Below are 72,089 nucleotides of genomic sequence, written 5' to 3' on the forward strand. Positions count from 1 at the left end.
ACTTCAAAAGAAACTGTCTTCTACTCAAATGCTGGAAGAGGTAGAGGCAGAGGTAGAGGAGGCTGATCTGGAGGCTGTGGTAGAAATCAAAATATGCAGCAGACTCAAGAAAACCAATCCTATGGAGGAGGATGTGATAACTCTAGAGGCAGGGGGAGCCAAAGAGGTCATGGTGGATAGCAAAGAGGCCAAAATACAAACAACAATGTTGAATGCTACTACTGTGGTAAAATGGGTCATATGGCTAAAGACTACTATAAAAAGCAGAATGACATCATGAATGTAAAATTGCAACAAGGAAATTATGCATCTTCTAGTAGACAGGGTGATGACAGAAATGAGCATTTGTTTATGGTGCAACACATGAACAATTCTGTGACAAGTGCAGAAGAAAGCAACGAAGCGTAGTATGTTGACTCAGGTGCATCAAACCACATGAAAGGTCATGCAGAATGGATGTAGGATGCAAGAAAAATAGAAAAACCAGGATTTGTGGAGACTGGTGATGATACTGCACATCCTATTGTGCAAATTGGAAAAATTCATTTATCTATGCAGGATGGGAAAAAGAAATACTTGCCAGATGTATTTCATGTCCCGAATACCACCAAGAATCTGGTTTCTATTGGTCAAATGGTTGAGCAGGGCTTGCAAGTCAGATTTAATCCTCATGGATGCTTTGTTGAGGATATGAAAAATAAAGGTCACTTGATAGGAAAAGGAAAGACGAAGGGCAGAATGTTTACATTGGATGCAGACATGCCTAAATTGAGTGCATCAATGTTTGCACATGGGACCGATGTAGTTGCAGATATTGATATCTGGCATAAACGCATTGGTCATGTTAATGTACAACAACTTAAATCAAAGCAAGCCCAAAATATTGTTGCAAGATTGCCTAAAGTCAAGGTTGCAGAAATGCATAAGGTATGTGAAGCCTGTCAGTTTGGAAAACAGGCAAGGAAACCATTTCCTAGACATGTTTAAGAGAGTAAGAAGCCATTGGAATTAATCCACTCTGATGTGTGGACTACTAAAGCTGCATCTCTTGGAGGCTGTCATTATTTTGTCACTTTTGTTGATGACTATAACAGAAAAGTTTGGGTGTATTTTATGAAAAAGAAAAGTGAAGTTTTTGGGCATTTCAAAACTCTTAAAGCTATGGTTGAAAAAGAAACAGGCCTGCAAATAAAATGCCTAAGGTCAGATGGAGGGGGAGAGTACCTCTCAAATGAGTTTGCAAGGTTCCTATAGGAGCATGGCATAAAGCAGTAATATTCATGCAGTCATACCCCACAACAAAATGGAATTGTAGAAAGGAAAAACAGGCATATTGGAGAGGTATCTCATGCCATGCTCAATGAAAAAGACCTGCCAGATTTTTATTGGGCTGAGGCAGTTGCTACAGCAGTCTACATAATGAATAGGACTCCCACTGCAGCAATACATGGGATGACTCCAGAGGAGAGGTATACTGGTAGGAAACCATATATTTCTCATTTGAAAATTTTTGGATGCATTGCCTATGTTCATGTGCCAGATGAGTTGAGATCCAAGTTGGATCCAAAAGCTGAGAAGTGCATCTTTATTGGTTACTCTTTGCAGCAGAAAGGGTATAGATGCTATAACCCTTCTACTCGTAAATTTACAGTGAGCAGAGATGTTTCTTATGAGATGAGTAGCTGATATAAACCAGTAAATGTGATTGATAATGTAGATGCACAAAATGGTAATGCTGCATAGAATTCACAGCAGCAGTCATAAGATATTAGTGGACCTGGAGTGTCCTCTAGCAGTGGTTCACATTCTTCGCCACCATGGACAGGCTGATTGAGATCAGGAGAATCTTCTCAAAGCAATGCAGATAGTGATATGCAGGTATCACGAAAAGGAAAAGAGAAGGTAGATCAGCCCATGTTTGATGTGAATGCAGGTTACTCTTATGTGGATGGTGAATCCAGTGGCTCAAAATAGAGCATTGATGATGAGTTGGTATTCCTTCTATTGTTATACCTAGAGTAAGGAAGACCAGGGATGGTTTGAGAGCACCTGGAAGTGAGCCTACTTTGCGTAGGTCTACCAGAGCTAGGTATCCTATGGATAGGCTAAAATTTGATGGATTTACAGCCATTCACTATGCATATATAGTCAAAGTAATTAAGGAACCAGAACCTACTTCTTTTGAGCAAGCCATGCGAAAAGAAAAATGGGAGAAAGCCATGGATGAAGAAATGGATACCTTGGAAGCAAATGCTACATGGGAGTTAGTATCTTTTCCTAAAGGTAAGAATGCAATTGGCTCTGTAAGTGGGTTTATAAGGTGAAGCACAATGCAGATGGTTCTATGAATAGATACAAGGCAAGATTAGTAGTCAAGGGCTATGCACAAACATATGGCATTGACTATGAAAAAACATTCAATCCGATTGCAAGGATGGAAACCGTAAGAGCAGTCATTGCTATGGCTGCATCAAAGGGATGGTCTTTACATTAGATGGATGTAAAGAATGCCTTATTGCATGGTGATTTCCAAGAAGAGGTCTATATGGAGCAGCCACCAGGTTATGTGCATGTTGTTCATCCTGAGTTTGTTTGCAGGTTGAAGAAAGCCTTGTATGGCTTGAAGTAAGCACCTAGAGCATGGTCTGACAAGATAGGACAGTATCTTGTCACTATTGGCTTTCAGATTTCCAAGGCACATTTCTCACTTTATGTGAGAAAAACAGAGAAAGGTATTATGCTGCTTGTCATTTATGTTGATGATTTGATTATCACAGGTGATAGTGATGAAGATATCCTTAATGTGAAAATGTTATTGAAGCAAAATTTTGAGATGAAGGATTTGGAAGAGCTGCGTTATTTCTTGGGCATTGAGGTGATTAGATCACCAAGTGGGATATGGCTCTTGTAGAGGCAGTATGGATTGGACAGGTTGTCCAAATATGGGATGACAGGCTATAAGCCTATTTCAATTCCTTTGGAGCAGAATGTGAAGTTGAGCGCATATGCAGGTGAGCTTCTCGAAGACCCTACTATGTACAGATGCATAGTAGGAAGTTACAAGGCCAGATTTGAGCTACGTTGTTGGATTGGTAAGTCAGTTTATGCAGGCTCCAAGGAAACCACATTTGGATGCGGCTAGATGCATACTCAGATATGTGAAGTCCACATTACAGTATGGAATATTTTATGAGACTGGGGCTCAGATACAGTTGCATGGATACATTGATGCTGATTGGGCTGGTAGTATTTCTTGATAGACGATCTACCAATGGATATGTGTTCTCTTTTGGGAGTGCTGCAGTCACTTGGAGTAGCAAGAAACAGCCTACAGTTTCCTTGTCAAGCACAGAGGCTGAGTACAGGGGTGCAGCAATGGCTGCATGTGAGGTAGCTTGGTTGCATAAGCTACTTTATGATATGCATCAGCCTATAGATGGGCCAGTTGTCATTTATTGTGACAACATGAGTAGTATACACTTGGCAAATAACCCATTCTATCATGCTAGAACAAAGCACATTGAGGTGCATTATCACTATATGCGGGAGAGGGTTTTACTAGGTCTTATTGATCTAGTTTATGTCAGCACAGAGGATCAGGTAGCTGACATATTCACGAAGGCATTGGGCGCAGAGAAGCTGCGCAAGTTCAGAGACCTCCTTGGTGTGCAGGAATTGGGATTGCGCTCAAGGGGGAGTGTTGAGATATCGCGCTCCACTCGTGATATGCCAAGGTGACCGTTGTGCATTTATGTCACCGACTTGTCAGTTGCAGATGCGGTTGGTACACTGCCCATGAATAATAGCTAGATGACAGCTATCCTTATCTACTCTATTTGGTGGCTCAGTTAGTATACCACCTTAGTTAGTTGAGTTTGGTTTGAGACCCATATATAGGGTTCTTCTATTTCTATGTACGAGAGTTCTTTTTGGCTTACAAAACTAAGAAGAGAAAAACTGTTTTCAGCCTCCACCCTTATGTGTATTCCCCCATTATGCAAGCAAGAAAGCTACAAGTGAGACTCCTTCCTTCTCTCCCACAATCTTGACATGGTCATGACGTTGCGCATTGTAGATTACCAAGAAGACTTCCGTACTCGCAACTCTATGGCCATCCTTACCTAGCGAACATGCCGCAACCATTCTTTCGAAGGGGAGCCCCATTGGCCCTCCCTATGTCTAATGACATTAAGCCAGTTGTTCCTACGATGGACATAAACCCTACTGGCATACCTAGACCACCTGGTCCTTACGTAACCCATCCACCGATCCATTACATGGAAGAACCAAATGAGGAAGAAACTTACATATGCCCTTACGTCTCGCATGATGATGAGGGCAACACTGTCCTCATGGATTATCGCCCCGTGTCGGTGATGGCATTAGGAAGAGGATGAGGTAGAGGCCTAGGAGGGCAAAGGTAGGACCCAATCACCTGTTGGACTTGTGGTCACCCATGTCATGTCTCATCATGCTGCCCTGAAAGGGAGCAGCAAAACAAAGACAAGACTGACCAATGGTGTGCTGAGTGTGGAATCACTCATCTCTTCGTCAATTTCCCAAAGTGAAAGCCATCTTCTAGGTCAGCCAACGTACCATCTGTCGCATTGGGTCTATTTGGAGTGAAGAACCACAATGGGGAAGTGACACCTATTCCATTACGGGTCATGACCCATGCCCAGACAAAGAAGGCCGTCATATCACTGCCAGGACCTAGCAACCTTGACGTAGCTTCGATAGGGAGGAAAAGTCATAGGCGGAGGAAGAAGAGGTCGGAAGCTAAAATCTCACTAAAAACGGAGAGTGCTACAACTCTGCCTACTAGAAAGAAGGCCTCTGATGCAGAGGCAGAGACTTCAGCCCCTAAGATGGCTGAAAAGGGAAATGCTAAGGTAGGGGAATACCTGCATCTGAAGCGACAATTAGAGGCCATAGAAAAAGTGAAGGAATGGGTGAAGGAGGCTCAAGAGCATCTAAAAGACGCTGAGCCCATCATAGAGGATGAAATCAATGACCGCTCCAACATAAGCACGCCAACCTCACCTCGTCAACCACGGTCAGGGGAAGCAACTGCACCACAAGCAATGCCACTAGGGCCAAGCCTTGATGCTATAGGGCCGCAGATCACTCGTGGCCATTGGTCAGGATGATCGAGGTTAGGAGAAAGATGAGCACCCAACGATCTCCTGACCATGTTGGTGACTACCCTTATAATATACTTAGCATGGGAGATCTGTTTAGGCAACATCCCACCCTATGGAAAAACCTTAAGCAGTGGGTTGAAGGGTCATGAGAGCAAGTCACAACAGACCCTCATGACCATGATGCAGAAACGCTGTCGAAGGATTTCGAAAGCAATGTCGCGACTTCAGAAGTCCTTGATAAATTTTAGGATAGAAGATCAAGCAAGTGAATGAAGTCAAATTTGTTATGACTGCAATTACTTCCTGTGATGTTGATCAGTTGGAAAGATAAAAAATGTTCATGATCATATATAATTCTTTGTATTGAATGAACCAGTAATCCTTCAAAAACATAGAAGAGTTCTGCATGGTATATATCATGTGTTTGCTGTAAATTCACTGTTTTTTCACTTAGAATTCTATGCAGAAATTTTGTATCAAGAAACCATGAAATACTTCAGCCAGTTCTTAAGGATCAAAATTTGACACCATAGGACTCTCTAGCTTTTATCAAGCTGTCAAAGCTATTATCCGATCAGTGATTGCACTCCAACAAAGTGGACATTCTTTACATGTTGCAGCACAAGGTTTGTATAAACAGAAATGTCTCTGTGCTTCTTGACAGTTTGGATAGGTTTCACTTCCATGAATTTAGCAAGTGTGGTTATGAGTATGGAGAAGTCAATACACCATAACATTGAAGCTGCTGAATCCCCCAGTCTCCAACTCTGATGGAGGCAATCTTCCCAACTCTGAACCTGTAGAATAGGCTGCGAGTTTTGCTTGCTAATGATCACTTCTGTCCTCCTCGGTGATTATGGGTTTTACAAGAAGGGTATCAGTCTAGCTTTCGCAAGATGGTATCAATTTGTAGAAACATGATGGGTATCAACCTGTGGAAACGTGACAGGTTTCAATCCGTGGAAATGTGACGGTTTCAATCAGACTGGACAGCGCTGCCCTTTTGCAATGAGTCAGCCCTGTTGTTCCATTTATCGTCTGCATCATTGTCCTCGATTTTTGGCCTACACCTCTACATCTAAGGTTTTTGAACGACCTACTTTGAGACGCCTCTATCACCACAGAGAGCATCGCAAAGGATGGAAAGGAATCTGTTGCTACTTGCGGGTTCCATCTTGGTAAGCATTCTCCATCCAATCATCTACAAACCATAATTCTATTTTTTTCCTTATGCATTTGATATGTCGAGAACTAAGGGTGTTGTACTTTACAAGTTAACAGCCTCTCCTGTCTACTGCACAACTGCAATTCGCAACATTATGAAACAAATAGAGGTTGCACCTGCTGCAGCCTGTGTCCTATCACTCTGCAAAAGAACTGTTGCTGGCCATGCTCCTTTCCCCCCCCTTCGATCACAGAAAGCTGTTGCTTTTCTTTTCTCCCAATCGATAAAGCTCTTCTTTTCTCCCACAATAGCCTCAGAAAGGCGGCCCCTTCCATGGTCTCGAATATGCCTCCACTAAATATGAAACACTAGAACTCAAGACTACCCCAACAACTACCTTAGAACCTTCTTGGACCCCTCAATCATCACCTGGGACCGAAAAGGTGTTCAGCACCAGTGGGAAAGCTGCATTAGCAGCAGATTTGAGCTCTTCTGCTCTTTGTACATCTGATAATGCGGTCCCATTCATTTCTAGTGAAAGTAATGCTTCCCACCATTGTTGCACCAATTGCCACAAAAGCCATCTTAAACAATCAACTTTCTTTTTTGTGAGAAGATCCTTACATAAACCGAAACCTTTCCAAACTCCTTGCTGTTGACGATATTGATTACACGCTTATTGTCTGTGAAAACATTGCAGTATTTGCTATTCACAGCAATAGGATTGACCGTGTACAGATGACCAGGCACCATGATATTCTTTCCAATGACTCCACTGATTGGCATGTGAAATCGATGGTAATCCTGTGGGGCTAATCGAAATATTGCAAGAGATCCCCCTTCAAAATCATATCCAACCTTCTCATCAACAAGAAGCCCCTTCTTGTGAGCATCTGCATGTAATGCTTGGAAAATTTTCCAAGAAACTTTTCTTGGTTTCCCATCCATGCTCATAACATCTTCCTTCTCAATGAGGGCACCACATGCTCGAAATGTGATCTTAAATGTCTACTGATTTGAGAAAATGCCCTCCTCTTGCATCTGTTTGTGTAGTTGTAATGTCTTCTCTCCTTGACCTTGCTCAACATAGGCTGAAAGCATCCCTTCATGCTCACCACTATGCCTCCAAACTTCTCTCCACTATACTCATACGCAAAAAATAAATGTAAACACAACAACTAAGTATGTACAAAGTATCAAATCACACACACAACTTTTGGGTGGTTTTCACACCTCGAATGCGCAGCAATACGACATCCACCCCCTCTAATCCTGCGCATCCTCTGGATGGGCCAACTACCCATGATCGTTATCATCAAAATCCACAAACAGATCAATCTCTTCATTATGAATTTCCAATACATCAACAAGATTATCTGTCATATCATCTGTCTCTTCCATTGGAGTTTCTTCTCGTTGCTCTTCTCTTGCAAATTCTTCCAATGCATAATCTTCATCATCTTCTCTTTTCTTAAAAATCTTGATTCTTTTTCCAGCAATAGGCACTCTAAGCACTATCCCATTCAATTCTGTCAATTCATATGTTGCATTATCAAAAACATGTCTGACTATGTACGGCCCAAACCATCTTTTCACCATCTTTCGAAGTGGAGTATGCTGATTTTCAAGGCTGCTATCAAAGACTAATACCCAATCTCCCTCTTCTATTGCTCTAGGCCGTAAGGGATGCCTCCTGCTGTCAAACTTGTCCTTATTTTGTAGTCTAGCAACCTTCAACCTGTCAATAGCTAGCTGAATATCCTCTGGTCTCCTCTCCAACTATCGAATCCGAAGAGCTAAGAGCTCCTCTCTCGCCAAATCCTCCTGCCAAGGTAAAATTGACCAAGTCAAAGCACAAGTCTCAGTCGGCATAACAGGTTTCTGACCATACATCAACTCTGCAGGCATATATCCTGTGGTAACACTATGAGTCGTATGATCAGCCCACAAAGCAAATGGTAGAAGTCTCGGCCATTCTCCAATCCTTCCTCTGCATGCTTTGGCTAATGCTTTCACTATGGACGGATGCCCTCTTTCACTCTTCCCATTTCCCTCTGGATTATATATTGTAGTTAGAGCCAACTTGATTCCTAGCTGAGAGAAAAACTCTCTTGCTTCATCTGCATCCAATTCACCATGATCCGCAGTGATCTTACCCACACAACCATACCTGCAGAAAATTTCTTCTAATAAGAACTTACACACTGCACTAGTGGTCTTCGTTCTCAAAGATCTGCCCTCAACATGATTGGTAAGATCCTCTCTAGCCAAAACAATGTATCTCATCTGCCATAGACCCATAGGCATAGTAACCAAATCAACTACCCACTTATAATGAATGCATAGCGGATAGGTTGGATGAAGCTCATCTCGATGACGCACTACCGAATACATCTAGCAGTCTCTGCAAGTCTCAAGAAAGTGAGAAACATCTCTATAAATGCCTTTCCACCAATATTTCTCCTTGATTTTCTCATAAGTAGCCCACACTCCTCTATGACCAGCCCAAGGACTCTCATGAAACTCCATCATCACCTGTAACTGTGTCTCTCTATCACAGGCAACCCACAAAGGTAATCCACCTCTTTTCTTCGGATGCTTCCAAAGAAATCCGTCCTTGAGAAAATAACCATAGGCTTTCCTTCTGATCTTCTTGAACTCTTCATCTGTCCATTCATCTCTTCTGCTTAGTGTACTAAGGTACTTGCCAATTTGCAACCAATCTCCAACATAGAGTTCTTCTATGAAAGCCACAATATCATAGACATGACAAACATGATCAACCATAGTGGCTGAAATTTCTGCATCATCCTCTTCTGCAAGTAGAGTCTCCTCATCATCATATCTGGCTCTAGACAACATATCTGCCACTGGATTATCCTTCCCTGCTATGTGTTTAAATTCCGGATTTAATGACTTGATGTATACAATCCATCTCAGCATAGCTATATCCGGAGTAGAGCAACTCGTAATCATACCAATCAATGGTAAGCAATCTGTCTCTACCACAACTGAAGCTCCAATAAAGTACTCCTTATCACATTTGAAAGCCGTGACAATCCCCAGTAGCTCCCTCTTGATTTGTGGATATCTCCTCTGTCTCTTGTTTAGGACTTTCGCCCCAAACCGAATAGCATACCTATTTCCATCTGCATCATCTTGACCCACAACCTAACCTATGCCCAATTGGACTAGTGTCAACTGTCAATACAATAGGCTTTCCATAATTATAATCCGCTTTCCTGAGAGTAGGAGCATTTTGCAATAACTTCTTCAATTTCCACATGGCTCTAGTGTGGCTCTCATCCCAATAGAATTTCTGCCCCTTTCAAAGCAGCTGATATACACAATCTGCTATGTGTGCAAAATGAGGTATCCAAATCATATAAAACACACAAGCTCCAATGAATCTCCGTACCTCTGAAGTGGTAGAACAATACTCCGCAATCTTGCCTATAGCATTCACCTTATCAGGTGAGGGTTTCCTGCCATAATATCCACACATATGTCCAACAATGACAACCTCATTCACTTCAAAAACAGATTTTTTCCTTGAAAGTGTCAAGTTCACTTCTTCTAACCTGGCCAAAATCTTCTCACATGCTGAAATATGATTAGCCACAAAGTATCTGCATCTTTGCTCATTTAGACTCTCATTCTTCTCTTCTTCTACACACCCCTTAATGGGCACATCATCCAAGAAAGGCATAGTAAGCTGAGGTATGTAATCTCGAAGGACCTTATGCATGGAATTCATCATATGCGCAACAGAATTAGTGGCACCTTGAGGCAAGGTACACATCCTGACAAGCCCAATAGGAGTTCTCATGGTGGTTATGTCCCTGCTTTCCAAAGCCAGCTGAAACTGATCATATCCTGAATACAAATCACCTAAAGAATAGATGGCACGTCCAGCAAATGCTTCTGCAAACTCATCCACAACTGGACCTATACCAACATTTCTGATAGTAACTCTGTTCACTGGCCGCATATCCTGACTAAATCGGAGAGTACCATTCTTCTTTGGAACCGTAAACCACCTGTTTGAGTATGGTGCAGATGATGGCTCAAGAATTTCCATCCTGATTTTCTCATTCAATAAATCAATCAGCTTTGGCAGGTGTGCCTTAGGCACTGGAATAGGTCAGAGATTCCATGGAATATAAGGAATAGTAAAAATCACCATAGGAGCAACAATATCAGGATTTACACATCCAATCTCATGTGGGGAAAAAGCAAATCCCCTCCCATGTCGCTCAAGCATCTCGTGAAAGCATTGCTTCTCTATGGGTAGCAAGAAATCACCATTTCCAATTTTCAATTCAGCAAGAGTCTCTGCTGAAAATTTATGACCAATATGCTCCGGATTCCTCAAAATTGGCTGTTTAGCAACCCTCTCTATTTGCTGATCACTGTCAGGTGGAAGCAGTACAACTACCGGTTTCACCTTCTTATCCACAGTTTTCGTGTTAACCCTGGCTTCATTATGCTCTTCTGCATTACTCAAATCCTGTTGTAAATCAGTAATTCTGCACTCCAATGGCTGAATATCCTCAGCCCTCTGCTCTATGGACTGCATAGAAACAGCCCTAAACTTTGGATGCTGAAATATTTCAGCTGTAAACTCTGTTGGCTGAAAGTTTTCAGCCCTCTGTGTCTCTGTAAGCTGATCATAACCAGCTGGAAACTCTGTTTGCTGAATTTCTTCAATACTCAATACTTTTTGCTGAGCTACCTCAGCCTCTGACTCAATCTGTGACACAAAATCTGCAATTTCATGAAACATGTCCAGGGATTGCACTAATACATTACTGTGACAACTCTGCATATCAGTTTTCAGCATATCTTCCATCTCTTCCATCGTATCTGCACAAATCATACTGTCATACATCCCATCTATGTGCTCATCATTCTCTAAAATTCATGCACTTTTTAAATTTTTCTCCTTCTTGCATATGTACTGCCTGGCAGCACTTAACAACCTAGAAATCTCTGATAGCTCGTCGAACCGTTTGCTGAAATCCCAACAAAATCGGAGGAGAAAAAACTGCTGCCAGAACTCCAATCTCCTCTGCTCTGTACCACCATCGTCTCGCAAAATGGAGGTACCTAATGAAAACCCGAATCCCTCACAGTGGGCAAAGGTGCATCTCTGCGAGTATCCCTGTTTCTAACATGGTTCACACACACAGTCATAAACTGAACTGCTCTCATGCCATCTTTACTGCGAATCCGTGCATAAGTAGATCCATCATCCATTACCTTTGTTTCCATGCGCATCTCTGTGATGAATGGTTGTCCAAGAATTATAGGATAAGAGCATGAATCCTGCACAAAGAAATGAAAATCCTCCTCTACATCACCAATAGAAACCCTGACACTAGGACAGGCAGCATACAAATTACCTGCAGTGTTATTGGCGGCCCTCATACGCCACCCATGCTCTACATCCATAGGCCATATGTTACTCTCATAAACTCCACGAACTATGAGATTAATCTCTGAACCATGATCCACCAATGCAACATAAGGCACCTGTTTCTCTCCAATCTTTACCATCGTCTCTGTAGTTTTCCTAGCCCAATGGCTCCGCGAAAAGTGACTACGTGGTATCAAGACAGGCTCATCAATTTCAGCATAATGCATAGGCTGAACCCTCTTCTCTACCTGTGGAAAAACAGAAGCATTCTCAACCATAACCTCATCCTCATCCTCATCCAACTCCCCAATCAAAACTCTCTGTGTGTTAGTGGTAGGCAATGCATGTCTTTTCCTCTTCAAAACCTCCTGAAACTGATCTTGAAACTCTCTTTTTGAGATGCCCAAAACCTCAGAAATAGTGAAAGTCACCTCACTGCCAAGTATCTTGTCATTAAAGATTTTCTTCATGTATGTAGATGTCTCAATATCGGACATCAATCTAAACCCTGGCTGCTTTCTCTCTCTAGGCTCTTGCCTCTTTTCTCTCTTTTGAGCATCTTCCATTTGTCGATCTGGCCCTAGTCTTGAAGACGGTCCTGCAGTAGGTGGAGTAACAAACTCACCCCCTCTAGTTTTTTTAGCTGCACTTGGATTTTCTTCATCCCTCTTACGCTTCTCCTCAACAAGTACATCTGCTCCCTGAGACTTAGCCAAATAAGCATAAATAGAGTACCTGTCAACAGGCGAATCCCACTGTCTCTGATTTGATGCTAGAGCCTGTACTAGTCAAAACAGTTTGCTGAATTTTTCCCTTGTTTGCAGTCTCCATAGCATAAGTCCATAGTGCTGAATGAGTCTCTGATCTCTTCTCAATCTGGACTCCATATGCAGAAGCATCACCACTAGCTGTCACATAAGAAGTATGCGCAACCATGTCATCCACTAACTTCTTCATTCCACCTTTACCAAAGTTGGTAGCAAGTGGAGCTCCTGTCTTAGTCAACCAAATCTTACCATCTTGTCCCCAATATACCAAATTCTTCCTCCTTGCATCTTGAAAATATTCACAATCCATGCAATGTTGATGGTCCGTACTATCGCACCAAATACATGTCCGATCTCTCCTAGGTGCACTAGGAGCACTCCTAGGTGTAGTAGGAGCACTAGAAGAAGTAGTAGGCGCAGTCGAAGCAAACTGCTCTTTAAATTTTCCCACCAACTCCACTTTAACTGACTCCAATGTCAAATATGTTATGCCTTTGATTATGTCATCAAGAGAGGTGGGCACCGATGGAGCGGATGGTTTTGGAGCAGAAGGTGTAGGCATCGGTCGTGGAACAGGAGGAATAGGTGGAGTGGAAACAATAGGCATTGGCATAGACCAAGAAACCGGCTGAAGAGGAGAAGAAATAACAAGGATAGAAGCAGGCATAGGAGCAGATGATAGTGTCGGTGTCATGGAACCATTCTGTAGGCGAGTCTTCCATATCCTCCTCTTGGTCAAAGTCGAGACTGCATCCTGGGCATCTTGCCAATCCGTTTTAAGACCCATAGGCTTTGTGCGATCCTCAAGAAGCTCACCCAATTCTTCTTGAAGAGCAGGATCTACAGCTTGCAAGAAAAGCTCAACTTTTTCAACATCCAATGCTCTTTGTTCAATGACATCAAGCTGACTATACCTCTCTTCAAATTCTCGAATCAACTCTGAAGCAGCTAGACTTTTGTTTGGCATGTAGACCCACTCTCGGAATGACCGCCGAGTAGCCATACCAAAGTCCTCAAGGAAATATTCTTCTTTCAAGGCCTTCTTAAAATCTTGCCAATGTGTATTTTGAATAAAAAGATCAGTCACTTTTTCCCTCAAAGCGGGTGTGACAAGACGAAGAAAGTACTTACTCATAAGTCCAGCTGGAACACCAAAAAAGCCCATCTTGATCTCATATGTCTTCAAATATGCTGAAACATTACGGCCATCCAATAGCTTCTTCTCATTCTCAACTGCTTCAATAGCCTTAGTCGCGCTGTTTGCATTCTCCTTCTCTGAATAGAGTTGCCTTTGCTGAGACAACTATTGTTGATGCAATTGTTGCTGCTGCTGCATATACAATTGTGTCTGCTGATTTTGGAGCTACATATACATGGACATATTCTGCAAAATCTGCTTTAGATCCTCTGTTGAAGTACTTGACGCAACAGTCATTGATGGAGCTGAAGTAGAGGACGTAGCTGGAATCGTGGAAGAGGTTGAAATAGAGGCTGAAGTATCTCCCATCCTGAAATTTCTGCGACGCTTTCATGCCGGGTTCACCAAAGATGTCGAAGGGTTTCGAAAGCAATGTCGCGACTTCAGAAGTCCTTGATAAATTTCAGGATAGAAGATCAAGCAAGTGAATGAAGTCAAATCTGTTATGACTGCAATTACTTCCTGTGATGTTGATCAGTTGGAAAGATAAAAAATGTTCATGATCATATATAATTCTTTGTATTGAATGAATCAGTAATCCTTCAAAAACATAGAAGAGTTCTGCATGGTATATATCATGTGTTTGCTGTAAATTCACTGTTTTTTCACTCAGAATTCTATGTAGAAATTTTGTATCAAGAAACCATGAAATACTTCAGCCAGTTCTTAAGTATCAAAATTTGACACTATAGGACTCTCTAGCATGTATCAAGCTGTCAAAGCTATTATCTGATCAGTGATTGCACTCCAACAAAGTGGACATTCTTTACATGTTGCAGCACAAGGTTTGTATAAACAAAAATGTCTCTATGCTTCTTGACAGTTTGCATAGGTTTCACTTCCATGAATTTAGCAAGTGTGGTTATGAGTATGGAGAAGTCAATACACCATAACATTGAAGCTGCTGAATCCCCCAGTCTCCAACTCTGATGCAGGCAATCTTCCCAACTCTAAACCTACAGAACAGGCTGCGAGTTTTGCTTGCTAATGAAAACTTCTCTTCTCCTCGGTGATTATGGGTTTTACAATAAGGGTATCAGTCTAGCTTTCGCAAGATGGTATCAATTTGTAGAAACATGATGGGTATCAATCTGTGGAAACGTGACAGGTTTCAATCTGTGGAAATGTGACGATTTCAATCAGACTGGACAGCGCTGCCCTTTTGCAATGAGTCGGCCCTGTTGTTCCATTTATCGTCTGCATCATTGTCCTCGATTTTTGGCCTACACCTCTACATCTAAGGTTTTTGAACGACCTACTTTGAGACGCCTCTATCACCACAGAGAGCATCGCAAAGGATGGAAAGGAATCTGTTGCTACTTGCGGGTTCCATCCTGGTAAGCATTCTCCATCCAATCGTCTACAAACCATAATTCTATTTTTTTCCTTATGCATTTGATATGTCAAGAACTAAGGGTGTTGTACTTTACAAGTTAACAGCCTCTCCTGTCTACTCCACAACCACAATTTGCAACATTATGAAAAAAATAGAGGCTGCAGCCTGTGTCCTATCACACTGCAAAAGAACTGTTGCTGGCCATGCTCAGAACCAAGGACTCAGCAGCAATTGGAGCATTCCCACACTGTCTTGCATGATCGCTTCGTGTGAGGGACGGCCTCTTCTAGCCATTCTTTATGTTGAGGAGAGAGATGGGGTTACGTCCCTTGATGTGCGCATTATCATGGTGAGAGTGCAAGATCGTGTGCCCTGCCATTCAGGAACTGGCAGACTCAAGGTCCGGACACTATCGAAATTCTGCTTCAAGCACAGACGAGCGTCTAGCGTATTCAGATTCGGAATTGGATTCTTGAAATTCAAGCCGTTCTTGCACCTGGCACATTGAGCTCACCCGCCATGGAAGTATTAAAGAACGCAATCTGCATCAGAATGCAATCTGCATCTCATCGATACAATAACGATCGGTTTTGCCCCTCTTCGTCGACAGAGCAATGCTTGCCCTCCAATTGACGACTTCCAGTTCATTGTCTAATACGTGCAGCTCAGGAAGCATAAGACCAATCTGTGTGTCTGTATCACGCCTTCCTCCCCATCGTGCACTCGTCTTTTTTCAAAAAAAAACTTCATTTTCCCCCCCTTCGATCACAGAAAGCTGTTGCTTTTCTTTTCTCCCAACCAATAAAGCTCTTCTTTTCTCCCACAATAGCCTCAGAAAGGCGGCCCCTTCCATGGTCTCGAATATGCCTCCACTAAATATGAAACACTAGAACTCAAGACTGCCCCAACAACTGCCTTAGAACCTTCTTGGACCCCTCAATCATCACCTGGGACCGAAAAGGTGTTCAGCACCAGTGGGAAAGCTGCATTAGCAACATATTTCAGGTCTTTTGCTCTTTGTACATCTGATAATGCGGTCCCATTCATTTCTAGTGAAAGTAATGCTTCCCACCATTGTTGCACCAATTGCCACAAAAGCCATCTTAAACAATCAACTTTCTTTTTTGTGAGAAGATCCTTACATAAACCGAAACCTTTCCAAATTCCTTGCTGTTGACGATATTGATTACACGCTTATTGTCTATGAAAACATTGCAGTATTTGCTATTCACAGCAATAGGATTGACCGTGTACAGATGACCAGGCACCATGATATTCTTTCCAATGACTCCACTGATTAGCATGTGAAACCGATGGTAATCCTGTGGGGCTAATCGAAATATTGCAAGAGATCCCCCTTCAAAATCATATCCAACCTTCTCATCAGCAAGAAGCCCCTTCTTGTGAGCATCTGCATGTAATGCTCGAAAAATTTTCCAAGAAACTTTTCTTGGTTTCCCATCCATGCTCATAACATCTTCCTTCTCAATGAGGGCACCACATGCTCGAAATGTGATCTTCAATGCCTACAGATTTGAGAAAATACCCTCCTCTTGCATCTGTTTGTATAGTTGTAATGTCTTCTCTCCTTGACCCTGCTCAACATATACTGAAAGCATCCCTTCATGCTCACCACTATGCCTCCAAACTTCTCTCCACTATACTCATACGCAAAAAATAAATGTAAACACAACAACTAAGTATGTACAAAGTATCAAATCACACACACAACTTTTGGGTGGTTTTCACACCTCGAATGTGCAGCAATATGACAATACGAATACCGAGTTTGACACTGCACTCTATGTTGAGATATCGAGCTTTACTCGTGATATGCCAGGGTGACCGTTGTGCATTTATGTCACCGACTTGTTAGTTGCAGATGTAGTTGGTACACCACCCATGAATAATAGCTAGATGACAGCTATCCTTATCTACTCTAGTTGGTGGCTTAGTTAGTATGCCACCTTAGTTAGTTGAGTTTGGTTTGAGACCCATATATAAGGTTCTTCTATTTCTTTGTATAAGAGTTCTTTTGGCTTACACAACTAAGAACAGGAAAACTGTTTTCAACCTCCACCTCTGTGTGTATTCCCCCATTGTGCAATCAAGAAAGCTACAAGTGAGACTCCTTCCTTCTCTCCCAGAATCTTGACATGTTATCAGAGCCTTGTTCGTGGTAAGGACCTCAAGAAAGCAAGCCAAGTTCGCGGTGTTCTGGTAAGAAGACCAGTGTTGCTTTCATTTTTCTCATGTGGGAGCAAGTCTCTGCAAGTAGCACAGCTAGAAAGTGCAGGAGTGCATTGTCTCAAGTTGAGACACCCTTCGCGGTGAAGCAAGAGGGCACTATATGCTGCGGGTAAGGGCTTTGGCCCTTGGTGACCCTGTTTTTTTGATTTGAGGCCATTTCGGGGCCTGTTTTGGAGGCGGAAGTTTTCTGCACGCACTCAGGAAAAGGCCCTGTTTTATGCTGTGCGACCACTGTTCTACAGGTTGGTGAAATGTTACCACAAAAATTGCATCGTATGCTTGTCTGCAGAGACATTGGGAGTAACAAAATCATCCTTGGTTCTTGTTTATGCAAAATCATCACTAGGAAGTGACTGTGTGGTGAAATACCACTTTTGCCAATTTTGCAGATTTGTCCTTGTGAGGGTGAAGCTGTGTTTTTTGCAATGAAGGAATTTTTTGCAGTGTTCTATAATGGCGTCTGATTCTCTTTCACAGATTGTCACTGAAAAGCTTGACAAGAACAACTTCCAAGCATGGAAGTTTAGAATGCCGAATTTCCTTATGGGAAAAGGATATTGGGAATTTGTTGCAGGAAATGAAGAAGAACCAGTTCTTCTTGATGTTCCCAATCAACAGCAAATGCAGGCATTTAAAGCATGGCATGAGAGAGCCAGGAAAGTTGTGTATTGGCTGTCTATCAGCATTTCAGACTCTATGATTGTGCATATTCAGGATGCAAGTACGCCAAAGGAGGCATGGGATACTTTGTCAAAAATGTATAGCACAAATACGCAAGCCAGGAAAATGCAGCTCAAGCAAGAGTTGCACAATGTGCAAAGAGAAAGTATGAGCATCAATGACTACCACATGAAGGTGAAGAAGATTGCAGATGCACTTGCTTCCATTGGGTCACCAATGGAAGATGATGATTTAGTCTGAGTGACCTTGAATGGTCTAGGAAAGGATTATGCACAGTTCCAAACATCCATTTCCATCCATGAAAGATTTCCTGATTTTGAGGAGTTGATTGCTCTTCTAATTTCTGAGGAGCAGAGAAATGGTGGTGCGTCTTCTTCAGGAGGAACTTCAAAAGAAGTTGTCTTCTACTCAAATGTTGGAAGAGGTAGAGGCAGAGGTGGAGGAGGCCGATTTGGAGGCCATGGTAGAAATCAGAATATGCAGCAAACTCAAGAAAACCAGCCCTATGGAGGAGGACGTGGTAACTCTAGAGGCAGGGGGAGCCAAAGAGGTCGTGGTGGATGGCAAAGAGGCCAAAATGCAAGCAGTAATGTTGAATGCTACTACTGTGGTAAAATGGGTCATATGGCTAAAGACTGCTACAAAAAGAAGAATGACATCATGAATGGAAAATTGCAACAAGGAAATTATGCATCTTCTAGTAGACAGGGTGATGACAGAAATGAGCATTTGTTTATGGTGCAACACATGAACAATTCTGTGACAAGTGCAGAAGAAAGCAACGAAGTGTGGTATGTTGACTCAGGTGCATCAAGCCACATGACAGGTCATGCAGAATGGATGGAGGATGCAAGGAAAATTGAAAAAACTAAGATTTGTGGAGACTGGTGATGATACTGCACATCCTATTGTGCAGATTGGAAAATTTCCTTTGTTTATACAGGATGGGAAAAAGAAATACCTGCCCAATGTATTTCATGTCCCGAATATCACCAAGAATCTAGTTTCTGTTGGTCAAATGGTTGAGCAAGGCTTGCAGGTCAGATTTAATCCTCATGGATGCTTTGTTGAGGATATGAAAAATAAAGGTCGCTTGATAGCAAAAGGAAAGAAAAAGGGCAGAATGTTTACGTTGGATGCACATATGCCTGAATTGAGTGCAGCAATCTTTGCACATGGGACTGGTGTTGTTGCAGATATTGATATCTGGTATAAACGCATTGGTCATGTTAATGTACAGTGACTTAAATCAATGCAAGCCCAAAATATTGTTGCAGGATTGCCTAAATTCAAGGTTGCAGAAATGCATAAGGTATGTGAAGCCTGCCAATTTGGAAAACAGGCAAGGAAACCATTTCCTAGACATGTTCAAGAGAGTAAGAAGCCATTGGAATTAATCCACTCTGATATGTGGACTACTAAAGCTGCATCTCTTGGAGGCTGTCATTATTTTGTCACTTTTATTGATGACTATAGCAGAAAAGTTTGGGTGTATTTTATGAAAAAGAAAAGTGAAGTTTTTGGGCATTTCAAAACTCTTAAAGCTATGGTTGAAAAAGAAACAAGACTGCAAATAAAATGCCTAAGGTCAGATGGAGGGGGAGAGTACCTCTCAAATGAGTTTGCCAGGTTCATGCAGGAGCATGGCATAAAGTAGCAATATTCATGCAGTCATACCCCACAACAAAATGGAATTGCAGAAAGGAAAAACAGGCATATTGGAGAGGTATCTCGTGCCATGCTCAATGAAAAAGACTTGCTAGATTTTTACTGGGCTGAAGCAGTTTCTACAGCAGTCTACATAATGAACAGGACTCCCACTGCAGCAATACATGGGATGATTCCAGAGGAGAGGTATACTGGTAGAAAACCAAATATTTCTCATTTGAAATTTTTTTGTTGCATTGCCTATGTTCATGTGCTAGATGAGTTGAGATCCAAGTTGGATCCAAAAGCTGAGAAGTGCATCTTTATTGGTTACTCTTTGCAGCAGAAAGGGTATAGATGCTATAACCCTTCTACTCATAAGTTTACAGTGAGCAGAGATGTTGTTTCTTATGAGATGAGTAGCTGATATAAACCAGTAAATGTGATTGATAATGTAGATGCACAAAATGGTAATGCTGCACAGAATTCACAGCAGCAGTCACAAGATATTAGTGGACCTGGAGCATCCTCTAGTAGTGATTCACATTCTTCGCCATGGACAGGCTGATTGAGATCAGGAGAATCTTCTCAAAGCAATGCAGATAGTGGTATGCAGGTATCACGAAAAGGAAAAGAGAAGGTAGATCAGCCCATGTTTGATGTGAATGCAGGTCACTCTTATGTAGATGGTGAATCCAGTGGCTCATAACAGAGCATTGATGATGAGTTGGGTATTCCTTCTATTGTTATACCTAGAGTAAGGAAGACCAGGGATGTTTTGAGAGCACCTGGAAGTGAACCTACTTTGCGTAGGTCTACCAGAGCTAGGTATCGTGTGGATAGGCTGAAATATGATGGATTTACAGCCATTCACTATGTCTATATGGTCAAAGTGATACAGGAACCAGAACCCACTTCTTTTGGGCAAGCCATGGGAAAAGAAAAATGGGAGAAAGCCATGGATGAAGAAATGGATGCCTTGGAAGAAAATGCTACATGGGAATTGATACCTTTGCCTAAAGGTAAGAATGCAATTGGCTGTAAGTGGGTTTATAAGGTGAAGCACAATGCAGATGGTTCTGTGAACAGATACAAGGTAAGATTAGTAGTCAAGGGGTATGCACAAACATTTGGCATTGACTATGAAGAAACATTCAGTCCGGTTGCAAGGATGGCAACTATAAGAGCAGTCATTGCTATGGCTGCGTCAAAGGGATGGTCTTTACATCAAATGGATGTAAAGAATGCCTTCTTGCATGGTGATTTGCAAGAAGAGGTCTATATGGAGCAGCCACCAGGTTATGTGCATGTTGTTCATCCTGAGTTTGTTTGCAGGTTAAAGAAAGCCTTGTATGGCTTGAAGCAAGCACCTAGAGCATGGTCTAATAAGATAGGACAGTATCTTGTCACTATTGGCTTTCAGATTTCCAAGGTAGATTTCTCACTTTATGTGAGAAAAACAGAGAAATGTATTATGCTACTTGTCATTTATGTTGATGATTTTATTATGACAGGTGACAGTGATGAAGATATCCTTCATGTGAAAATGCTATTGAAGAAGAAGTTTGAGATGAAGGATTTGGGAGAGCTGCGTTATTTCTTGGGCATTGAGGTGATTAGATCACCAAGTGGGATACAGCTCTTGTAGAGGCAATATGGATTGGACATGCTGTCCAATTATGGGATGACAGGCTGTAAGCCTATTTCAGTTCCTTTGGAGCAGAATGTGAAGCTCAGTGCAGATGCAGGTGAGCTTCTGGAAGACCCTACTATGTACAGACGCATACTAGGAAGTTTGATTTATGTGACTATTACCAGGCCAGATTTGAGCTATGTTGTTGGATTGGTAAGTCAGTTTATGCAGGCTCCAAGGAAACCACATTTGGATGCGGCTAGATGCATACTCAGATATATGAAGTCCACATTGCAGTATGGACTATTTTATGAGACTGTGGTTCAGATACAGTTGCATGGATACACTCATGCTGATTGGGTTGGTAGTATTTCTGATAGACGATCTACTAGTGGATATGTGTTCTCTTTTGAGAGTGCTGTAGTCACTTGGAGCAGCAAGAAACAGCCTATAGTTGCCTTGTCGAGCACAGAGGCTGAGTACAAGGGTGCAACAATGGCTGCATGTGAGGTAGCTTGGTTGCATAAGCTACTTTATGATATGCATCAGCCTACAGATGGGCCATTTGTCATTTATTGTGACAACATGAGTAGTATACACTTGGCAAATAACCCAGTCTATCATGCTAGAACAAAGCACATTGAGGTGCATTATCACTATGTGCGGGAGAGGGTTTTACTATGTCTTATTGATCTAGTTTATGTCAGTACAGAGGATCAGGTAGCTGACATATTTACGAAGGCATTGGGCGTAGAGAAGCTGCGCAAGTTCAGAGACCTGCTTGGTGTGCAGGAATTGGAATTGAGCTTGAGGGGGAGTGTAGAGATATCGACCTCCACTCGAGATATGCGACGGTGACCGTTGTGCATTTATATCACCGACTTGCTAGTTGCAGATGCGGTTTGTATACCGCCCATGAATAATAGCTAGATGACAGCTATCCTTATCTACTCTAGTTTGTGGCTCAATTAGTATGCCACGTTAGTTAGTTGAGTTTGGTTTGAGACCCATATATAGGGTTCTTCTATTTCTTTGTATAAGAGTTCTTTTGGCTTACACAACTAAGAAGAGAAAAACTGTTTTCAGCCTCCACCTCTGTGTGTATTCCCCCATTGTGCAAGCAAGAAAGCTACAAGTGAGACTCCTTCCTTCTCTCCCATAATCTTGACACTCTATGCCTAAATCCTTACACATCAATGCCTTCTGGGAAGGTTTCGAGATGCATGCAGTCTTACCGATTCTAGCCCTAGGTGATACAACAAGAAAGGGAATCGTGGATGCAGGAGCTGGGATTAGTGTGCTTAGCCACGCAGTGCTTCAGACTTGGGGAAACCCGCCTATCAAAACTTCTAGGTTTAATGTCACATTAGCAAATGGTATGATTAGCAAATGGTATGAGAGTCAAGCCATTCGGGGTGCTTAAGAATTGGCCAGTGAAGATCGCAGGTATCCAATTCTCTGTGGACTTTATATCATGAAGGTAGTGGACTACGATATCCTATTAGGCCGACCCTGGATGCGCAACGCTAGAGTCATCGAAGATTGGGGTAACGGCTTGATCTTCCTTGGCAATAGAACGGATGCTGTGAGAAAAGGCCCTTGACCAAGTATATCCCATGCCCAGAGGACAAGCAGGATTGGATGCACGTTCTCCCTACAATCGACCTGCCGTTCTCTGATCACGAGGCATATGAGCAAGCCATCAAAACAATCGGCAAGTCTAAGGACACACCCTCTGCACCAGTCTGCATGATGGCAAGAACCCTTCGTGGGAAACCCAAACCTGTCAACTTCCAAGTCCTAACTAACAAAAGGGAACTCCAGGAGATACTGGAATACTTAATGGACAAGCTAGCTGGCAATCTAGCTGCAAACTTCAAACCACTATGGGATCTCCTAGATAAATCCAAGTGGCAATGGACCAAAGTGCATTGTCAAGATTGTGGGAGAGAAGGAAGGAGTCTCGCTTGAAGCTTTCTTGCTTGCACAATGGGGGAAGACACACAAGGGTGGAGGCTGAAAACAGTTTTCCTCTTCTTAGTTGTGTAAGCCAAAAGAACTCTAGTACAAAGAAAATAGAAGAACCCTAGATATGGGTCTCAAACCAAACTCAACTAACTAAGGTGGCATACTAACTGAGCCACGAACTAGAGTAGATAAGGATAGCTATCATGTAGCTATTATTCATGGGCGGTGTACCAACCGCGTCTGCAACTGACAAGTCGGTGACATAAATATACAACGGTCACCCTGGCGTATCACGAGTGGAGCTCGATATGTCAACACTCCCCCTCGAGCTCAATCCCAATTCCTGCACACCAAGCAGGTCTCTGAACTTGCGCAGCTTCTCTGCGCCCAATGCCTTCGTGAATATGTCAGCTACCTGATCCTCTGTGCTGACATAAACTAGATCAATAAGACCTAGTAAAACCCTCTCTCGCACATAGTGATAATGCACCTCAATGTGCTTTGTTCTAGCATGATAGACTGGGTTATTTGCCAAGTGTATACTACTCATGTTGTCACAATAAACGACAACTGGCCCATCTGTAGACTGATGCATATCATAAAGTAGCTTATGCAACCAAGCTACCTCACATGCAGCCATTGCTGCACCCCTGTACTCAGCCTCTGTGCTCGACAAGGCAACTGTAGGCTGTTTCTTGCTGCTCCAAGTGACTGCAGCACTCCCAAAAGAGAACACATATCCACTGGTAGATCGTCTATCAGAAATACTACCAGCCCAATCAGCATCAGTGTATCCATGCAGCTGTATCTGAACCCCAGTCTCATAAAATAGTCCATACTGCAATGTGGACTTCACATACCTGAGTATGCGTCTAGCCGCATCCAAATGCGATTTCCTTGGAGCCTGCATAAACTGACTTACCAATCCAACAGCATAACTCAAATCTGGCCTGGTAATAGTCATATAAATCAAGCTTCCTACTATGCGTCTGTACATAGTAGGGTCTTCCAGAAGCTCACCTGCATCTACGCTCAGCTTCACATTCTGCTCCAAAGGAACTGAAATAGGCTTACAGCCTGTCATCCCATATTTGGACAGCATGTCCAATCCATACTGCCTCTGCAAGAGCTGTATCCCACTTGGTGATCTAATCACCTCAATGCCCAAGAAATAACGCAGCTCTCCCAAATCCTTCATCTCAAACTTCTGCTTCAATAGCATTTTCACATGAAGGATATATTCATCACTGTCACCTGTCATAATCAAATCATCAACATAAATGACAAGCAGCATAATACCTTTCTCTGTTTTTCTCACATAAAGTGAGAAATCTGCCTTGGAAATCTGAAAGCCAATAGTGACAAGATACTGTCCTATCTTGTCAGACCATGCTCTAGGTGCTTGCTTCAAGCCATACAAGGCTTTCTTCAACCTGCAAACAAACTCAGGATGAACAGCATGCACATAACCTGGTGGCTGCTCCATATAGACCTCTTCTTGCAAATCACCATGCAAGAAGGCATTCTTTACATCCATCTGATGTAAAGACCATCCCTTTGATGCAGCCATAGCAATGACTGCTCTTACGGTTGCCATCCTTGCAACCGGACTAAATGTTTCTTCATAGTCAATGCCATATGTTTGTGCATACCCCTTGACTACTAATCTTGCCTTGTATCTGTTCACAGAACCATCAGCATTGTGCTTCACCTTATAAACCCACTTACAGCCAATTGCATTCTTACCTTTAGGCAAAGGTACTAACTCCCATGTAGCATTTGCTTCCAAGGCATCCATTTCTTCATCCATGGCTTTCTCCCATTTTTCTTTTCCCATGGCTTGCTCAAAAGATGTGGGTTCTGGTTCCTGTATCACTTTGACCATATATGCATAGTGAATGGCTGTAAATCCATCATATTTCAGCCTATCCACAGGATACCTAGCTCTTGTAGACCTGCGCAAAGTAGGTTCACTCCCAGGTGCTCTCAAAACATCCCTGGTCTTCCTTACTCCAGGTGTAACAATAGAAGGAATACCCAACTCATCATCAATGCTCTGTTCTGAGCCACTGGATTCACCATCCACATAAGAGTGACCTGCATTCACATCAAACATGGGCTGATCAACCTTCTCTTTTCCTTTTCGTGATACCTGCATACCACTATCTGCATTGCTTTGAGAAGATTCTCCTGATCTCAATCTGCCTGTCCATGGCGAAGAATGTGAACCACTGCTAGAGGATGCTCCAGGTCCACTAATATTTTGTGACTGATGCTGTGAATTCTGTGTAGCATTACCATTTTGTGCATCTTCATCATCAATCACATTTACTGGTTTATACCAGCTACTCATCTCATCAAAAACAACATCTCTGCTCACTGTAAACTTACGAGTAGAAGGGTTATAGCATCTATACCCTTTTTGCTGCAGAGAGTAACCAATAAAGATGCACTTCTCAGCTTTTGGATCCAACTTGGATCTCAGCTCATCTGGCACATGTACATAGTCAATGCAACCAAAAATTTTCAAATGAGAAATATCTGGTTTCCTACCAGTATACCTTTCCTCTGGAGTCATTCCATGTATTGCTGCAGTGGGAGTCCTGTTCATTATGTAGACTGCTGTAGCAACTGCTTCAGCCCAATAAAAATCTGGCAAGTCTTTTTCATTGAGCATGGCACGAGATACCTCTCCAATATGCCTGTTTTTCCTTTCTGCAATTCCATTTTGTTGTGGGGTATAGCTGCATGAATATTGCTGCTTTATGCCATGCTCCTGCAAGAACTTTGCAAACTCATTTGAGAGGTACTCTCCCCCTCCATCTGACCTTAGGCATTTTATCTGCAAGCCTGTTTCTTTTTCAACCATAGCTTTAAGAGTTTTGAAATGCCCAAAAACTTCACTTTTCTTTTTCATAAAATACACCCAAACTTTTCTGCTATAGTCATCAATAAAACTGACAAAATAATGACAGCCTCCAAGAGATGCAGCTTTAGTTGTCCACACATCAGAGTGAATTAATTCCAATGGCTTCTCACTCTCTTGAACATGTCTAGGAAATGGTTTCCTTGCCTGTTTTCCAAACTGACAGGCTTCACATACCTTATGCATTTCTGCAACCTTGAATTTGGGCAATCCTGCAACAATATTTTGGGCCTGCATTGATTTAAGTCGCTGTACATTAACATGACCAATGCGTTTATGCCAGATATCAATATCTGCAACTACACCGGTCCCATGTGCAAACATTGCTGCACTCAATTCAGACATGTCTGCGTCCAATGTAAACATTCTGCCCTTCTTCTTTCCTTTTGCTATCAAGCGACCTTTATTTTTCATATCCTCAACAAAGCATCCATGAGGATTAAATCTGACCTGCAAGCCCTGTTCAACCATTTGACCAACTGAAACCAGATTCTTGGTGATATTCGGGACATGAAATACATCGGACAGGTATTTCTTTTTCCCACCCTGCATAGACAAGGGAATTTTTCCAATCTGCACAATAGGATGTGCAGTATCATCACCAGTCTCCACAAATCCTGGTTTTTCCATTTTCCTTGCATCCTCCATCCATTCTGCATGACTTGTCATGTGGTTTGATGCACCTGAGTCAACATACCATACATCATTGCTTTCTTCTGCACTTGTCATAGAATTGTTCATGTGCTGCACCATGAACAAATGCTCATTTTTGTCATCACCCTGTCTACTAGAAGATGCATAATTCCCTTGTTGCAGTTTTCCATTCATGATGTCATTCTGCTTTTTATAGCAGTCTTTAGCCATATGACCCATTTTACCACAGTAGTAGCATTCAACATTACTGTTTGCATTTTGGCCTCTTTGCCATCCACCACGACCTCTTTGGCTCCCCCTGCCTCTAGAGTTACCACGTCCTCCTCCATAGGACTGGTTTTCTTGAGTTTGCTGCATATTCTGATTTCTGCCACGGCCTCCAAATCGGCCTCCTCTACCTCTGCCTCTACCTCTTCCAGCATTTGAGTAGAAGACAGCTTCTTTTGAAGTTCCTCCTGAAGAAGATGCACCACCATTTCTCTGTTCCTCAGAAATTAGAAGAGCAATCAACTCCTCAAAATTAGGAAATCTTTCACGAACTGAAATGGATGTCCGAAACTGTGCATAATCCTTTCCTAGACCATTCAAGGTCACGGAAACTAAATCATCATCTTCCACTGGCGACCCAATGGAAGCAAGTGCATCTGCAATCTTCTTCACCTTCATGTGGTAGTCGTTGATGCTCATACTTTCTCTTTGCACATTATGCAACTCTTGCTTGAGCTGCATTTTCCTGGCTTGCGTATTTGTGCTATACATTTTTGACAAAGTATCCCATGCCTCCTTTGGCGTACTTGCATCCTGAATATGCACAATCATAGAGTCTGAAATACTGATAGACAGCCAATACATAACTTTCCTGGCTCTCTCATGCCATGTTTTAAATGCCTGCATTTGTTGTTGATTGGGAACATCAGGAAGAACTGGTTCTTCTTCATTTCCTGCAACAAATTCCCAATATCCTTTTCCCATAAGGAAATTCGTCATTCTAAACTTCCATGCCTGGAAGTTGTTCTTGTCAAGCTTTTCAGTGACAATCTGTGAAAGAGAATCAGACGCCATTACAGAATACTGCAAGAAATTCTGTCACTACAAAAAACACAGCTTCACCCTCACAAGGGCAAATCTGCAAAACTGGCGAAAGTGGTATTTGACCACACAGTCACTTCCTAGTGACGATTTTGCATAAACAGGAACCAAGGATGATTCTGAAACTCCCAATGTCTCTGCGCACAAGCATATGATGCAATTTCTACAGTAACTTTTCACCGACCTGTAGAACAGTGGTCGCACAGCATAAAACTGAGCCTTTTCTTGAGTGCGTGCAGAAAACTTCCGTCTGCAAAACAGGCCCCGAAATGGCCTCAAATCAAAAAAACAAGGTCGCCAAGGGCTAAAGCCCTTTCCCGCAGCATATACTGCCCTCTTGCTTCACCGCGAAGGGCGTCTCAACCTGAGACAATGCACTCCTGCAATTTCCGGCTGTGCTACCTGCAGAGATCTGCTCCCAAAACAGGAAATGAAAGCAACACTGCTCCTCTTACCAGACCACCGCGAGCTTGGCTTGCTTTCTTGAGCTCCTTACCACGAACAAGGCTCTGATACCATGTCAAGATTGTGGGAGAGAAGGAAGGAGTCTCGCTTGAAGCTTTCTTGCTTGCACAATGGGGGAAGACACACAAGGGTGGAGGCTGAAAACAGTTTTCCTCTTCTTAGTTGTGTAAGCCAAAAGAACTCTAGTACAAAGAAAATAGAAGAACCCTAGATATGGGTCTCAAACCAAACTCAACTAACTAAGGTGGCATACTAACTGAGCCACGAACTAGAGTAGATAAGGATAGCTATCATGTAGCTATTATTCATGGGCGGTGTACCAACCGCGTCTGCAACTGACAAGTCGGTGACATAAATATACAACGGTCACCCTGGCGTATCACGAGTGGAGCTCGATATGTCAACATGCATGACTTAAACCTCATGTATAACTGGGCCCTGGTTCCTAACCAACGACAAGAGATATACCAAGCCCTAGGAGAGGACGAGCAGTCTGACAAAGAGGACTCTAACGACGAATACAAAGACTACCAATCCTTCAGTGACAAAAGTGAGGGTGAGGTAGACACCATGGAGTATGACACTGAAGGGCAAGAAATAGAGCAAATACAGGCAGACTCCAAGCCACAGAAAAAGAGTATCTTTAGGATAGAGCGAGGAGTCATGCGCATGGAATGTGATCATGCCTAGTTGGAACACGTAGGGGCCATAGATCTTGAGTAAGCAGGCCTAGCCCAGCCAGGAACGACATCAGTGCTTAGGACAAAGTCACCGTCCGAACTGCGGCCACCAGGGGAGACCACCTCTTCTAGCGACGGCAGGGAGTTCAACTCTGAGTCGCGAATAGTGATCCAAAAATCCCTAGGCCGCCCACGGCCATACACACCAGGGGGGACCTACCCATCCACTTGAGGCACACACGATTAAGGCAGAAAAAGGCAAAACAACCCAGGGATACACAAATGGAAGAACAACGAAAACCGCAGGACCTCCCTAAACGATTTACGAAATTCAAAAAAGGGGATAGTGTAGTAGTTCTGTTAGGTGCCAAGCATCAAGGGCAAATTAATGAACCAATTGAGGGACCAGCCAAGGTCAAGAAGATGAACCTAGCCCAAGAAGGGGAACCACCTTGACCAGTCTTCATTGCCGACGACTGGACTGAGGAAGAAGAAATGAGTCTTATCGCTCTCTTGCGAGAGTACATAGATGTGCTCGCCTAGTCCTTAGAAGAGCTTAACGGGGTAGATCCGAGTGTCCTGACTCACAACATACCCATGACTCCAGTCGCAATGCCAGTTAAGCAGCGACTGTACCCTATGAATCCAAAACATGCTCATGCTATCAAAGAGGAGATTGATAAGCTGATGAGAGCAGGATTCATTTACGAAATTGAACACAAAGACTGGGTATCACCCATAGTCATCATGATGAAGAAGAATGGAAAAATCCGAGTGTGCATCAATTACAAGAAGGTGAATGCTACTACTAAGAGGGGCAACTATCCATTGCCGTACATCGATAATATGCTTGAGAGAGTGGCAGGCAAGGAGGCCTACAGTTTTCTGGACAGCTTCTTAGGAGGGTACAACCAGGTGAAAGTGCATCCTGTGGACTGCCTTCGCCACTGAGTGGGGTGTCTTCGCTTACATAGTCATGCCCTTCGGGTTGACTAATGCCCCTGCCACCTTCCAACACCTCATGTGCACCATCTTTAAAGACATGCTTCGCAAGGACTTGGAAGTCTTTTTCGATGACCTCTATGTCCACTCGACACTTAGACAAACTCCGTGCGGTCTTTGAGTGGTGTCGCTTATATCGTCTCTCCTTGAACCCCTTAAACTGCCAGATTTGGGTAAAGCATGGATGCATCTTAGGGCACGTGGTGTCGCAGAATGGCATTGCCCCACTGACTTTTTGATAGTCAGGGTTATTGTTGACCTTCCACCCCCAATCAACTACAAGGGAGTTCAATGCTTCCTAGGCCATATGGGGTACTATCGGCGGTTTGTACTGAACTATGTATTGATTGTTAGACCTTTGTACAAGCTGCTGATCGTCTTTGAAGAATGGACCAAGGCATGCCAACGAGCATATGAAGAGTTAAAAAAGGCTTTAACCACAGCACCAATTCTACGAGCCCCAGATTGGACCATTACTTTCCACGTGCATATCGATGCTTCTAAGTTTACCGTGGGGGCAGTCTTGTGCCAACCTGGCGACACAACTTAGACTATCCAGTGAGCTTTGCTAGCAGACAACTCACTGAGACGGAAATGAACTAAACACCATATTGGGGAATATGGGAATTTCCCATAAGTTTGGGACATGTGGTCAAATCTTTGGATTTGTCATAACTTGAACACTATAAGCCCAAATTGAGTGCTCTATAGCTCACTAGATTCCATTTTTCAAGCACTTTCCAATGATAGGTCACATCATATGGTTTTGATAAACTTATGGGCATGTTAACTGGGTGGCACCTTTTTAGTATTCAAAAAATGGGAATTGGGAGATTCCCAAACTCACTAATATTATGTTACTACTCGATGACAAAAAGAGAAGGATTAGCCATGGTGTTTGCTGTGAAGAAATTCCGGCACTATCTATTGGCCACACCTTTTACCTGTTTTGTGGACCATCAAGCCCTACTCTATCTAGTAAACAAACCTTGCGCTATAGGACGCATAGCTTGGTGGCTCCTTCTACTCTTGGAATTTGACTTCTCCATGGTTGTACAAAAATGAAAACAACACTACATGGCTGACCATATGTCACGCATTCCCATGGGAGAAGCCGCTAGACAAGGCATTGTTGACGAATTACCCGACGCCCATCTCTTTAACCTGTCGAGTGAGAGAGATTTATTCAAGGCTAATCTAACGCCATATTGGGCGGATGACATAGTACAAGTGCTTGAACACGGATTGCCTGATCGACCGATAGAAAAAGCCTGACTTAGGCGATTAATCCTTAAGATCCACTCCTATCAGCTGATTGCAGGCCAACTCTATAGGCTTGGGCAAGACGGATTGCTGCGCAGATGTGTATGCAAACATGAGATGCACGGTGTGCTCTCAGAGGCACACAACGGCATTGCTGGAGGACACTTTAGCCGAGACACGACAGCACAAAAAGTGTTGCAGTCTCAACTATGGTGGCCTACACTTTTTCGCGATGCAGCGTGATTCGTCAAGCATTGTGAGGAGTGCCAACGGACAAAAGCCCCAATTCACAAGGATCAGATGGAGTTGACCCCAGTTATCACACAACAACCCTTCAAAAAATGGAAAATTGACTTCATAGGACCCATCAGTCCTGCAGCCCAATATTCACAGGCCAAGTACATCATTGTGGCCACAGACTACCTCAGAAATGGGCAGAGGCAAGAGAGACACAAAAAAACGACGCTAGGACGACTGCCAAGTTCTTATGGGAGCAGGTAATCTCACGATTCGGTTGCCCCATCGAACTGGTCAGTGACCAAGGCACTCAGTTCATCAATGAAGTGATAGCGCATCTCCTGTCCACCTTTCTCATCATCCATCGCAAATTCTCGCCATACTACCCTCTAAAAAACAGTCACGCAGAATCCACGAATAAGATTCTTATCAATGTCGTGACCAAGGTGGTCTCAGCCTCACGTAGCGACTGGGACAACAAGTTGATGGTAGCTCTATGGGCTTACCGCACAGCTTATAAAACGGCTGTCGGTCAAACCCACTTCAGGCTGACCTATGGAACTGAAGTGATTCTACCATTAGAATTTTTTGTTCCTAGCCTGAGAATAGCACTTCAAGAATGATGGGAAGGGAAGGAGGCATGGACGCAACGCCTAGTCAAACTCAAGCACCTCTCTCAGAGACTTGCCTTCTAGCCACCCATGCACTTATATGTGAGAAGGCCCGATGCAAGAGTTGGTTTGACAAGCATGTCAAGCAGCATGACTTTGAACAAGGTGACTTAGTGCTCCTCTTCTCAGTTAAGGAGCATAAAGAGAAAATGAAATTTAGAGGTCTTGGACCTTTCAAAGTTTGTGCGATCAGCCGCACAGGAAATATCGAGCTCGAGACCTTAGATGGTGAGGGCATAGGCTTCTTCAATGGCAGTCGTGTCAAGAAGTACTACCCTCCTACCTATCCTTTGCACGAGCCCCCAATGTTAGAACCGCCTGTCAAGATACGAGTGGCCACAATCACAAAGATTGATGATGAGGATGAGAAAGCTGTAGAGCCTGCATACCTCTATATCACGGCCACTGCAAAACAAACATGCGCTTTCAACTCTTTGATCGACGAGGGAGCAGACTTCAATGTCTTAACTCACGATCATTGGACTCAACTTGGCAGACCACCACTTCAACCCATTAATGCGAAATTAAGCCCATATGGGGCCCATTCCTACACACTTCGCGGCAAGTGCAGAGCCACCGTTTCTATCGAGTCTGAGACTATCCCAATGATTTTTTACGTGTTGTCAAATGCTTAAAACGTACGCACAGAGTCACTGTTGGGGCAAACTTTCAAAAAGTAGACTCATTGCAATGTTGATTATGAGTCGTAGTGCATCCACCTCGCAATAGGCAACGTTCGCATTGTCACAGCCTTTAGCAAGGGCTGTGCAACCTCATCACTGTCCGCAACGCCACCAATAGAAATATCCATAACCAACTCCAAGGAGGGGGTAGTGCGCGACTGCCACCTCCCAGATTTCATGAATCGCAGTCCACAACATCAAAACCTAAGGCCCAACGGCCTAGATTTCAATGGCAGCATAAGCAGTCGCAACCACTGCCTAGGAATCGATGCTCCTATCCTCATAAAACTAAAAACACTAAATCTAGGTGGCCAGGACGCAGTCACAGCAAGTGTCGCATGCTCAAGCAAAGATGGGTCCCTAAAACCCTCTTGCATGCGCAAGGCTACTACGTGGGCAACACCTGGCTGTGGATCCCTAAGGCCTACATGGCCAAAGGCACTACTCATACACTGCCCTCAAGCTTGATCAACCCTAGTTCCATAAACCCTCCAAACCATTCACTGCAGTGCTCTCCAAAACCACATCCATCCAACTCATCCACGCCTAAACCCAAGAAAGTCACACAAGCCTATCGGCCCAAACAACAGACTCCGTCACATGAGTCATCACCTGATCAAGTCAACACGACTCCCCAAATCCACCTTGAATGCAGCAGTCCGTCCGTCATGGCTGCTCCTAATCCACCCATAATCCAAGTAGCCCAACCGCAAACTCACACACACTCCCAACTGCAACTCTTCGTTGTCACCGGCTTTAGTTCTAGCAAACCTCGACCACCCATCGGCCTTACGCCCTCCTATGAATGCAAATCCTTTTTACCGCTAGCTGTCGACCTCGCTGAGGACATTGGGGATGACGTGGTGGAATGTATTAAACGACTAGACACCAGCTTCATGTTGCTAGCACTAAGATACAACCGCTTAGACTTAGGACTATTAGAGGAATCCTTTGCAAAACTGAAGTTCAAGCCATGCCATGTTCTTGGGAGACCTTTGAATTCGCATTCGCAAACGCTTCTTGCTCCGCTACTGAACTGCTCAACAGCAAGATCTCCAAGGACCAAGCCATCAAACAACGCCTGATCACGTCATACAATTAGCGAACCACTTCTGCTGTCACTGATCAAGAAATCACAATGTTATCAAAGCTCGTTGATACTGACTCCTCATTCTTGAGGCATTGGTACACTATTAGGCTGCAATGGGAAGTCAAAGGGTGCCGCATAATGACCAATGCTGAGCAGTGCTGCACTATCAAAACAACGGAATACGACCCCACATATGTTGCCCCAACCTCGTATAGAGTGTTAACCACTCTTCGGGGCCAACCCATGGAAGAAAACATCAAAGGACATCCCTACCTCGACCGCTTGTTGACTGAGGAAGAGTTACACATTGCTAGCCATGTCAACTCTTGTGACTTCCTAACAGATGTTCTCACATACATCATGCAAGTGGGGATTCAACCCTTTGATATGGACCATGAAGCTCACTTAGAATATAACCCCCAGTTCTATGATTGGCTCCTTCACAAGTAACTCCTACGCCACCATGCCAAATGCCCTTGCCCTTTTGACCCTAAATCCTAGAAAGGATCCTTCTCAAGTTGGAAGGGGAGGGGGTGAGGTGAATCAAATCAAGCCAATCAAATCAAAATTAGTGAAACACATAAACATATATTATGAAAAACAAATGGGATAGGAAAAAGGGCATGGAAACTTTGAAGTAAAGGGAAAAAAGTCAAAGGCTGAAAAGGAAAATCTACAGTGGCTCTTAATGAATTCATTCAAAAAGCATAGAGTTTCTCTTTTTCAGCAATCCACAAATTACTATGTGGAAAGCACTAATGAAAATTTTGGTTTATGACAGGAACAAAAAATGTCGCAACAAGACCGTGCCCACCAGCTTCCATTCACGGAAGAGGAGAGAGCACATTACAGCATCACCCTAGCGAGCCACGCCTACAACCAACTAAAATTCCAAACTATTCATAATATAGAAGGATTAGTGGCCAAGGAAGAGGTGACCAGGAGAGTCATTGAAAATTGAAACTTCACTAAGCACCTGGAAAGATTCGCACAAGAACCCAACCACACAAGGTGCGTGGAATTTCTCAGGTCTTACGACCCCGACAACGAATGCGGCACCGTCACAATAGAAAGGGGATAGAATGCCAAGCAAGTGTTGGTTTGCTTAACCCTCACCTTGGTGGAAAAGGCGCTAGGACTAGAACTGAAAATGGAAAAGAAGAAAAAGAGAGATGTGTACGCCATGCTGAAGATGAGAAAGGAGGATGTGCTGACAAACGACGGCATCAGGATCCAAGATATCCCCGATGCACAAATCAGATTGTAGGCAAAACTGATACACGCGCTCTTTTCCAGCCAGTGCTACAATGCATTGATCCACCAAATTAGTGTGTGAACACCATATTGGGGAATATGGGAATTTCCCATAAGTTTGGGACACGTGGTCAAATATTTGGATTTGTCATAACTTGAACACTATAACTCCAAATCAAATGCTCTATAGCTCAATAGATTCTATTTTTCAAACACTTTCCAATAATAGGTCCCATCATATGGTTTTGAGAATCTTATGGGCATGTTATCTGTGTGCCACCTTTTTAGTATTCAAAAAATGGGAATTGGGAGATTCCCAAACTCACTAATATTGTATTTGCGGGTACTGGAGAATGTGGTGGCTCATACCCTGCATGAAGTCGATTGGAACGGCTATGTGCGCAAAACCATTGACCAGGCGGCTAAAGTTCCGGCTTTAGGAAGCATGCCCGCAGGAGGAGAATCCCCAGCGTTTAAGGCCACAGAAAGAAAGAAGGCCTTCTCCAAAGCCTCGTTCATTGCCTATGGAAGCATCTTAACAGCGCTCATCTAGAAGGCGATGAAAGAGACGCAGGATGCAGAAGAGGGGGAAGGGGAAATGCCTGACAGTTCACCCCCTCATAAGTACCAGGAGAGGTCCAGCGCAACAGGACTAAGACCGATAAGGAAGGACAGGGGCAAGAAGAGCAATCAAGCAAAAAGTAGGTCAAGGAAACCAAGAAGAAGGCAATGCAGAAGAAAAAGAAACCTGATGAAGGCTGCAAGAAGGAGAAGAAAGATTTGGAAAAAGCAAAAAGACAATCCCTCATGGAGGCCGAGGAGAGAGAGAGAAAGAGGAAGTAGGAAGAAGAAGAAACAATAGAGCAAGTCAAGTGGGCTAAAAAGGCATCAAAGCAAGAGACTGAAAGGAGAAGAACAGAGGAGCAGGAAGAAAAAGAGAAACTAGAGGAAGAATACAAAAAGGTCGAAAAAGAAAGGCAAAGAAGAGCTACGGAGGAAGAAGAGGAATTAAGAAGAAAGGAAGAGGAGGACTTGGCTGAGGCCACACGTCGTCCATTGAACAACAATGCAGGGCAGATGATCCAGGAGCCTGGAACCAGCTGAGGGAAGAAGGGCCTAGATCTAGTGTGCAGGCACCAAAAGCCGAGCCGCCCGCAGTCCTGGAAGGCAAAGGCAAAGCACCCCTCTATCCTATCCCCACCCTCATGGCACCCTCCACACTGAACCCACTATGCTCACCCCTAGCATCCCCACCAGCATGGAAGTTTCCAATTTTGTGGCCTGGATGCAATACTTCATTAGTAAAGAAATGGCCCAAGGGAAGAGCACAGAAACCATGACCACGGGGCCAAAAAGGCCAACCGCGGATGCAGAATTGAGGCAGGACTAGAAGCATTCGAGTGTGGAGGCCTCAACCACCCCCACCCACGCAACAATGATGCCACCAGCGAGTTACGACGAATACATCGCCAAGATGCTCTCCCAATTGGAGAGGGTGAAGGAGGAAAAGAGAATGGCGATGGCTGAGTTAGTGGCAAAGAAAGAGTCAGTGGCCGCCTTCCAACCAGAGAAAACCTGCATCATAGCCATGCAACAACGTCAAATATTTGACCTCAAGCAAGAATTGAAAGCAAAAGAAGACATGGAAGAAAGCTACAAACAACAGCTTGAGGATGAAAATCAAGAACTTGTGCAAATGTAGTGGGAATACAAGCTCCTCCTAATGCAACATGGGAAACTGGAGGCAAAAACTGCCACCATTGAGGAAATGATGGAGGAACTAAATGCCAAAGAAGAGGAGAGAAGACGAGAGAGGGAGCAACACTGAAAAGAGATTGAGTCCATGACCGATCAACTACACCTCGGAAGGAAAGAGCACGAGAATATGAGCAAAGAACTCAGAGCCTAGGAGCGGAAGCTCGTAACCCTAGCACAAAAGCAAGGGGAGATCATGGAAGGAATGAACAAAAGGGTCAAGGAATGGGCCACGCAGAATGATAAACGGGTGAAGGCACTAGCGCGGTGCCTTGCTTTGGTGGAAAAAGAAAAAATCTTGGCAGAAAGCAAAGAAGACACCGCCCAAATATCCTTCACTACCCAACAAGCCTTCCTCAACACATTATTGGACACAACCCGGCTGGAGGGAAAGGAGTCGTTGGAGGTGGTGCAGAAGAAACTGAGCATCGCACGCAGAGCCCTGCATGCGGGGCTACAGATGCCACCCCAACTTACAGAGGTTAGGCTGGGCTTAGAAGAACAACGAAAGTACCTTCTATTGGCCGGCCTAACCCCCTAGGAGGTGGATGCACTCGGCTTTGAGGAAGGAGCGCAGCTAGACGACTCGCAAGGGGAGGACACTAACATTAAATTTGTCATAAGAAGAACCAGCGAAGAAATAATGCCACAAACCCCCCTCGCCGCAAGATCAGGAATATCAACAACTCCACCCGCCCCCGGACAGACAAACCATGCTCAAGGAGTGACAGAGAAAATTAGTGGAAGAAATCAAAAGGTAGTTGCAAGCCAAACCAGTCGTGCGGCCATCCGCATCCCTCCCACCATGCCCCGATGACCTCCCAATGCAATTCCACGAGGAGCTGGTAATTTAGGAACAACAGGAAAATGAAAAGGATCCTTTTACTTTCAGTTTCCTCATGCCTAACAGCCTGAGAAGGGTCCTGCCAATTGAGGTAATGGAGGAGGTGATCGCGGCTGGCAGCCAGCTGGGCCGAAAATGGCTGGAAGATAGGGCAAAGACCCCCACTCTGTGGGACACGGAGGAATCATAGTTTTGGCAAGACAAGGTGTTCAAGGTACCATATACTATAAGGGGCTACAATTGACAACCTCTCTGGAGAAGGCAAGTATGCGATATTAACATGCTCGCCTGGATGGCATTTTGCAACACCCTACCCTACGAGAGGAATGACCCCACATTCATGGCGTATCCTCGCAGGGTAGGCGTGGATTTTGTTGCTACCCTCCATGGCCGGCATGACTTCCCCATTATCTACAACCCCAACGCCACCTCCTTTGAGCATGCCCTCCTTTTTTATTTAGAAAGCCTAAGTGACTCCATGACACACTTTCTCGCAGACTTCTCCTCCTGTCCAGATCACGGCTTTATAACTACATGTAATTACCTTAGGCTTCTTAAGCTATTACTCAAGCAAGATCGGACACCACAAGAGAATGGCTTTCCCCCCTCTTTTTTGATCCCAATGCTATTGATAGCTACGCTATGGCATACCTAATGATGAGAGCTAGCCTACTCCCCTCCTTTTGCCTAGCCCTCCTAGAAGACATGAATGACAGCCAGTTTACTAGGTGCAATCACCCTTTCCTCTCCACCACCTCTCTCCACATCCACATGAATCTGAAAGGATACATGCAAAGCCACTAATTTTTTAGCAAATCCATCCAATCCCCTTCCCCTCCTCATTCAGATGAAGAGAACTAGGCCATGGCATTCCACTACTGTAACCAAAAAAAAGAGAGAGAAGTAAAAGCGGAGAAAATAACAGCACGAAAAACACTCTCCACTAACTGGACAACATTGCCCACTTGCAGAAGCATTTACCACCACATAAAGCACAATCACTGCACCTAGGGATTCTTAAGTTAGGCGTGTCCAGTGGCTTCGGTCAGCCGACTCCACTCCCAACCCCCTAGCCCTTTTGCTCCCCCACTTCATGCTTAGGGCACATCAAGGACACGACATACCTAGGGAGGTGACCTGTCACCCTAAGCCACTTGCACTGCACCTCCCTTGGCACAAATGGGATCCTCAAAAGTGGGACATAAGACCCACCTCCCTATTCCACTAGCACGAGCATAATGCACTAACACGACGAGGTAAGCACTCCCCTTACGAACAGCACCGCACCTTCTCCTTTAAAACATTACAAAAAGCAACAAACCATAGACTTCGAAGGCCTCGTCAACCACGCAATACCCATTTGGATCCTTCGAAAAAAAAAAATCACAGCTCCCACAAGCACCTAAATCTCCAAGTGGCCCTCACCATTACACCACTTGGCTAATTGCCTGCCAACCTACAACAACACAGAAGTGCCATGGGATTGGCACCTGTCTAGGAGGGGGTAATTTTAACCCCAAGTCGAGATGGTAGAAAAAGAAAGGAAAAAGAAAAAAAACATGAAAAAATAGCAAAGACATGCAGGCAACCTCCAAAGCTAAGCCGAGGCAAAAAGCGCAATTTTAAATGAAGGGCGCCTCAAAAAACTTGGAAAACTCTTGTAAAAGAGCGCAGGCTCCCTCCTGTGCCAATAGTAAAATACTAGACGGGTGTAGGCTAGAGGCATAAGGCTAGAACAGGGAAATGGAAAAAAGACCTTGCCACAAGGGCCAGTCATGTAAAAAAGGGATGGGTGCCCATGGGATTTTAGGGTTTGTATATATAAAGTTCAAAAAGTGAATGAGAGCTCATTCTTTGGTGTGTGGCTAACAAGAGCTCCCTTCTTCTTCTCTTCTCCTCATCTTCTTGCTTGTGTGTTCTCTTGAGAGAGGAAGTGTGAGAGTGCGAGGGAGTGAGTGTGTGAGAGTGAGGGATCAAGAGGGTGAAGCTCTTCACCATCTCCTCTTCTCTTCTTCTCTTCTTTTCTCTTTTCTTACGCACGCGGCTATGGAGGATGGAGCTTGGAGATGGAGGAGGCTTGAGGATGCTTGAGCTCGCATCTAGGATCGTGGAGCTACCGGGGTGTGTGAGAGAGGAGGCATCTCATATCGGCATCAAGGTAAGCTCACTACACTCATAGGATCGACAACGCGTCGGGTAGGTGAGAGAAAGCCATTAGAGCTCGCTTGAAACGCTTGAAGCAATAAGCGGTCCATGGGTCTTGGTGGTTGAGCAAAAGCTCCCACATGAGGTGCATTGAGTGAGTGTGGAGAGGGAAAGAAATAGAGTGAAGAAGGGAGGGAGAGGAAAAGAGAGAAGAAGTGAGAGTGGGACGGAAAAGGGAGGCAAACAAATAAAGGGAAAGGGAGAGAAAGAGGAGTAGAGATTAAAATGGACGAATATCATCAATGAGGGAAACAAAAACATATTGTTTGTTGTAACATAGACCAAATGGAGAACGATGATGGTCGTGATGTCCAAGATCGTGAGGCGTATCTTAATCAGCATGTCTTGTGTCCTTGCACTCAATGCAAGCTGGCAATCAAACAAAAGCATCACTAATCCATAGAATGCGAACGACACTTTGGCGGATTTCAATCAAATATCATTGACCAAGCGATCTCGGACTTTGATGTAGTTTAGAATGGAATAAGAGCCTTGCATGTACCTTGCATGCAAAAAATCTTCATGTATGCAAAAACTAAAAGGTTCATATCTTTATCATATGCTATGCGATTGTAGTGATTTAAGAGTCTTTTTTGTTTTAGGACATTCTAGAGTTGTTCATTACATAACACTTATCAAATTCGGCGTCCTTTACAATTTGCAATAGATTTACAATTTTTCTCAAGTATTTATTCAACTTATTTTTCTTTAATTCATACCTATATTATTTTAATATAATTCATGCTTTCTTCTATTATATCATGATTGATAACATAGACAAAGCTATTCATGTTAACATGTATATATGATTAGATTTTGTTGATCATCTTTCTAATTGATTATTCATTCATCATTCTATTGATGTCTTCTATATTGCAGGTATAAAATCTATTCATGCAAAACTTAAGGCAATCATATATTTCTTGTCCCATATCCGATTACAGTGATTCAAGGATCATTTTTAATTTTTTTGAGCATTTTGGAGTTGTCATCACATCCAATATATCAAATTCTTCATGTTTTGTAATCTACAATAAATTAACCATTTTTCTCAAGTGTATTATTTTCACTTATTTTTAAAAAAAGTCGTATCTAGTACAATTAAAGGATATGTATAACTATTTATTGATGATCACTCGAATTGATATTTTATCCATCATCTTCTCCATGTCTTTAATCTCGCACCAGCATAGATAATCTGTGTCTAGAAAAAACCTTAAACAATCATATTTTCCTTGTATGGAATCTAATTTCAATGATTGAAGAGTCATTTTTGGTATTTTTGGAAATTCATGAGCTAATTGTCACATTAGATTTATCAAATTATACATTGTTTACAATCTACAACACATTTATATTTTTTCTCAAGTGTATTCTTTCCACTTATTTTTATTACATTCTTGCCTACTTTTTTATAGGATTCATGCTTTTTTAATGGTGTTATGATTGCTAGATCGACAAATTTATTCATGATACATATGATTATTTATTATCCATCCTCCTAATTGACTATTTAATCATCCGCTTCTTGATATCTACTATCTCACGTGTACAAAATCTGTGCATAAGTTATTGAATTTTGCACAATTTGTGATCTACAATAGATTTATATTTTTTTCTCAAGCATATTCTTTCTCTTCTCTTTCTTTGACTCATGCCTATAGTTGATGGTTATCATACATTTCATTTTTATCTAAATTTTAATGATTTCAAGAAATTATTTTATTATTACTACCAATGTTGTTTATTCGAGCTGATACTCAAAAATTGCTTACATTCATTAATGTGTTATTCAATCTAGCATCCATTATTCCATGGTGATGTTTCATTATTTTAACATATGACAAGTTGGTATGACAATTTTCCATTATTCTAGATATCTTGTAGCTATTCATAATTATTCCAATTGATATCTCATTCTTCTAGGTGATAGGCATCTAGTATTGTTTTAGTTGACGTTTCGATATTTCACTTTTAGTTGATATTTCATTATTTAACCTTATGCTCATAATATATTTAAAATAAATAAATTTTCATTATTCCATTTGATATTTTATTACTCTTCATGATGTTTCTTATTTCAACTTTAATAATTGTTTTTAACTGATATATTATTTCAATTATCATCAGTATTCTAATTGATATTTTATTATTCTAATTGATGTGTTATTCTAGCTATTGTCCACTTTTCTAGTTGATGGTTTGATATCTCATTCCAGTTGCTGTTTTGTTTTTCATTAGGACCCCATTATTATTTATTAGTCATCTTTGTGTATACATGTGCTATATTCTATATCTACATTGTCTGAGGGGTTTTTGTTGAAAGGTCATATCCATTGGGGATGAAAGATAGAAGAAAGTAGAGATAGGAGATGGAAGAGAATCAAAATAATAGACAAGAGGTAAACACGATAAAGACAAAGCATAACGAATCAAATCAATATATATTGATAGAACATCGAATCCTTGTAAGAAAGGGGGATTTAATAATGGGGAAATACTAGCTACAATGGCTAGTATATAAGGTGTTAGGGACTTGATTTTCATTATCAGATTTTAATACAAGTCTCCTTTCATCTTCATCTCCTTCTCTAAGCTCTCATGGCTTCTTTCTCTCTCTTTCTGTCTTTCTCTCTCTTTTTCTAGTCTTTCTCTCTCCTCGTCACTCTCTTTCTCTCTCTTCCTGTAGTCTTTCTCTCTCTTCTGCACTCTCTCTCTCCTTCTTCTTCTCTCTCCAGTCTCCTTCATTATAAGTGGTATCAAAGCTCTAGTTCTGATCCATTTAGTTACTTTACATGCTCAATTACCATCATTTTCAGTTTTAAAATCCAAGAGGCTTCAGGTACACAGTGTGACAGGCACAAAAATGGAGGAGCACTAAAGAGCTACAGGTCAAGGACCAAGAGGACAGCAGTCAGGAGCATTAATGGAGTCCTTGGACCAAGATTGGAGGCTGGAACACCACATTTAGTAGGTCGTGGGTCATTTTGGGCCAAATTTGAAGGTAAAATTTTAGAAATAGTGGTCACAAGTAGGAAAGAGTTAAGTCCTAGTTACTTTTCGTATGCAGTCCTCTCTTTCTTCATTCTCAAGCTCCTACCAAGCTTGCATGGAGGAGAACAACAGCAGAGATCTTCTTCCTCCCATCCCTAGTGATCAAATGCCTTCTACAGCTTCCAAGGGGCCCTATGCTTCATTCTAAATACCTATTTGATGTGACTGAGTTGCCTCCTTCCTGCCTGTGCACAGCCTGCAATTTGTGGTGCAGATTTTCGGCAGCTAATTGAGCAAGGTTACTAGCATACCAGGCCTCTCCTTCATCTTGGCCTTCTTCCTCAGCATCTGGCAGTTGATTCTTGCAAGATGGAAGTCACCATTTCATCCTCTTGAGCATCCTTCAACCTCTGAAACCCTAATAGGTGTAGGCCATGGACAGCCGTGGATTCTTCTTCAGCATTCACACTGATTCTTGAGGGCTTTTTCCTTCCTTGGTCCCAGGAACTTGTACCTACAGGAATCCTTGAAGAAGCGAGCATCTAGAGGTCGGTACTTGAAGATGGAAGCAAGATTGCAAGCTGGACATTTGGGGTAGCCATAGCCATGGACCACGACCTTCATCTTCTTCAAGTTCCCTTCAAGATTGGGTCCCGTGGTTTCAAGATTGAATTCTTTACTGTAAATGGAGCTTGCTTACTCAATGGGAAGAGGTATGGAGCATGGGAAGGCATTATGGGATAAGATTTTGGGGCATTATTCTTCTATGATCTTCAAGGCATGCTGAGAACTACTGGAGCTCAACCTTTCATTTCCCCATTGAAGAATCAAGCTTGAAGACTTAATTCTTGGCTGAAATTGTCATCATGGAGCTATTGGGAGTATTGGAAACCAACCATGGGGACATTGGCTTCTTAGCTGGCTTCACCAATTTAAGAGGTAATTGACTCTTGAGCTCTCTTCTAATTTCATCCTCTTGCTGAGCCTAATAAGCCTATTGTTGGAAGAGATTCAAGTAGTCAATCATGCATTTCCTTTCAAATTTTAATGCCTACATGCTGTCAATTTAATGTCAATCATTCTCTTAGGCTTCCTTCCATTCAAGATGATCCATTCCATGCTGGAAATTCTTATTACTATTCATTGATTGCCTCACCCTAACCTTTTGACTTGTGATGATTGCTTGAGCAAATATTAATCCCTAAAATTCCATTGTACATGAGGTGAGTTAGCAAGGAGTCACTACTTGGTAAGCCCTCTCCTTATTCCCAATTCAATTCCATGCACCTCATTAAAAGAATTATTTCCAAGCCACCCTGCATAGCATGCTGATTGCTTAAATAATAAATGTCTGCCATGTATACTCCAGGTGAGGAAAAAGCTTGATGCCAGGCGAGGTGGCAAGACAAAAGAGGGGTGACCCCCCCTTGCCACTAAAGACCCTAAAGGGGTGCACAACCCGGTCCGGGGGGAACTTTTCCCACCTCCCGGTGATCTAGAGCCCAAGTTGCTTGCAGGTGCAAGTACTCACTTGAAGAACTAAAATATTGACTTGGCACTGATGTATGGAAGTATTATTGGCTACAAATGTATGGAAATTCTATTGAGGATGTATTTGCAGACATGGGAATACATATGCAGTCAATGGCAGTGAATGCAATGCTTTGGGATGTATGAGACATGGCTATGCATGGGAAAATGGTGCTAAGAGATGCTTATGACATGCCCAGTTCTAGAATAAGGCTACAAACAGTGAAATTGGATGATTGAGCAATGCATTATGCCACATGGGATGACCCTTTAGTCATGCATTGACAAGATAATCCATTATAACCCTTTTCTTAACTCTCACAGGGTGCTGTAAGCAGTTTGTTGCATTTACAGGGGTAAACCTACTCTCAAGAACTGAGGTGCAGGTCTTGCAGAGTGCCCACAGGTACTATAAGGGCTTGGATCAGTTTTGGAACTCTATTGGGACTCCACAAAATACTTACATGTCAAAATAGGTCTCCTACACAGGTGTAGACAGGTTGCTGGACTGCACAGTAGAGCAGTACTTTTCCTATTACAAAATTTTCTGTATAAAATCTGGGAGTCCATGCTTATGCTCAGTTTGAAGAGGGCATCCTTGGATCTGGTTTTCCACCCTCCCCTCTTGGTCGCCGTCAAAAAGTTTCCCCCCCTACGTGGCTACAGAAGCTTCTAAGGGGGGGACTCCTCAAGTCCCCCTTCCTATACCTTAGAATCCTTTCACCCTGAGTTTTTAAACCCTCAAGCCCCCTTCCTATACCCTTCCCTTACCCTTTCACCCCCTCCCAGTTTTACCCCCTTAAAAATCCTTTCACCCCACCCCGGTCTTAAACCTTTAACCCCTTTCTGTGGGCCATTAAACCCCCACACCCCTTGGCCTCATAACCCACAAATTCCCCCCCGTGCCTAAATCTATAAGTCCCTTTTGGTGTTTGAACCCTGTGTTTCACCCCCCCTCATACTCCTTTTTTTTTTCTTCTTAACACACCCCCTAAGCCCCTTTCTAACCCCGTGTCCCCTTTTCCTTACACACCCTTTTCCCTCTCCCCCGTGCTATAAGCCCTCACCCTTCACCTTTCCCCTATCACTCTGGGTTAAAATCCCTAAAACCTTTACTACTCCGTGTCCTAAAACCTCTCTAAAAATCCCCCTTCCTATACCTTCTACCCCAAGCCCAAAAGTTCTCCCAAGGTTCATATGGTTGCGAAGCCACACTCACCCATAACCTTTTTGCCGTGTATATACCCTATTGGGCCTTCTTAGGCTTAATAAACCTTTCCCTCTCCAAAGAAGCTAAAGGTCTTATTATCCCTTCTCATGGTAATCCTTTAAACGGCTCCTTGCCTCGAAATAGAGACAGTGGAAATCTGAAAAGGAGAGTAAAAGCTGCCTTCACGTTCGAAGGATTACAACTGCGATGCCGCCTAAGAAAGTCCAAGGAGTAGCTGCGGGAGGGTCATCTCCCGGTATCCATGTGGATATCTCACCCCAAAACCAGGTTTTTTCCTTCTTGGTTTTACATTGGTTTTAGTTCAATCATGCAAGATGAATTGTTAGGGATAAGATATATTTTGTCCTAGTTATTTACGATGAAGGAGTTTAGTTTAATTGGACATGCAAAAATGATAATGTATAAAACATAGTTTCCTTCAAATAGCATCATGCATTGAAACAAATTACGAGCAAGATTATCTACCTACTATAGTAGTATATTTTGGTTAAATCTTGAAGGTATAAAAACTACATCTTGCACCATTAACCCCTATTCTTTTTTGCAACGAATCATCATAGAAGATGAAATTCATGAAAGGTTTCTTACGTTGGTTGAACTCTAGGAAGTTATCATTGCTAACTGCATATCTTAGCAAGGAAAAGCTTGTTATTTGGCATGAGTTCATTCACAAGGAAAAAGGAAGATTAATTGAATTTACCTAACCCCAAAGCAATAAAGTTTAGGACATAAAAATCAATTGTTACAAGGATAACAAATCGTGCCGAGGTGATCTCAATATTACCTTCTAAAAGTTAACCGAATTAATGTAAACTTAGAAATACCTATGCTGCAAAATATACCTTGGAAATGATTTAAAAACCAAGAAACGTTTATATCTTAAATACTTGCCTACCTTCCCTGATTGTAGGGTCAATAAATCGTAAATAAAAAAGAACTAGGGTTTGTCCCTGAGGTTCTTAAAAAGAGATACTAGGTCTGACACAGCTTAAAGAAACTAAAACGGATTGTTTCATCGTATATTATGATGCAGGACTTACGCAGCAAGTACGAAGTCATATGGTCTTGTGATTGATTCACAAGAAGGAAGGTTAAATACCCTCAGCAAGGATGGCGGATCCTTACGTAAGTTATCTTGCAAAAGGATGTATTCTTTGATATCTTTCTAAATAAGGAAAGTAAAAAATTGAAAACTAAAGTATCCAATGAACTTTAGGGTTGACCAAGTTGGGTTAATAGGGTACGCCCTAACCCAGAATATAAGGGACCTTGCCAAGTTGCAAGACACCCTAGAACGAGTGCTGATGCATTTGAAAGAAAAGAAACATTCCTTAGAAGTTTGCCAACAACAAGATCAGTTAATGGAAGTGTTTGTGCTTGCTAGAGATTTTAGAGCACTGTTTGATTTTTGAATTACAAATTAAATGAATATCTATACTTCAGGTTGAAGGCCTGAAGGGAGAGGCAACTTTAGTTACCCCCGACTGCCTGCTTGACCCTAACCAAGGGGGTTGTTGACCGCGTCGAGAACATGGACCGAACCCGCCGTGAGAGGTCTCTCCGTTGAGCTCTACTTGGAGCAGGAGGATGCTTGGGTGTGCCAGGGGGGGCTCTGGCCGTAAATCCCTCGCCTTCCGGGTCTTGCACAAGAGGCTAACGTGACTCACGATTGGATCTCAAGGCTCGCATACTAGTCTATGGGTAGAAGCTTGGATTAGTGATCCCTGTGGATTATTGGATAGCCTTCGGGTGGATTATGGACAAGCCTATGGGTGGAACTCCTTGTATTTCAAAGATAAAAATGATGATATGTTAATAAAGAACTTGTTTGATATTGTTTTTCTATGTACGTGATAAGATTACGTGAAGGAACCAGTGCTTAACAGATTATTTAAAGAAGTTGATTGTTACATGTCAAATTAATGTGTTAGATAATTACATAACTAAAACATACCGAGGAAAGTGTGGAAGATGGGCCATGGGTCCGTCCTACGGTTGGGTGGTCCCGGTTGGCCGGGAACTTTTCTCAAATCTCGAAGAACATCGGGATGATCGTCAAAGGACATGAACAATGAAAGCGATGACCTAGAGTTATGTCTTACCCAATTTACGTTGTTTCAGGGGAACAGAATGGGACTATGCCTTATGGCACAGAGGTTGAGCTTTGCATCCCTCTCATTTCCCATTCTCCTTGAACCAAGTGCAGCATGAATCCGCTTCAGACCTGGCGTTTCTGCGTAAAGTAGTTCTCTTGGGTCCGACGCTAGTTGCTGTTAGGTAATGACCAATCAAGAAAACCCTAATTCCAATCGATCCTAAGTGGGAACGGACAGGATACTTCCGCTACGTGGTAGATGCGGAAAGACCTAGATCGCAATTCCCGTAACATTCCATGGGAGTGCCGGGCGGAGCTTTCTAGACATCCTTTCCGATGGACTACTAAGACGTGTCCTGTATGATACTAGTGGACACGTTATAGTTAGTATCAGAGCCGACCAACAACAGAATTATTTTTATGAGATCTCAATAAAATGAAGTAAAGAAATTGTTGTTGTCCAAACATTTCCTTACCTTCAATGCTATCTTGCAGAATTATGAAGCGTGGAACAAGTTTTTGGTATTTCGGGTCATGTTTATGACTGCAATGCATTCTCCGCTTTATAGACAAAGGATTGGGATGATGAACATCCTAGAGCAGATCTATAATCCATCACCTTTGTACATAGAACGAAGATGGATGGGTGCTTTAGGAATCTACTATATAGCCGCCCACCGGTTTGCTTACCTACAGACCAACCTAAAGAGGATCAAGTGGTTGGAAGACCTGAAAGTCGTGAAGCTGTTCATTTTTGTGGAAGCTCACGTAAATTCGACTTTACGTATTCAAGGTCGGAGGGTTGAGATGAACTCTTATGTATATGAGGAAGTAACTCATGTAATCCCCACCGACAAGATTAAAGTGTTGGGCCGCCATGAGAAGTATGGATTCCAACGGAAAGGATATCCTAAACTTCCAATGACTTATTGATTCCTAAAGATCCATGACCCAAAACCCTACTATTACATAGTTCCTATAGATAAATGCAATACAACGTTGTTCTCCCCAAAATAAATGTAACAATTGGCTTATCATCACATGAAACGTTGTATTTGAAAGGGCTATGCCTATGTAAATACAAATAAAGACTTCTTTTTATCAATGTATGGCTGTGTATAAGAGTTGATAAAAAGTTAAGTAGCTACATTTTTTACGAGATAGCTGAATTAAAGATGTAATATAAGCTAACATCAATTATCGTATAATAACATTAAGAAAACCTTTATTCAGGCACAACCTCAGGTACAAGTTCCAAATTCGTCTCCTACAACAAGTACTGCTGTGATCCAGGAGAGGACCCTCTAACTCACCCAACCTCCTTACACACTCAACTAGAGGTTCCTAACTTTGTGATGAGCATCCCAAATATCGTGCGTGCAAGAAATGTGTGTGCTTAATGACAAGTGGTCTCTCATATGCGCGTGCATCTAAAATTTACTGCATATAGCTCCAACGGACCTCATGTCGTGCTAGTGCTCAATGATGGTGCAAAATGTGCATAATCCCAACCCATGGCATGGAAGTATATGGTAAGAACAAGAGATGACCCCCGAGTATAGTGCATCAACAAGTGCAACATGAAGTGCTCGTGAACCCTTTATCCCCACGATGTGCAAAAGTTTCGATAAGAAAACATACCTAGCTCCACAATGTTCAGTAGCTACTAGCAAACTCCAGTTCCTACCTATCCAAAAAAATATGAAGCTCGACCAAGGCTATCAAGTTTCACACTCAACAAATTAAACAAAATGACAGAAAAAAATCCTATGCTAGACAAACACAAGAAATCCAATTACAAAACAACAAAACAAACTGACACACAAACAACTAAGCTAGCAAGAAATCAAACCTAACTACAATTTGACTAGGGCTTTTCAATTTTCAGAAAAACACTTGACAACGTACCTGCGCCTTACTCCCCCTCCTATAGCACAGCCTTCGGCTGGAGGGATAAAAAAGGGTAAAAACATTTTGTCATAAATCTAATCAATTATCCTCTTGATCTCCTCTCAAGAGGAGGTTCTCATGAAAATAGTCGGGCTTCTTTAAACCTTAGTCTCGATTCTATCAATGGAGATCATGATACATTGTGTACAATTTGAAGATCGCACCGTTCCTATTTTTAATGCCGGCATCATCATTGCGTGAGACTCACGCATGTACGTAATATTTTTAGTAGAAATATTACAGAAACAAATTGAATATCCAACCACCACGACCCCATCACATATAAATTAATACACAACACAAACACTAAATACAAAACAACCATCTGAATGGGACCTCCAAAAGAGAGGTATATCATCATGAATCATGAAAGATACATCCAAAGGTATTAGTGAAGATGACCTCTCTTAAAGGCTTGATGATTGCACAAACGGTCCATGGATAAGGATTCATCCACAAAATTTTGTCGAGGATTTTGGAAAAACTAAAGGCAACACATCCTCTCTAGCAAGACAAGATATCTACTAAGTAAACAAAGGGCATGAAAATACAATACATCCAATTGTTGGGAATTAATCTTTACATTTACATTCATGCACAACTTTGGAATGGCCTTCGGATCATTATGTGAATGCTTATGTATATATGCTAGATACCAAGCAAAGTGAGCTGTCAATCTCATTGAAGGATCTGTAGACTGAGAATGTTGTTGAGAAAAATGGAGATAATTTTGATATGCTTGACTAGCAGTCGTCCACTCCCCTGGAATCAATGGTCAATTAATCTAAGGTCTAGTAAGAGAATTAGTTGAGCACCCTCGTTTTCTAGGAATCTTCTTACCAAACCCTACATATCCACTAACCAACTGAGGGGGATGATGAATAGAAGTGGTTACAGGAGATGGAAGAAGAACTAGTAAAAGAGGATGAAGAGATGGGTAGGAAAAATCGTAAAATGAAGAATGAGCTAAAGAGGGATTACTTGAAAATTTAGGAGAATCTATTAAGAAAGGTGTTAATAGATAAGTAGGAAAAGCGGAGTGAAACTTTGTAGATGGGGAAGGAGAAGAAGGATGAGAGGAAAAGACATGATCTTCAATTAAAGAATAATGTGTAAAGATAGGAATTTAAGGGGCACCCTGAGGTTGAAAGACAAGGGGTAAAATGACCTAGGGGTTAGATTGATAAAGCGAAAGATAAGTGGCATACCAATGGGCCATCTGTTGATAATGAGATAGACAAGGTACTATTGGACCTAAGACTGCGGACCTATGATGATAAGCTTCAAAAAAGGAGGAATCAAATGTGCATTGCTTGGAAAGATGGGCAAAAAGATCAACCCTTAGTTGGTTAATGTTTTGTGCATGAGCTGAATCTTTGATTTGGTGTTGATTCAAAATGATAGAGTCAATCATAGCATGCCACAAAATCTCAGGACAATCAACCACTTTGGAGGAATAAGAGTGAAACATCTCATATGTCTGCAACTCCAAATATTTGACATAAAAAGTAGCTTGTAGTACTACATCCCTGACATACCAAGTTAAATCTTCATCATCTGAAATCGGAAAATCACATCTCAAATACATATAAGACAGAAGCATAATATCTGAAGTTACAGAGTCCTCAAAAACCATTCAAACTACATCATTCAACAAGTTAGAAGACGAGGTCCCATTCCATCCATCCTCCTTTGGGAGAAGTAAATACATCGGCACAATGAGTGCTTGCAAAACAACAATATAGGAATAGATAATATATTAATCATAATAAATGCACATGATTTGATCGTCTAACTAGCCACCCCAAGTGGTCCACATCTCAGGAAAAATTCGGCATGACCTCTACACATGTGAGACCGAACACTTCATATTATGTAGATAAACAAATATCTTGAATCCCTATATCATGTAGAAAAGGAAAATAAAAATTCATACCGTACCCTGACTCGTCGATATGAGAAAAACAAAAATATAGTAACCAACATCGACAAGAGGGACTAGAGAAGACTCCATCGTTTCCATCCCCACAAAGCACATTCATTGAAAAGGGAAATGTGTAGTATGGGGGAAATAAATATAATGAAGGATTCATTTAAATAATATTATTAATAATGGGTGAAATTTTATTAGGTAATAAACCTTAAAAAGAAAACAACGGGTCCCTTTTTATCCTTTATTTAAAAATTATTAAGTTTGAAACGATGCTTTTAACATAACTCGAACTTCGGATCTTGAGTGAGGGTCTCTAAATGTAAATTCACTTATTAAAATTTAATTATATGTTGGGTGTTTTTTTACCAGTGAGTGCTTTTTAGTGGCGGTTGGTTCATTTTTATTTAAAATTAAATGTGTTTGTAGCACATGAAGTACTTGTTAAGTGAACGGCATGTTGATTTTAATTTTAAAAAATATGTGTATTCTTAGCACGAATGTACGTGAAAAACATGGTGATCACAATTCCTTTTAATAATTCATTATGGGTTTTGGAATAGAAAAAATAAAAAGAAAAGAAAATAAATACTTAGGAGGGGTGTGTATGCAAGCATAGTTTGAATGTGCTATCACAATGTAATCCAATAAGAAAATCTAATGATCTAATTTTTTTTGCTAAAATTAATAAATTTGGATATGAATGTTGAATTAATATATATATTTTAAATTTATTCAGCAATGTGGGTTGAAAGCTAAGGACAAAGGTCCAATAGATTTTTCAAAAAAATCCAAAAAATTTAAAGCCATTTTCGGAGTCGAAAAAGAAAATTTCAAAGAATTTACACGTTAGATAAGGATTTCTTATTCAGTTAATTGGTTCCCAATTAATTTTAATCATTTCAGCACATGTAAGTGATCCAAAAATATAAAGAAATGTGAGTATGATTTTTCGATTTTTCTTTTCTTTTTCAAACTATTTTCAAGCTTTTTTGTGTAACTTTTCATGAAATTAAATGTTTTTTATTATTTTATAAATTTTTGTAGACATTCTTAGCTACAAAAAATTCTAAATTTTTTCAAAAAGTATGCAATTAATTTAGTAAAATTTTTAGTATTTTTATTTTTTAAAATCATATTTGTCAAAATTTTATAAGTTTTTATATGTTTTTAAAATGATTTTTCAAATTTTATAGATTGAAAAATTCAAATAAATGTATGGGGGTTGCATGCCACCTGTGTGTGAATAGCAGCTAGTGCGTCATGCCACAGGAAAACCACATGCACAGTCTTCTATGTTAGTAGTTTTTATTTTGTTAGTATTCTTCTAACTTAATGCTTAATCTTAGTTTCTTATTTTTGTTAATAATAGCATACATTAGTACCATATATTAGATCTCTATGCTAGTTTGAACCAATAACATATTTTATATTAGTATTATATTACAATAATATTTTTTTTAGTACCCTTATATTGTAGTGCTTTTCTATGTTCATATATGTTTGTGAGCAATGTATTTATTTGTACTCTTTCATACTAGTAATGTATGTTAATAGTCTTTTGTCTTCCTAGTCCATGTTATCATTTGCTAAAATATCTTAGTATGCTATGTTAGTACTCTATGTGTATCGAGACTAATTAATAATAGTATTTATTGTGTTAATATTTTCTATTGTAGTATCCTTTTGTGTTAATATTATGTGATGTAGTGCTCATTGCAATGAGTACTATTTATTAGTAGTATTTTCTATTAGACACTCTATTGTATTTAATACTACTATGTATTAGTAGTCTTTTGTATTAGACTCTCTATTGGTATGCAGTACTACTATGTTAGCACTCTTGTTTATTGTGTGTAACTACCATGTTTGTGAGTAATATATTCATCGATGTTGGTATTGTGTGTAAATACTATGTATTTTGGAGGTTGGAGGCCATTTGACAGTACTAGCATACTAACATAGAAAATGAGCATTCTTACCATTGCTCTATGCAAAGAAGCAAAGATACTCCTCTCAAAGCAAGTGAAGAATGATTGGAGTAATACTTTTCACATTAAAGGTACAATAGTGCAATGTATTTATTATGCTAGATTGGCACAATGTAAAACTGGTTTTTCCTTTCTAAGGGATGCACCTATACCAAGTTGGATACTTTCATGTACCCACCCCAACCTAACCCAAGAGAGAGCAAATTGGATAGTTTCTTGGTTTCCTTTCTTGAGAAATACCATTCAGGCCAATCAAAATTCATAGACTAAGCTCGTTAAGTGACTCCCAAGTCTACCTAGTAGTAGAATATAATGGGATTGACCCACTAGGATCAACCTTAGAGAACTATGACTTAACACTTTCTATCACCAATCTACTGCCCACCCAAGAAGGATCACTTTATAATCCATCAAGACTAAGAGTGGAATTTCACTGCAGTTGGTTTAAAGAGAGTGAGCGATAAAGGGGAGAAAACTTCAATCACTTTTCTCATAAGGCATAACTCACTTTAGCCCCCTAAGGTAATACTAGTTGAGTTCTAGATCATGACCCTAGGTATTTAGTGTTTGGTCTTGGTCCTATGAATTTTGTAAGGAAGTCACCCAACTTTTTTGATCCTTCCATTTTTAGGACAACATCCTTTTGACGACTATCCACCCACTATCCACACATGCACCTCATTTTTTTCTCTTTTCGTTTCTCCTATGCGGTGGTTATGACACTACAGCTTAGGCTTATGTCACATAAACTTTTCGTCATTAAACTTGTCAATCCAATACAAATATATATATAAAATAATGAAAATGAGAGGTCTTATGCAAAGTCATATTTTACTAGATGCCAATAAACAAAAATGAGACTTGTTGGCACATTGGAAACGCACGCCTTTTGCCCAACATCATCATGCATCAATGTCGGTGCAATTCACAATAAGAATCACACCTGAGATAAGATACTATTATAATGTGCTTCATGTATGTCACCCACAAAACATCATCACACACATCTTGTAGCAAATCATCTTTGCATAAATCAAATCCATTGGAAACTTCAGGGCATGTACTGAATGTGGGTATATCAAAGCTTCTTCATGTTGATCAACCTAAAAGATACACCTTCCACTTGCTTGTACCAATGTCCTTTGATCACATAAGCATTTACAACAATCTTGTTTCCCTAGTTGTCTATCATTGCATTATGGATATGCTCCTACTACTATGAGATGCATTTCAACACATAAAAATCTAGACCTTGTTCATTGTTCACCTTTGCAATAGTTGCAAAGTTTTCACCAATCTCCACAGCATCAAAAAATATGTCATGGTGTCCTTCATACAATCACTCATCATCATCCTCGAAGTCAATGTCATTGTATTCCTTAGACGCGTGATATGTCCATGCTTCAACATAAAACCTATTTGTGCATTGCCTCCACTTTCTTTGCATAGAAGTACCACAAAAACATGCCAAATTTCTTATTCTTAAGTTTGTGCTACTTGAATAGCCACAAACAAGATTTAAGGAGCATGACCCAGGAATGGGTTTACAATCCTATGATTTAGTTCTCTCAACCTCATCAAGTTTTACTTCCCAAAATACCTTGTCCATATTATCGTTATTTGCAATAGACATAGCATTTAGCCCTATGTTCATGTGTTGTCTCAAGAAGCTTACAGCATCGGCATCACATTATAGCTTTCCTCTATCTTTTTTAAGCTACTTATGAGTCCTTATCACAAGTGCACCATCTCCACCATGTTTTCCTTTCCCATGCCTAGATAAAAATAAGTGGTGTGTCATGGTTAAACATGTGCCCAGACATGAAATAGAATGGTCTTTTTGATTTGAATTGAGATCCAACCCCATCTAACAAAACCCATTGCTCTTCCAATTACAAGACTTTCTCCTTTAGCTAGCCATGGTGTAGCATAAAGAAATGTTGAACAAAGATTGTATTTTGGGTCCCATCATCTAAAATGAAAAAAGGAAGAGTTTTTTGAACTATACTAGCCCCTTTAAAAATATGTAATGAGAACTAAAATTGTAACTTGGTTGGGCTGCTAATGCATTGATTGTATCTCATTCTGTACTTAGAAAGTGTGATTTGAGTCTAAAGAGTCTATGGAAAACACAGCCATCTCCTCATTGAATACTTGCGCACACAATTTGAACTAATCTACCTACCACTTGGGCAGTAAACTTGTGAACAATAGACTTTTGCAAGTGGATTCTATACACTATTATCAATTGACAATAGCTCATGTTCTTCAAACTAAAAAATTCTCTCTTCTTTTTCTTTTCCTTCTTGTCAACCCCAACATCAATATATCTGATTATTTTAAGTGTGACACATTTTTATTCTTCACTTCACATGGATAGCATGGTAGATTTCCTCACGTCACATGGAGCACACGAAGGACCATTGCTATAAGTGGCCCATACTTCCTACTTCCTATGACTTCCACCATTTTCCTCTTCACCACACATTGCTTCTTTCCCTCATATGTTGCATATTTCCCTTGTACTATTAAAGAAACTTGGCCCTCTAGGATCTCTTCATCAACGCACCCAACACTTCTTGCCAACATCCACATCATGCTCCTTTGGTGTAGTGCCATGGAATTGGCACTTTACTAGGATGGGGGCAAATGTTAATGAGTTTGAAAAACAAAGACATGAAGAAAGAGAAGAATATGGAAGCCTCAAAATTTTTGGAAATTTTAATGCTTTGAGGAAATAAATCATTTGTTGTAAAGGAGAGCCATGCTCCCTCCCATGTAAGTTATAATAATAATTGGTAGTGCTCAAGATGGAAATATGGATCTAACTACATGAAAGGGGAGAAGACTAATCATTGGTCCAAAAAATGGATAGGATATCCAAGGGTATTGGGAAAACCCTAATCCTAACTTTATGTATAAAAATATTGAAAAAGAATGGAAGAGGCTATTCACCTGTGTGCCAAATTTTGGTTATTGCCTTCTTGCTTTTTTCTTATGTGAGAGAGAGAGAGAGGTGACTTAAGAGCAAGAGAGTGAGAGTGAGAATGAGGGACCAAGAGGGTGAAGTCTCCATCTATTCTTGTGCTCTCTCATGCCTAACCATGCTCTCTTTTAGCATAACAAAGGCTATAGAGTGTTTGAGAATCTAGGAGGTGCATCTTAGATCATGGACTATGGCAAGATAATCCTTTATCATTGAGGGTATGCTTTGTGCATTCACTATAAATATATTTTATGTTCATGTTCAAGAAGCTAGGTGAGAGGTAGTCATTGAATAAGTGGTTGAAGGTCTTGAAATAATAGGAGCGTGTCCAATGTCCCAAATGCATTGAGTACATGTAGCCCAATATAGAGATAGATTTTAACTTAAACCATGAGAACCACACAACACATGATGTACAAGTTCATAGCAATGAGGGCTTGAATATTGTAGAATCATTTCATGATAGCCAACTTAATAATGTTGTGCACAATAGTTGCACTGAAGGCAAGCCTATTGAAAATGTATTTCATAATTGGTAGGACCATGCCAAAAAAGGGATGCATTATCAAAACGTTACAACCACTAATGATGTGCACAATAGTGGGAGTCAAGGCATGCATACTAAAAATGTATTGCATGATGGGAAGGACAATGGGAAAGAAGAGTGCACAATATGCAATGTGAAGGCATGACTGCTAAAAATGCATTGCATGATGGGTAGGATCGTGGTGAAAAAGGGATGCATGCTTGTCAAGATATTGCATCGAGAAATGATGTGTAGGATAGTCACTATGAAGGCATGCTTGTTGAGAATTTATGGCATGATGGACAAGACCATCGCAAGAAAGTGATGCACGATATGTGTAGTGTAGGTATGCTTGCTAAAGTTACACGATAGAAAATTTTATGGCTAAAAAGAAATGCTTGATTATCAAGATGCCACAACCACTAATGATGTGTAGGATAATTACAATGAAGGTATCCCCACTAGGAATTTATTACAGTGTGGGTAGGATCATGGAAAAGAAGGGATGCATGATTATCAAGATGCTATAAGAATCCCTTTGTGACTAGGTAGTGTCTTCATCCAATAATTTGTGACCTAAGCATTGTTATTCATGGAATAGCTTGATTGGAAACCCAAAATAGCATTCATGGGAAGGCGGCTAAAAGAGGCCATTAAGTCCGAAAGACCTTGTGTGAGAAAGAGAGTTCTAACTCTCTCTTGAATGAGACAAAGCTTGGACACATGCTTTTCAAAAAGATTATGTTAACCTTGACTCATTGAGATCTCTTTTAGTTAGAGATTAGCCATATTCTCACCGGGGAGTCCACCTATAAGAAATCATCTATATAATATGTGCTCAAAGGATATTAAGAAATACCCTTTCTTTAAATGTTATAAGGCCTTAAAATTACCCCTTTTACTTTACTAAACTTACGATTTTTTTTCAAATTATAATTTTAAAAATCCTTTGTGAATATAATCCTATAAGTTTTTCTAAATATAATACCGTTTCTTTTGAACTCACATGGTATCTTACATGTTCTATAAGGTGGACTCCCCAAGATATTCTCAAGCCTATAACAACCCTCTTGAAAAGTTTCTTGAGATAGAGACTTTTAATGTCCTTAGGCTTATATTAATTTTATCCTTGATATATATTTCAAATAAAGCTTTCTTATGTGCCCAAGTAAACCTCTCTCTTTGAGACTTAGAAATAGAACTTGAGCATATGGGCTAGATAGTTTCAAATGTCTATTTGATGTCTCCTTGAGATAGAACTTGATTTCATACATAGGCTTATATCCACTCTTCTTCTTTGCAATGTTTATAGCTTGGCAATGTGCTCCATCTTACATTAGTATCTCTTTGAGTTCTCTTGGAGGTAGAGATTTCCCCTATGGGTAAGATAGTTTCAAATCTCACATCAAGTTCTCTTCGAGGTAGAGCTTGCTTGTGTGCTCAAGCCTCATTGTTCATATCAACCCAAATAATCAAAACACTTTTAGCTTTCTTGTACCAATTTTTCCCTTTGGATAGAGATATTTATCCCTAATGATTGTGATAGTGCTTCACATATCAAAAACATCATTCAATATAAGCAAGTAGAAAATTAAATGCATTATATAAGCATTTCATCATATTTTTCTTAGATATCAAAAGTGGATGGAAGGATGTACTTAGCACTTGGTGTCACACAATACTTATAAGGATCATCATTGATAAGGATGGTTCATGTAGCATCACATTCAAATTTCATAGCCATTTTTGTCAAGAATTTGAACCTTGCTTCGAAACCTAGCTTCCCTAGTCAATACATTGTCATTTTCTTAAATCTATGGGTAGTCATGATAGATGAAAAATAAAACCTAAATCATATCCTATTTTCTGTTGTAAATTTCAAAGCATAGATATAACATCATGATCTTTTGCAATCAACCAAATTCCAACATTGTATCTTTCTCACAAAATTCTATCTTATACCCTACTCAATTCAGAATCTATAATGATCACAATGGATTGGACACTTAAAGTCATATCAACACTTATATTCTATAGAACATAAGTCTTCAATACTCCAAAATTAATTAATCACTTTTTTTTAATGTCAAATTTGTAGGCTTCAATATCTAAGCTCAATCACTTAAAATGTGGCACATACAAGTTCAACTCTCTCTTTGAGATCCCTTGAGGATACACCTTTCCCTATGGAAATTTTTTTTTCAACTCTCTCTTTGAGATCTCCTAGAGGTTAATCTATATCTATGAGCAAGGTAGTTTCAACTCTCTCTCAAATATATATTGTCCATGCACTCAAGCCTCACTATTGGGTAAGATAGTTTTAACTCTCTCTTTAATACCTCTTAGGGGCAGAGCTTGGTCATGCACTAAAGCCTAGCTAGTGGGAAAGATAGTTTTAACTCTATGTTGGGCATCTCCTTGAGGTAGATCTTGGCCAAGAGATGTTGAAGGCATATCTTGGCCATATGCTCAATTCTAGCCTAGGGTAAGATAGTTTCAACTCTCTCTTTGGGATCCCCTTGACGTCAAGCCTAGCCCTGAGTGGAAGATAGTTTCAACTCTCCCTCAAAAATCCCTTTGGAGATAGAGCTTGAAAACTCTCTCTTTGAGATCCCCTTGATTTGATCCTGGCTATGATGGTGAGATAGTTTTAGCTCTCTCTCTAGTATCTCTTTAGGGATAGAGCTTGGCCTGCACTCAAATCTAAGATAATAAGATGGTTTAAACTATCTCTTTGAGATTCCCTTGAGGTTCAAACATGTTTTTTCAGTTGTGGCCATTTTCAAGTACTTGCACTTGCTCAACCACTCTTGCATATTGGACAAAGGCTTTGGCATTGTTTACCACTCCTCCCAACAGTGACCATTAACATTGAACAGTGGTTTTGAGTCATTGGGTTTGAACTGTTAACTGTGAAAATAGAGCAACATGCTATCATAAAATAGGGACTACCATATCTTCAATGTTTGGAGCTCGTATATGCTTCCCAAGATGCATGCATACCTATGTTTTGTTGCCAGATACTTGCAAGATCATATGTCATTGGTTTTAGATGCTATTGGAATAATTTGAGCACTCTTTTTAGCTTAGTTTTTTCATGGATATAATTGTTGTCATAATAGGACTGAATATTATTTATGTGGGAAATGTCATGGTCTTGGCTTATGTGATGCTCCTGGGATGATCATTCATTATGTTGGACACTTCAAAAATATTTGGCCAATGTATTTAAATGCTTTTGGACTAATTGGAACACATATTTGGTTAAGTTTTAATTCCATTTTTATTGCTATAATAAGCAAGGTTGAAGGAGATTTTATCATTGTGAAAGCATATGCCCATTGCTTGTTGTTTGATGCTTCTTGGCTACTTTGAATGATACATTGATGCCTATGGTTGATGCCACATGTTTGGACATGCTCCCAAAATTCTTTTGGGCTTCAATTGATCCCAATTTTGCTCACTCTGGACTATCATTTTACTATTGTACATACAATGTATAGTAAGGTTTTAATAGACATAGTCTATGCCTAATGCTCTTTCATGTATTTGGGCATTCTATCAAATGTATTGGTGCATGACATTGAAGCTCTATGCTTGGTTATGCTATTGAATGCATTTGGGATTTTATTTGAGCTTAAGGCATTTAAAATTTGGTGCAAGCTACTTCATGGGATGCTTTAGAGGTCTATGACCTTATAGGCTTGAAGCTTTTATTGGGTCTTATGCTCCCGACTATGTACTTGATGCATCTTGGATGCTTGGATGCCACTCACATGAGGATTTGAACTTTTTTTGCTTGTCTGGCATTTGACTTCTGTTCTAGAAGTAGGAGCCGCTTACTTAACACTTGGATGTTACATTGAGCTTTGGATTTTATTTGCACTAAGCTTAAGTATGTTGTACCTCATTTTCAACATGGTATCATTGTAGACTATTGTAATATTTATGAGAGCAGTCCTCTTGATTTGATCTTGTTTTGGTCATATTGTGTGGTTATCTCATTATTTGCTTTGTACCTCTTATTTTCAACTTGTTTTGGTAGTGGTTTTGAGATTGTTTGCAGGTATTATAATAGCTTGTTTGGTCTGTACTATGCCTCTTTTTCCTGTAGTGTGGCTACCATTCAAATGACAGTGCTATTCTTCAACATTGAAAAGTTGGATAGCAGCAATTATGGCTATTGGGAGACCCAAATTTGGCAGGTTTTAGTGTAGAAACCCCAAAGTAGGTGGATCAAATGCAAGAGCACTAAGCCTGAAGGCCAAGATGAGAATGTATGAGATGATTTAGATGAGGTTTGCATGTCCACCATTATCCTGTTCCTCAACAAGTTTATTATAATGCTTTCATAGATGGAAAACCTCTACATGGGATCTTTGGGAGAAATTTTTTAATATTTATGATAACCAAAGCCTACTTCTCAGATGTAGTGACTAAAGTAGCTTATGGACCTTCATATGAAGGAAGGTACCAATGTTTCTCAGCATTTGAGCAAGTTTCATGCTATGATTGGCTAGATGTCATCGCAAGATATTGAATTTAAGGACAATCTTCCACCTTTGTTATTGTTGGTCACACTGCTTCAGTTTTGGGAAATATTTTACACTCTTATGTGTGCAAATATGCCTGATAATGGGCTAAAATTGTCAGATGTAGAGGGTACACTCCTAACTGAGGAGATAAATAGGAAGCATGTGGATGATTCTGTACTTCTTGTGCTTTGAGTGTTTGGGGTTTCCATGATGGCGAGAGTGGGAATGACTACCATGGTAGAGACTTGTTGAAGTCTCATTCTAAGTCCCTAGATAGTCTCACAGTAAGTCCCTAGATGTAAGTATGATTTGACATGCCATTAGTGGGAAAGTAGGACATATTAGGCCATAGTGTAATATTTCAGATATTATTTTTTTTTCCTTTCTCAGTGGCGCATCGTGCTGGAAGGAGGGAAGGGGATAGAGGAGCCAGCAAGCTCCTTGCTAGAGCTTGCTTGGCTTCCTGGCCATGCATTCACGCCGTGTGGGGGGAGGGGAGGTACCTCTCCCTCTCCCTATAAAACTAGGGCTATGGGGACTGTGAAGGGAGGAGGAAGGCTGTGATAATCGGGTTTCGCCATGAGGAGGTTGTGAAGCTTATAGACCGTGAGGGAGAGAAGAAGGTTGTGATGACGACTATGGGAGGTCCATTGTGTGGAGGAAGGGAGAGAGTGAATGGTGCTGCTGGGCCGTGTGGAGGGAAGGAGAAGGGAGCTGCATCGTGACATCTACCACCGAGTCCAAACACCGCCTGCTATCATGAGGGTTGGCCGCTGATATCAAGCTCCAGATTGCCACGTGTTGTAGCCCATAAGCCTTAGAAGCTTCTAAGGGGGCTCTTTAAGCCCCCTTTCACCCCCCTCATATCCCTTTTATCCTTTCACCCCCCCCCCTCGGTTTTTTTAAAACCCTTAAGCCTCCTTCCCATGGATGAACCCCCCTCCGTGCTTTATAAGCCTTAAGCCCTTTCTCCCTTAAGCACCTTCCCGTGGAGCCCTTAACCCTTTCCGTGGAACCATTAAGCCTTTCCGTGGAGCCCCCATAAAACCCTTCCCATGAATGGAATCCCCAAAATGAACTAAGGCTTGAAAAGCCTTATTACCCTTTTCCCCGTGTGCTATATGCCCTTCACCCTTCACCTTTTCCCTTTCACCCGGGGTTTAAATCCCTAAGCCTTTACTACTTCGTGTCCTGAAACATCTCCAAGAATCCCCTTCCTATAACTTTTACTCCCAAGCCCAAAGATCTCCCCAAGGCCCCTTCATATGTTTTTTAAAACCACATTCACACACACCCCTTTTCACCACGTATAAATCCCTATAGGGCCTTTTCTTTTAGGCTTTGTAAACCTTTCCCTCTCTGAAGAAGCTAAGACCTTAAAGGTCTTGTTACCCCTTTTTCGTGGTTAATCCCTTAATGATTCCTTGCCTTGAAAAGGAGAAGAAAAGTATTGAAGCGACGGTGGAATTTTGAAAAGGAGTGTAAAGCTGCCTTCACGTTTGAAGGATTACAATTGCGATGCCACCTAAGAAAGTCCAAGGAGTAGCTGCGGAAGGGTCATCTCTCGGTATCCATGTGGATATCTCACCCCAAAACCAGGTTTTTCCTTCTTGGTTTTATATCGGTTTTAATTCAATCATGCAAGATGAATTGTTAGGGAGAAGATATATTTTTTCCTAGTTATTTACGATGAAGGAATTTAGTTTAGTTGAGCATGCAAAATGGATAAAGTATAAATATAGTTTTCCTTCAAATAGCTTTATGCACTGAAATGAATTATGAGTAAGATTATTTACCCACTAAAGTAGTATATTTCAGTTAAATCTTGAAGGAATAAAAACTGCATCTTGCACCATTAATCCCTATTCTTTTTACAACGAATCATCATAGAAGGTGAAATTCATGAAAGGTTTCTTACGTTGCTTAAACTCTAGGAAGTTATCATTGCTAAATACATATCTTAGTAAGGAAAAGATTGTTTATTTGGCATGAGTTTTGTTGCAAGGAAAAAAAGGAATATTAATTGAATTTATCTAACCTCAAATTGATAAAGTTTAGGATTGAAAAATCAATTGACACATAGATAGAAAATTGTGCAGAAGTGATCTCCATATTACCTTCTAAAAGTTAACCGAATTAATATAAACTAAGAAATACCTATGCTGCAAAATATGCATTGGGAATGATTTAAAATCCAAGAAACGTTTATACCTTAAATACTTGCCCACCTTCCTTGATTGTAGGGTCAATGAATCGTTAACGTAAAAGAGCTAGGGTTTGTCCCTGAGGTTCTTTAAAAAAATAATAAAAGGAGACCCTAGGTCTGACAAACGTCAGCTTAAAGAAACTGAAACGGATTGTTTCATCGCATATTACGATGCAAGACTTGCACAGCAAGTACAAAGTCATATGGTCTTGTGATTGATGCACAAGAAGAAAGGTTAAATACCTCAACAAGGATGACAGATCCTTACGCAAGTTATCTTGAAAAAGGATGTATTCTTTGATATCCTTCTAAGTAAGGAAGGTTAAAAGCCGGAAACTAAAGTATCCAATGAACTTTAGGGTTGACCAAGTTGGGTTAATAGGGTATGCCCTAACCCAGAATATAAGGGATCTTGCCAAGTTGCAAGACATCTTGGAACGAGTGCTGATGCATTCAAAAGGAAGGATTCCTTCTTAGCAGTTTGCCAACAACAAGATCGGTTAATGGAAATGTTTGTGCTTGCTAGAGATTTTAGAGCACTGTTTGATTTATGAATTACAAATTAAATGAATATCTATACTTCAGGTTAAAGACCTGAAGGGAGAGGCAATTTTAGTTACCCCCGACTGCCTACCTGACCCTAACCAAGGGGGTTGTTGACCGCGCTGGGAACGTGGACCGAACCCGCCGCGAGAGGTCTCTCCGTTGAGCTCTACTTGGAGCAGGAGGACGCTTGGGTGCCAGGGGGGGCTCTGGCCGTAAACCCCTCGCCTTCCGGGTCCTGCACAAGAGGCTAACGTGACTCACGATTGGATCTCGAGGCCCGCATACTAGTCTACGGGCGGAAGCTTGGAATAGTGATCCCTATGGATTATTGGATAGCCTTCGGGCGGATTATGGACAAGCCTATGGGCGGATCTCCTTGTATTTCAAAGATAAATATGATGATATATTAATAAAGAACTTGTTTGATATTGTTTTTCTATGTCACGTGATAAGATTACGTGAAGAAACCAGTGCTTAACGGTTTAATTAAAGAAGCTGATTGTTACATGTCCAACTAACATGTTAGATAATTACCTAACTAAAACAAACCGAGGAAGGTGCGGAGGATGGGCCGTGGGTCCATCCTACAGTTGGGTGGTCCTGGTTGGTTGGGAACTTTTCTCAAATCTCGAAGAATAGCGGGATGATCGTCAAAGGACATGAACAACGAAAGCGATGACCTAGAGTTATGCCTTACCCGATTTACGTTGTTTTAGGGGAATGGAATGGGACTATGCCTTATGGCAAAGAGGTTGAGCTTTGCATCCCTCTCGTTTCCCATTCTCCTTGAACCAAGTGTAGCGTGAATCCGCTTCGGACCTGGCGTTTTTGCGTAAAGTAGTTCGCTTGGGTCCGACACTAGTTGCTGTTAGGTAATGACCAATCAGGAAAGCCCTAATTCTGATCGATCCTAAGTGGAAATGGCTAGAATACTTCCGCTACGTGGCAGACACGGGAAGCCCTAGATTGCAAAACCCATAACATTCCATGGGAGTGACCGGCAGAGCTTTCTAGACATCCTTTCCGATGGACTATTAAGACATGTCGTGGATGATATTAGTGGACACGTTACACATAGTGTCTTATCTTTAGGGGCTTTCTCTCATGTGACCCCTCATAAAGAGTGGTTTCACTAAGAGAAGGTGAGTATGGAAATATATGGTTTCAATAAGAGAAGGTGTGTATGGAAATATCGAGGATTTACCATTTTCAAGCCTTACATCCTTGAATTGGGAGACTCATGGTAAAGGAATAGTAAAGAGTGTAAGAGAGGGGGATTTAATAATGGGAAAATACTAGCTACACTGGCTAGTGTATAAGGTGTTAGGGACTTGATTTTTCATTATCAGATTTTAATGCAAGTCTCCTTTCATCTTCCTCTCCTTCTCCAAGCTCTCATGGCTTCTCTCTCTCTCTTTCTATCTTTCTCTCTCTTTTTCTAGTCTTTCTCTCTCCTCGTCACTCTCTTTCTCTCTCTTCCAGCAGTCTTTCTCTCTCTTCTGCACCCTCTCTCTCTCCTCTCCTCTCTCTCATACCTCCTTCATTACAAGTGGTATCAGAGCTCTAGTTCTGATCCATTTAGTTACTTTACATGCTTAGTTACCATCATTTTTAGTTTTAAAATCCAAGAAGCTTTAGGTACACAGTGAGACAGGCACAAAAATGGAGGAGCACTAAAGAGCCATAGGTTAAGGACCAAGAGGACAGGAGTCAGGAGCATTAATGGAGTCCTTGGACCAAGATTGGAGGCTAGAACACCACATTTAATAGGTCCTGCGTCATTCTGGGCCAAATTTGAAGGTAAAATTTTAGAAACAGTGGTGGTCACAAGAAGTAGGAAAGAGTTAGTCTTGGTTACTTTTCATATGCAGTTTTCTCTCTTCTCATTCTCAAGCTCCTGCCAAGCTTCCATGGAGGAGAAACACCATGAATCTTCTCAATCTCAACCCTAGTGATCTCCATCATTCTTCTTGAGCCTCATAGGGATCAAAGTCAGCAACTCAAGCTGTCTAGGGACTGGCTGGACCCTCCTTTCCCCTCCAACCTGCAATTTTTGGCTCAAATTTCAGGCTGCATCCTGGGCAAAACCAGTATAGCAGACCAGGCCCCTTCTTCAGCCTGGTCTTCTTCCCCATCATCTAACAAATCATTCCAGTAAGATTGAAGCCTCCTTTTCATCCTCTTCAACATCCCTCAACCTCTGAAACCCTAACAGGTGTAGGCCATGGAGAGCCATGGATTCTCCTTTAGCATTCACTGATTTTTTAGGGCTTTTTTCTTCCTTGGCCCCAGGGACTTGTACCTATAGGAATCCTTGAAGAAGCAAGCATTAAGAGGCCCGTACTTGAAGATTGAAGCAACATTGCAAGCTGGACATTTGGGGCAGCCATAGCCATAGACCACGGCCTTCATTTTCTTCAAGTTCCCTTCAAGATTGGATCCCATGGCTTCAAGATTGGATTCTTTACCGTCAATGAGCTTGCTTACTCAATGAGAAGAGCTATGGAGCATAGGAAGGCAACATGGGGTGAAATTTTGGGGCATTCTTCTTCTATGAACTTCAAGGCCTGCTAAGAACTATTGGAGTTCAACCTTTCATTTCCCCATTGAAGAATCAAGCTTGAAGACTCAATTCTTGGCTGAAATTGTCATCATGGAGCTAATGGGAGCATTGGAGAGTGATCATAGGGACATTGGCCACCACTGATTCTTAGCTGGCTTCACCAATTTAAGAGGTAATTGACTCTTGAGCTCTCTTCTAGATTCATCCTCTTGCTAGGCCTAAGAAGCCTATTGTTGGAAGAGATTCAAGTAGTCAATCATGCATTTCCTTCCATATTTCAATGCTTACATGCTACCAATTTAATTTCAGTATTCTCCTAGGCTTCCTTGCATTTAAGATGATCCATTCCATGCTGGAAATTTTCATTACTATTTACTGATTGCCTCACCCTAACCTCTTGACTTGTGATGATTGCTTGAGCAAATACTAATCCCTGAAATCCATTGTAAATGAGGTGAGTTAGCAGTGAGTCATTGCTTGGTAAGCCCTCTCCTTATTCCCAATTCAGTTCCATGCACCTCATGAAAAGAATTACTTCCAAGCCAACCTGCATAGAATGCTGATTGCTTAAATAATAAATGTTTGCCATGTATACTCCAGGTGAGGAAAAAGCCCAATGCCAAGTGAGGTGGCAAGACAAAAGAGGGGTGACCCCCCCTTGCCATCAAAGACCCTGAAGGGGTGCACAACCCGGCCCGGGGGGAACTTTTCCCACCTCCCGGTGATCCGAAGCCCAAAGTTGCTTGCAGGTGCAGGTGCAGGTACTCACTTGAAGAACTGAGATATTGACTTGGCACTAATGTATGGATGTATTATTGGCTGCAAATGTATGGAAATTCTATTGAGGATGTATTTGCAGACATGGGAATACATATGCAGTCAATGGCAGTGAATGCAATGCTTTGGATGTATGAGAGATGCCTATGCATGGGAAAATGGTGCTAAGAGATGCTTATGACATGCTCAGTTCTGGAATAAGGCTACAAATAGTGAAATTGGATGATTGGGCAATGCATTATGCCATGTGGGATGACCCTTCAGTCATGCATTGACAAGATAACCCATTGTAACCCCTTTCTTAACCCTCACAGGGTGCTGTAAGCAGTTTGTTGCATTTACAACGGTAAACCTACTCCTAGGAACAAAGGTGCAGGTATTGCAGAGTGCCTACAAGTCCTACTAAGGGCTTGGATCAGTTTTGGAACTCTTTGGGACTCCACAAAATACTTACAGGTCAAAACAATTCTCCTACAAGTGTAGACAGGTTGCTGGATTGCACAGTACAGTAGTACTTTTCCTATTACAGAATTTTCTGTAGAAAATCTGGGAGTGCATGTTTATGATCAGTTCGAAGAGGGCATCTTTGGCTGTAGTTTGAACAAAAAATTAGGTCAATCACAGCTTCCTAGCTCAAGTTACAGGCAAAACAGTGACAAGTGGCCTAATGGGACTAAACCTAACAATGGCAGGGAATAAGGGAAAAACTAAGGCAAATGATGACCTGCAACAACAAATAAGGGATGCACGCACCCCGAGGGCTGAAAATAATCCTGAGGTGGAAGATGAAAATTACTCTCATGGCATGGATAGCCTCAGTGCACTCACTAATACCCTTAGTTTGCATGAGACACGGCATGCTGAGAGACATAGAGAATTGATGGAAGGCATTGGTCAAATGAAGACCACTATGGACACCCTTGCTGCCTAGATTACTAAGTGGATGGAATTCCAAATGAAAGGTAAGGAACATGAAGTTAGATCATGTATGCATGCTGAACGAGTGACGGCTCCACCAGTGAATGCAGCAAATATGAGCTCTCAAGGCATTTTAGGGAGAATGGGCATTCCTAACAACACTTTTGAACAAGGAGAGATTTCACATAGACAGGAGGAGCCCATGAACAATGCAATGAGGGAAAATTTTTAGTCATCATAAGGGCCCATGCCATCTATACGAGATCAGCAATCTTTTGGTTGAAATTTCTCTAACAATGGCTCATTTTTGGATAGCCACATGGATCAGCCTTAGTTTGGATATGTGGGACAACAACCTAATCATGAAAGAGAGTTGAGAGACAAGATTGTCTTCTCAAAATTCAATGGTCAATCGTCATCCCCAACTAAACTTGAAGAGTGGCTCTCCAAGCTTGAGGACTATTTTGACATCCTACCCCATAATGATGACCAAAAGATCCATTTTGCAACGATCCACTTGGAAGGATTTGCACATACATGGTGGAGGTACATTAAAAGACAAAATCAGCAAGTAAACTCATGGGAAGCTTTCAAGGCACTCATGGTGCAAGTATTTGTCTCACCAGTGGAGAAAGAAAAGCTTGCCCGCCAATGGTATGACCTTGAACAGCCTGGTCTTACTATTAGAGAATATACAAATCAGTTCCTCAACCTTACCATGTATGTTGAGTCGATTAGTGATGATACCAAGTTACACAAGTATGTGTATGGGCTGGATCCCCAACTCTAACTGATGTTTCAGCTTAAGACCCATCGGATTTGTTCAAAGCTATTGAATTTGCTGAAAGGTACGCTCGTAAGTATCGTCGGGATGCTTCATTTCAGTATGGACAATAAAGAGGGGCATCTCAGCTAGTGTTTGGGCAGCAAAGAGGACACATGCTGTCATATTCTGGACAGAAAAGAGGTGCTGTAAGGCCAGGACAGTTTGGGGCCAGTTATGGTGATGGTAGCATGTCATTTAGCACTCCAAAAATCCCCACATACCCTACCTTTAATGCCTCAAGACCACAAGGCAATTTAAGGATAGCAAACAACCCAAGAATGGATAATAGGCAAGGGGACAACAAAAATAAAAATGCTTCAGTTTTTGGTAGTCCAAGGTCCATTCCCATGGATTTGTATAAAGAAATAAAGGAAAAAGGGCTTTGTTTTAAATGTGGCGAGAAGTATACAGCTGATCACGCCTCAAAATGTGCTTTTAGAAATGCTAAGGTACGGGTTTAGAGCATGTTGGTATTTGAGGATTCAGAGGAGGACCCTAAAGATACACATGCTTTTATGATGACTATTGAAACAGATGATGCTGATGAAGAGTTTGCTCAAGAAGAGCTCTTTGACCCTGTTGACTCTTTTCCTTTTGACCCCGGTGGCCATTTATCATGGGTTATGGGTAGAAAGATTGAACCACATGCTGAAACACATACTGCTACTGCTTATACCATATCAATGGATGCTTGGATAGGATCCAAAAGCCCTAATACATTGTGTATTAAGGGCCAAATTCATGGGAAAGATGTGTTTATACTCGTGGACAGTGGTAGCACTCATAGTTTCATTAACAGAGGAGTCATGGACAGGCTGAAGTGTTTTCCCACTGATTTACAGTAGCCATTGAAGGTCCAAGTTGCCAATGGGGATGAAGAAATTAGCACACAAGTATGCCCTGCTATTCATATTCAGCTTATTGAAAATTTTGGACAACAATTGGATTTAATTGCATTAGAAATGGTGCCTATAGATGTTGTCTTGGGTTGTGATTGGCTGAAAAGTTTCGGCACTATAACCATGGAATTTTCCTTGCTATATATGGAGTTTGTCAGTGCGAGACAGCTCATTCACTTGCAGGGAATTCAAAATGATAGTGAATTTCAGCTCATTACTAGCAAACAACTCAAGAAGGAGTTCAAGAAACAATCCCAAATCTTTGTATTGTAGTTAAACAAAGAAAATTAAGACCAGTCCCCTAAAATAGTAAAGACTTCAGCATTGAAAACTCTTCTAGTAGAGTACAAGGACCTCTTCCAAGTATCGACAGCACTACCCCCTAATAGGGTGATTGATCATCCCATAGATCAGGAGCCTCATTCAAAGCCAGTGAACAAGCCACCTTACAGATTGTCTAGGTGCGAAAGAGAAGATGTTGCCAGAAAAGTCAAAGAATTACTAGACATGGGATTCATTGAGCCTAGTTCTTCACTGTATGCTTCCCTTGTGTTATTGGTCAAAAAGAAGGATGGATCTTTTAGGATGTGCATAGACTACAAGGATCCTAATAAGATAACCGTGAAGAACAGGTACCCTATCCCATGCATAGATGACTTGCTGGATGAGCTCAAGGGGGCTAAGTACTTTACGAAGATAGATTTTAGGTCAGGCTATCACCAGATCCGCATGAGGGCAGGGGATGAGGTCAAAACAACATTTCACATTGATAGGGGGCTTTATCATTTCTTGGTCATGTCTTTTGGGTTAACTAATGCACTAGCCACCTTTCAGAGCTTAATGAATAAAATACTTCAGCCCTTTCTTTTCAGATTTGTGTTGGTCTTCTTTGATGACATCCTCATCTATAGTAGATCACTGAAGGGTCACCTTTGGCACATGAGGCAAGTGTTTGATGTATTGAGGCAGCATAGACTCTTTGCCAAGGAAACATAATGTTCTTTCATGCAGACTGAGGTGGAATACTTGGGGCACATCGTTAGTGAAGATGGAATTAGGGCTGATCCTAAGAAAGTGCAATGTATAAAAGACTGGCCCACACCTGCAAATACCACTTCACTTATAGGATTTCTTGGTCTCTCATCATTCTATCGTAGATTCATTAGGCATTCTTCCACTATTGCAGCTCCCCTGACGGATAGGCTTAAGAAAGAGGCCTTTTCTTGGGATGCCATAGCTGATAAGAGCTTTAATCAGCTCAAAGAATTGCTTACCTCGGTGCCCATCTTGGTTTGCCCAAATTTTTTGAAAGAATTTTCCATTCAGTGTGATGCCAGTGGGCAGAGGCATAGGGGTTGTATTGTTACAAGAGCATGGGGTTATAGCATTTGAGAGCCACAAACTTGCTAAAAATGAGATAACCATGAATGTATACGACCAAGAAATGCTGGCCATCCTTCATGCCATTAAGAAATGTCACCACTACTTGTATGGCAGCAGATTTAGGGTCAAGAGCGACCATAGGGTCCTCAAGTACTTCCTCTCCCAGTCTAATCCTAC

Source organism: Lygodium microphyllum, chromosome 12, assembly GCF_053477565.2.
Source record: "Lygodium microphyllum isolate KBCC chromosome 12, Lygodium_microphyllum_v1.1.10, whole genome shotgun sequence".
In the NCBI taxonomy this organism is placed as follows: Eukaryota; Viridiplantae; Streptophyta; class Polypodiopsida; order Schizaeales; family Lygodiaceae; genus Lygodium; species Lygodium microphyllum.